General features: G+C 52.5%; 1 protein-coding gene across 2 annotated transcripts; it reads right to left on the minus strand.

Annotated features, from left to right (window-relative positions):
- Positions 1-8,122: 8,122 nt before the first annotated feature.
- Positions 8,123-44,459, minus strand: LMO1 (LIM domain only 1). 2 transcript variants are annotated; one of them, XM_036325285.1, is made up of 5 exons: positions 44,275-44,459; positions 39,623-39,880; positions 12,646-12,859; positions 10,013-10,138; positions 8,123-8,439 (listed from the first exon to the last, which is right to left on the minus strand). In XM_036325285.1, the coding sequence occupies exons 2-5, from the start codon at positions 39,645-39,647 to the stop codon at positions 8,334-8,336; spliced, it is 471 nt and encodes a 156-aa protein (XP_036181178.1). In that variant the 5' UTR covers positions 39,648-39,880; positions 44,275-44,459; the 3' UTR covers positions 8,123-8,333. The 2 variants fall into 2 exon arrangements, with proteins under 2 accessions (XP_036181178.1, XP_036181179.1); XM_036325286.1 differs by lacking the exon at positions 39,623-39,880.
- Positions 44,460-59,447: the final 14,988 nt, after the last annotated feature.

Genomic DNA, 59,447 nt, shown 5'->3' on the forward strand with positions numbered 1-59,447 from the left:
GACAACGCCAAAGGTGGAAGGTCAAGTCTGAGCCCTCCTTAGACTGAGGAGGGCCCAGGGCTTCACAGTACAGGCATTGGGGTCCCGAAAAGGACAGATCATGCCACTTTTTTCCTAAATCCCCACTCTCACAGGGCCTGGTTATGGGCTAAATATTGATGGGTATCCACTGCAGGTGGGGCTGGGAAGAAAGCATGCAGTGACAGCCCATCACCAAATGTCCCTTTGGAGGGGACTCAAGGGATCCCAGAAAGTGGGAGGGACCTCATGGGTTATGTATAAAACTCCAGTGAATATAGGGGAGCAGGGCCAAATGGAGTCATAGCCTAAGTTGAGAATCTAAGTTAAAGAAAACATGTTAAGGCCTTCTTCCGTTTGTGATTTAAAATAAGTATAATATCTAAAGTGCAAAATAAAATTACATGTTTGAAATAGAACAAACTTACATATATGCTGAAATGAAGAATGCCCTTTTTAAGATAGTCTGACTTTTTAGTTTGTTTTTTTCCACCTGTGGGTCCCCAACAGTGGTCCCCGGGGAAGGGTCACAGTGGTCACAAAGAAGGGCAGTGTTGGCATCATTTCCTGGGGTCAGAGGGCCTGAGCAGGGGCCTCCCTTCGTAGGATCAAGCTGCTTCCAGAGGTAGTGAGCTCTTGTTTTTCAGGCAAAGGCCCCATCGTGACTTGGAGGTGCTTTCCATCACTCCTTCCACTCTGTGCACCTACCTGGAGCCAAAGGCCTGGGGCTAGAAACTTCAGGACCACGGATAGCTCCAGAGCGGTCTGCAGCTCTGACCTGGTTCTCCCTCCCAGAGGGTGCGTTCAAGCCTTGGATTTGGGGAGGAAGTTTTGCAGCACTGAGGCCCCAGAAGGGCCAGCAGCCACCATTCCGGACTGGTTTTCCCTTTCTCCCTCTTCCTCAATACCTATCCTTCCTCTAACCCTGCCAGCCTTCCTGCACCCACTGGGATGTCTGCGTGCTGCGAGAAGAGCCTCTGATGCAGCCACTGCCCAGAAAAGCTCCTGTGAGGAGCCGCTGCCTGAAGTAGGGTGGGTGGGAGGACAGGGAGCAGGGTCCCTCTTCAGATGGGAAGTGGTAGTAATTAGTCTTCACGGGGAGGGAAGGGTAGTCCATTCCCTAGGAAAATGGGATTTTTAAATCATTTGAAGAGCTGTGTCAGCTCTCAAATGGCCTGCAGTGGGGCCTCCGAGGGGCTGGTAATTAACTCTCTTGTCTCTAATGAAAGCAGAGGGGCAAAAGGAGGACTCACTTAATAAACCCAGAGATTAGCTTCAAAATGGGCCCTAAATAACTAGGCAGGTGCAGGGGAGGGAGAGGACAGGCCTGGGCCACCTGGGCCCCGGCTGAGGGGCAGCCAGCCTGTGAACTTATCTCCCTAGCCCTACTTTGTGCAAAGACCCCCTCACTCTTCACTGGGAGAGGCTAGGGGTGGATGGAGCCTCCCCAGCCTGGGAAGTTCATAGCCCTGCATGAAAGCCCACAATGAGTGGAGGTGAGGGAGCGGGCACTGGAGCCAGACAAAATAACCCTTCCTGCAGGGGGCACCTCTGGGGCATGCTGTTGGCAGCATGCAGGAGTCCCCACACTTCCACCTGCCTTGGCCCCCCTGGGGACCCCAAGATTCAGGAATGTCCTCTAGGAACCCTGACGCTGAGTCTCGGCCCAGAGCTCCTCCCGCCTCAGAACAGACCAGCGGGGCTGAAGGTGGTGAAGCCTGGAGAAAAGGAAAAGGAAAAGGAAGGCTTGTCGTGCCAGCCCCATTGCCCGTGTCCCTCTGGACATCACTAATTCCTGCTTTACAGCAGATCCTCTTTTTCCCTGGAAAACTGGTCATGCGGAGTCTGCCCGGAAACCTACTTTCTTGATGTGTCCTCTGTGGAGAGCATAATTCCAAGGGATCAGAACAATCAGGCTAGAGTCCCTAGAAGCCATGGATCCAGCCAGCGTGTCCCAAATTAGTGGCAACGTGGGGCAGGGAGGCTGTGATGGCAGCCAGGGAGCCAAGCCCAACTTGGTGGTATTTTAAGGAATAAGCAGGAGTCAGGGCTGAGCAGCACTTCCTCTCCTCCATGCACTGTGTGCCGAACGGGACCCTGGGCTGGAATGAAGTCTCAGGGGCAGCAGACAGAGCCCTGGGCCAGGCTGAGGGCCGGGACCTCAGGCTTCCAACCAGGCTGGCTCCAGTGTGCCCTGGCCACCATGTCCTCTTTGGGCCTCAATTTCCCCAAAGTGAGCACCTTGGATAAGATGGTTTCTAAAGATGGGCGAGCAAATGTCAGCCCTTCCCACTCTGTCTCAAGCAGGCCTCCCTCCAGCCACTTCCCCGCACTCAGCGTAACTGTAGCTCGCCATTGACCTGTTTATTAGTTTACTGCCTGTCTCCCCCACTGCACTGTAGACTCCACCTGGAGAAGAACCCTGTCTGCCATCTCCCCTGGTGCCTCCATTCCTCAGCACCCAGCAGCCTGGCATGTGGCAGGCACCTGATTCATCTTGGCCAACTACCTGGCAGCTGGCCTCCTGACTGAATGAATGATGCTGCATTGGGGCCTGTCCCGCTAGGACACCTCCAGCCCAAGGATCGGATGAGCTGCCTGGGGTCGGGCCACTGCTCTACCCTGCACTGCCTCTGACTACATCATCTGTAATAACTCATCCCACTCAGCACCCAGCACCCAGCACCCAGCACAGGCCACCCAGCACTCAGTGACAGGCTCAGTTAGGGTGTGCAATGAGGGACAGAAGTGTCCAAGGGCCCTCCTTACCCAGGGACCAAGCCCTCATTGGTGGGTGGGCTGTAGAGAGAAACATGGCTTTGTCAGGGGTAAAATCTACCAGATCCTTCCACTGTGGGTGCCTCTATGTGTCAGTTTCACATGGAAATTACCTGCATGGAGTCTGGAGTCAGGTTCTATTACTAGAACAGCTCTTTGAGCCTCAGTTTCTTCAACTGCAAATTGGGTTGATGATCATAATAGCCCCCATCGCCATGGGGGTGATGAAAGTAGCAGCTCTCTAGTAGTCACAGAGAGGCTTAAACAGGTTAGATGTGTTTTTATGTATGAAAGCCCACTTGGTTTGTCCCCCGCTGGTGCCAGAATGCTGTGCCCTTTACAGAGAGCACACACCAACGCCCAGGGGCAGCTGAGGGGTGAGGCTGCTGCGGAAGCCCTGTGGGAGGGGCCCAGGCCTCAGGCCCAGCGACCTGGTGTAGGTGTATGGAGTGCACGTCCCGTGTTCACCACGAGCCAGAGCACCTGTGATCAGTGCTGTCCATGCGATGAGTCCTCGAAGCACAAGGAGCCCTGAGAAGCAGGCACTGACCGCATCCCCTTGTACAGATGAGGACACTCATGGGTGCGGCTGCCGAGCGGAGGAGCTGTGATCTGGACTCATGTAATCTGGCCCCTGGGCCACATGCCACCGCCATGCCACACTGCCCTTTGCTGCCACGGCGGCCCTTGCCCCGCACCTTCCCTGCGGCTAAAGGTTCTTCCCAGACCCTTTGTCCATTCTCTCTTTCTCTCCTCTCTTGCTCTGTCTCACCACTTCCCATCTGTCTCCCTCTCTCCCCCTCCTCACCCCTTTTCTCCCATTTCCTCATCCTCCTTCCCTCCCTTCCCTCTCTCCACTTGCTCTCCTCTCTCTCTTTATCTCAGGTAAGGGTGCTTCTCCGACTCTGATCTGGCAGGTGGGGAGGAAGGCAGGAGAAGGGGAGACTGGGTCATTCTGAGGAGCCCTCCGACCCCAGTGTGGGGAGCCCCTATGTTATCCAGGAGCTGCAGGGAAACCCATCAGAATAAGGGATTTGGCCCAGGAACTGCCTCAGTCCCTTAACACCTTCAGACTCTGGAAGACAAAACTGTGCCTGCCAGAATGTGGGCAGCCCGCAGGGCTCCCGCTTTGCTCACAGAGCAGACCCAGGAGGCAGGGTCCATAAATCAGCTCCCCGAGGGGCCCGCACCAGGTCTTCCCTGGAATCTGGTTGTGCCCCTGGAGAAGGCAGGCGATCAGGGGGTGCAGGCCCCACCCCAAAGGGCTCCTGAGCCCCTGGGGGCTCACAGTTTCCCTGAAAAAGGCCACACACAGTGCCAGTGGGGACTGGGGTCTGGGGACTGGGCTGTTTATCTTGGGCTCAGAGAATCAGGGCCGAGGCAGCCCCCATGGCAGTTTCATAGCAAAGGACCTCTTGCCTCTGCCCGCACCCCAGTTGGGTGCTCTGAGCAGCAATGGTGTTCCCCTTACCAGGTACAGCCTGAGCCCCTAGGAAGGATGACAAGGTCTGACCCAGGTCCAAGGAGCCCAGCAAGGATGTTCCCTGCTCCACAAAGAGGGTGCAGGTGGTGAGAGGGAGAAACCACAGGGTGGAAAAAGCTTGATGTGAAGCTTACAATACACGCACTGGAGCTTAGAGGGGGTGGTGAGTGCTGGAGACCACTGGAGCCCGTGGGGGGTCAACATGGCGGCAGGGGCAGAGTGGTGACACATGGGGCAAACTCATGGTGGGAGGCTGTTACGGGGTGACAAAGATGGTACTAATTGGAGGGAGCTCACGAACAGTCTAACCTGAAGGTACCAAGGGTCCGAGAGATCTGGGGCACCCTCAAGCTCACGCCTGGGGTGGCGCAGGGGGCCCCCAGCCTCGCTGGGCTAAGGCAGGTGAAAGCCTGCCCCAGGCCCAGGCGCAGAGGTGAGGTTTGCTCATGAGGTTCTGATGAACTCCTTTCTGGGGTTTAGCTGCACATGTGAGTGTGTGTGTGTTTGGTTTATCTGGTTATTTTCTCATGACAAATAAAGCTTGACCTAGTGTGGTGTTTTTTTGTTTTGTTTCGTTTTGTTTTTTTCTGGACTAACTCATCTTCATATCAGCCTATCTTTATTCATTCAATTTTAGGCAATTACCGTTTTGGAGGTAATCTAAATGTCAACTTATAGACCACCAGCAATCTCTCAGGAATTTTCACCAAAGGTGATGCCCAGTCACAGCCGCAGAGCATCCTTCCTGAACCTCCCCTCACCTGCTGGCAGCATTCCCAGGTGGGAGGTGCTGGGCGTCACCCGGCACCAGATTCAGTGAGTCGGGCCACAATTACCTCCGATAGCTTTAAGAGAGGGGGCAATTGTCTCCATGCAGAGAAGAGGTTTCCCAGGCTAGAATGTCACGTGGATTCTGCCATGGCCTCTGAATGGCTCCAGTGTAGGGCATGGATTCTAGGACCAGACCCAGGAGAAGAGAGGACCCAGCTGAGAGTCCACGATGGGCCCTGCGGCAACGTCAAGATCAGAATCAAACTTCTTCCAAACACAGACTACGGGGTCCAGCTTCAGTCCCAGGAGTGGGGGCATAAGCCGGGGTCATATTCCATGGGTCTCAGGCCCCTTGTTAGGGTGTCTCTGACACCAGGCCGCCACGGAGGGCAGGAGGGGAGAGAGAGGCCCATGGCTGGTTGGGGAAAACGTCCATCTACATCCCACCTCTCTCACGCCTGGGCTGAGGGTTGAGCTGTTGCAGACGCTAATGGTTCATGTTCAGTGCTCCTTTGCTCCCCTGTACCCCAACCCTCTGTGATGGGCTGCAGCCCCAGGCAGGACCATTCATGCCCTATACTTAACCAAGTTTCTCCTATGCAGTGTCTTAGGGGGCTGGGGGGGGTGTCAGGCTTTCCCTGGGTTCCCTCTGGGGGTTGCAAATCCTCTCCAGGTGCACATTCCCTGGCCTCTAGTAACCATTCCAACCCTACCTCCATTGTCCTGCTACAGAGAGAGCTTGGCCTCCTCTCTGCTGCCTCCCCTGCCCCCTACTGGTTCCATACCTGCACAGGCAGGCCTGTGTGGGGGCAGCTCTGGGCTGTGGTGACTTCTGGATGAAGGCTCTCCTACTTAGGGCCTCAGGATGGTGAGCACAGAGCTTCACAGTGTAGACCTCAGCCTCCTCCTGGCTGCCCTGGGAAACAGACCGTCCGTTTCCTGGATGAGGACCGTGAAACGGCAATACGTGGGCCCCTGGTGCTGGACCGGGTGTGCTCCTGGCCAGGCTGAGCTGGGAAGCCCCGTGGTGAGGTCTGGGGTGGAGAGTGGGACTGGGGTCCTTTTCAAAGGCCAGCTCTGCTCTTGGGGGCTTTCAAAGCCTGGCTGCCTGACTTTAAGTCTATCTCATTGTGAGTGAATTAATTGTTGTGCAACCTAGAGTGGTGAGACAAGTTAATTACATAATTACTACAAAATGACATGTTATTTCATGGCTGCAATATGGTAACTCTGTTGGAAACAATTGTAATTGCCCAGAAACTGCATTCGAGTGGCTCCGTTATCTCTCGATAACCATGTAATTAACTTGTGTTACAACTTTATCTGCAGCAAACTCTGAAGTTAGTAATTGGGAACCTTGGGGTGGGCACGGCCACCTGAGACCTAAGGGCCCAGGCAGGGTCTGGCATTGGGGGCTCTGCTACGACCCAGGAAGAGAACTTGCCTTTTCATGTTGAGCAAGAAAAATCCCGTATTCAGGGCTCCAGCCCCCAAACTCATCCACCATCTCGTCAGGTCGCTGCCCAGTTTCACCAGCCTCGGGGCACGATAGCCACGGCAGCCAGGCTGCCTGGCTCCCTGGCTCTCTTCTCTCTCACACACATGGATGCAGTTCCTTCACAGGAGGGGGAGCCCCAAGATCTTTGGCCCTAGCAATCTCTTCCCGTGGAGTAGGCCACAGGCCACAAAACTACAACTTAGAGACCTAGCCCATCAGAGCCCGTAGAGCAGCCTGAAGTCAGGGTGACAGGAGGCCCAGGCCCGCCCCCCCCCGCCCAGCAGCCGGTTCCCGGCCCAGGGTCAGGCAGTTGAAGCAGTGGGCCGGCTTCCTCAGCCCTGGGCTCTGTTCTGTGGCCAGGATAAAAAGTCCCTGGGGAAGGACAGACAGCAAGTGGCCTGATGGTGGAGGAGCCTGTCCATACAGCCTTCCCTGTCAGGTTGGACCCCAGGAGCCCCCCCCCCCCTGCCTTAAATACTGCTCTAGGATGCTTTTTCAGTTGTATGCTCTGTGCTGGGTGCTGTGGCTGCAGCCAAGACAAGACAGCATGCCTGTTGCCCTGGGTGAGCCTGGCTCAGCAGGTGGATAGAAAACACCCCGGGTGTCTGCCTGCCAGGCTATTGTCTGGCTTGAGTTCAGTGCCTGTCCACTTGCCAGTCTGTCCCGGCCTATCTCTGCCTACACACCCACCTCTTGTGTGTCCCTCTCTCCTGCCAGCACATGTGTCGGACTGGGTGTCCGCTGGCTGATCTGTCCCTGACTCTGGAGTTGTCACCAGTGGTCCTGTGTGCACTGGAGGGAACTGGCCTGTCCCAGGTCCCCCTGCAGTGTTTATCCTCACCGTGATGCGCTGTTTGTTTTCCTGGCTTTCTCTCTCCTCTTCAAGGGCACGGACTGTGTCCGATTCATGATTCATCCTCAGGTCTGGTGCTTAAGGCGCGGGGCTGAGACAGTGGATTAAGGTTTGCCGATTGAGTGAACGGAAGCCTCCAGCTGCGTGGGCTGCGTTACAGGGGAGCAGGACTGTTCTCGGTCACCCAGAAAGGCAGGGGGCTGGGCCCCAGGTCAGGCCCAGCTGCAGGGAGGAGACAGCAAACGCTGCCCATCACTCTGAAAGCAAAGGGGGGTTTCAGGGTGGTACTCTGTGTAGGGGGCTCCGGACTGGGGTCCCACTATGGAGGACAGGGCTAGGTTGCTCTCTGGGCAGAGAGGGGGGTCTCAGTGGATCGATATAACAGAGGAACCCAGGGAAGAAAGGGTTTCATCTTGTTCCTCTTCATCTTGGGGGTCTGCTCAGAATCAGGGTACATGCTCTGCCAGGGGAAGGGGGCACCCCAGTTCCCACCTCTGGGGTGCTTGGGGTTGCCCCCTCCCTCCAGCTTTCCCCCCTAAAACCCACCTGGAGAACCCCATGCCCTGCTCCATGTCCCTCCACCCCCAAAAGCACCCCCACTGTCAAGCAGCAGGGAGGGGGCCCAGGTCTGTGTCAGTCATGTGATCAATGCAGAGTAACCTCCCCGGAAACATTCGTAAGTTTAATCCACGCCAGTAATAAAATCGCATTACATTTCTCATAAAATAAATGTTCCCATTTATATACAGAAGACAGACTGTACAGGCCCAGCCTGGCCCCAGGAGGGTCACACACAGACGGGCAACGGCGGAGGGAGGGCCGTCCTTCCCGTGGAGGACGGAGGAGTTCTAATCGGCGGGAGAGCGGTTGGCCGGCCGGGCGGTGGGCAGGCGGGCAGACGGACAGATGGGCCGGAGGCCAGGCGCCGGGCATTACTGAACCTGCGAGTCAAAGGTGCCATTGAGCTGCCCCTCCTCATAGTCCATCTGACACAAGATCATGTTGTTCTTCAGGAAGAATTTGTCTCCCACACAAAATCTGGAAAATCCAAGCAGGAGAGACAGGTCATGGAAGGGTCCCAGAGGGCAGCGGGGGCCCCCAGACAGAACTCAGGAGGGCTCTGGCCCCAGAGAACCCAGCTCGGCTGGAGTGGACCATGGGACATGAGGTCCTGGGGGGCTTGCTCCTTGAACTTTCCAGAGGGCACACCCTAAAGTCCGTGGGTTAGCCCGGCCCTCCGCCACGCCCTGCAGCCTGGGGGGTGGGACAGGCAGACAAGCCTGGGCCACAGGCCTTCCAGTCAGATCCCCCATGGAGGGCTGGGGTGAGTGGGAAGGGATGGGAATAAGCTACCCCTGTCCCAGAGAGGGAGAAAGAGAGAGGAGAACAAAGAAACAGGAAAAGACCCAGAGAGGTCAGAGGTAGAGATGGGAAGAAAAGGGGTAAAATGGTTAATTTTCCCACCCCTCTGCAACTTCCCCAATTTAAGAGGATGGTCAGTGAAAGGCATCCTCTCTAAACAGAACCTGTGGGTTTCCTGGAGCATCTGTTCAGGAGGAGGGGACCCTGTTCCACCATCTGCCTCCTACCAAGGAGGGCTCTGCCTTTCCCTCTCTTCATCCAGTCTTCCTTAAGTCCTGGAGGATTCAGCCCTTCCCTCAAAGATGTCCCCAAGGTGGCTGAGCTGTCAGTGGGACCCCAGGGTCCCAGCAGATCCCAGTCTAACCACCAGGTGGCGCTGCAATGTCACCGAGCCCTCCTAGCAGTAGGTCTGGCAGAGCCCCAGCCAGGCCAGTGTTCCCTGCAGGTCCCTCAGGACCTAGTCCTCTGGGAACGTGCTCCTTCCTGTCTAGGGGCTCCTGAGAAAGGGGCCTCCTTCAGAGCCCCCCAGCCAGGAGGGCGCTAGCCCCATAGGTCCCTGAGGTCTCCCACAGGGCTGGGGCGAAAAGACCAGAGAGGAGGCCGGGAGGGAAGCAGAATCACAGAAGAGGAGTCAGCAAGGAGGGGCTGTTCCCTGTAGAGATTTCGCCCTCTGGGCCTGGGAACCCCTTCTCACTAGAACATACATGCACATGGCACACACTAAGGGCACAGGGCATGTGTACAGAACCCTTGTATATCCACATTTAAAACGGGTCTTTTCCTGCACATGCCTACTCATCACGCACAGAGTACACACATACCCCCATTTGATTATGGACGCCTAGAAACATGCATATGCCCACATGGACATGTATATTTAAATGTATATTACTGTGCATATACAGTAAGCCCACACATGCTCCCATCCACTACGGTCACACAGACAGAACAAAGAAACAGGAAAAGACCCCGAGAGGACAGAGGTAGAGATGGAAAGGAGAGAGGGGTATGCACACACACTGCATGCGCACACAGTGTGGGAACGCACACATTTCACTTCAGGGCTTAGGCATATATAAAACACACATACGTACACACATACTAGGACTCAGCACAGCGTGCACATGCAGCCACATGCACACATGGGACCCACATCTGCATGCAGGCCTCCACAGCTTCTGGTCTGTTCTGGCGGGAGTCACCTGGGGTCTAGTGAGTCTGTTGGACTTTCTACCCGTCTAGCACTCACCTCTGGTTGCAGAGCTGGCAGGCGAAGCAGTCGAGGTGATACACATTGTCCCGGGCCCGCATTACCATCTCGAAGGCTGGGATCAGCTTGCTGCAGGCAGCGCAGTTTCCCGTGGTGCCGAACAGCCTGCAGAGGGAAGGGTGCAGGTGCTCAGGAGCCGGCCAGGGAGCTCAGGAGAGGGTGGCAGGGCAATTGCCTCCACCCATGCCCCCCCCAACCCCGTCTCCAGAACTTTTACTAACAGATGAGGTTTCAGAGAAACTGGCACATCAACTGAGGGATGGAGGTGTAGGGGCTCAAGGGTCAGCTAACACTGCCCATCCCTGGGCTGGGCTGGCAAGGCCTCCTCCCAGGTTCCCACTGGGGTCCCTCAAGCCCCTGGTGTCACCAGAATACTGGGCTGGACCCTGAGCAGGACTTTAGATTCACACAAGCCAGGAATTAGAGGTAGCTGGCCAATCACAGGCTGTGTGTCCTCAGGCAGGACACCCAGTCTCTCTGAGCCTCATTTATTTCAACTGTACAATAGGGACTGAAATACAACCCTCACAGGCTTGTTGTGAAAACTTTTGCAAATGCTCAGTTGCAACTCATGTAGTGAACACCTATATAGTGTTTACTATGTGCCAGGCACTGTCCTAAGGGCTTTACAAAGATCAACCCATTTAACCTTGACAACAACCCTTCGAGGGGGTCTTTTTCAGCTACCAACTCAACTATGTGACTTGCCTGAGCCCCTTTCCCTTTCCCTGGACCTCAGTCCATCCCTCTTTAAAAGGGGATGATGGACTAGATGATCCTGTTCAAAAATGTCTATCCTACAACAGGGTAGACGTGAAAAGGAAGCTCTGAGGACCTGTGGCACAATGCCACTTTGAGGCAGACAACCCTTCTCGTAGCTGCTGCCTGCCAAGTTCCAGGGACAGGGAGCTCACAGCCTCCACGCAGGCTAATCCCCGACTGGATGTTTCAATGGTCTGAGCCAGCCAGGCTTCTCTTAGCTTCTTCCCTGCACACTGGCAGAGAAAGCCCCACGTGAGGCAAGGGGCTGAGAGGCAGGCAGGAGGCCCCTCTAATCCCTGATTTGTCCAGCTCAAGCTCAGGCGTCTGCAGACGAGCTTGGCTCCATTATTCATCAGTCCGAGCTGCGTGGTGGCTCAGATTAAGGCAGACAAAGGCTGGGCCACAGCATCTGCCTGCCACGAGGGGCCATTCTTGCCACCAGTCCAAAAGGCTGCAGAGGGGGCAGGCTCTGGAGAGCCATTTTTCCGGGGCTGAAAAGCTCAAGGAAAGCTGCACCCCAACTCTGTCCCACTGGCCTACCTGGCCCCACAGTCATTCCTTGGCCTCTGCCAGCACCCAGGAAAACACGTCCAGGCTCCAGGAGCTGGCAGGGCCCAGAATGCTTGTGGGTGCTTCAGCTCTCTGACAAGCCCAACCTGCCCTGTGGCCCATCCTCTCCAGGTTCCGTGGACTCATCGGATGGTCTGTCATCTCCTCTCAACCAGGTGATGTCCTAAACCTCCAGAGTTGGACACTGTATCCAGGTCCTTGGGGGGTGAGTCCCAGGAGCATCCCTTCCTTCACCTCTCCTCCCGGCCTCAGCCTCTCTCTTCCAGCCCCGCCAGGCACTGAGTCACAGGTCCTGGTTTATTGCATCACTTAAAAAACCAACAAACAGCAACAAACTCCTGCAAAAGGCAGAAGTTAAAAGGGAAGGTACAAGCAGGTAAATCTTAGGTTCTTTGGGGAAGCAGGAAGCCTCCGCTAATATGCCTACCCCTCACCACGTCCATACCTGAGCAGAGGGAGCCCCAAGAATCCCTTGCCCCGACCTATTAATTAATGAGATGGGCCTTTCTTCCCCATAAGGCCCCACCACCACCCCAGAGCCTGTGTGAGAGCCAAATGCAGATGCTGGGTCTCCGCCAAGGCCCTGCTCTGTGGCCTCCTTCCAGCCTTGCTGATGTCATAGACGGCCTAAGGGAGGGTTAATTGGGGGAGGCAGTCCCAGGGAATAAGATGCAGGCTGTCGGGGAGGGGGAGTTAGAGCTCAGATGAATGCAAAGCGGGAAGTTATCCTTTTCACCACTTCACAGAGGGGTAGACTGAGGCTCAGAGCTAGTTCAAACCCAGGTCTTTCAGCTTTGACATCAGCAGTCCTCCCAGGGCCTGGCTGTCTGCCAGGCTCCCCAGGCATCCGGGCGTCTAATCCCAGGGCCCTTCTGGAAAAGTGGGGAAAGCTGGGCCCTGGGGAGAGGTGGGAAGGAGGCCCCAGGACCTTCAGAGCTTTCCCACCTGCTCCTGGGAGCCCCTCTGAGGCAGCCCCTCCAGGATCCAGGGACAGGGGGTCAGAAGCACCTGACAAAGGCAGGGCAGGGACAGGTTGGTACCCACGGGAAGCTCAGCTCAGGTGCCTGTGGTTACAGATGCCTGCCCGGAACCTGTGCTGGCCACTGAGTCCCAGGAGTTAAAGGCGTGGCCCTGCCATGGGGGCTCCACGGGCAGGTGGGGGGCAGGGCAGGGGCAGGACAGTCCGGGCTGAGCACACACTCAGGCTGTGCACTCTGGGTGCTGGGTCCACAGCCGGGGGCTCTCTGAGCAGAAGGGCCAGGCGGTGGGAGGCGGCCCACCTCAGATAGTCTCGGCGGCACAGGATGAGGTTGGCCTTGGTGTAGAGGGTGGAGCCCACCTCGCCCAGGCGGCAGTCGCAGCAGGCGCACTTGAGGCAGTCCTCGTGCCAGTACTTGTCCAGAGCCTTCAACAGGTAGCGGTCCTTGATCTTGCGGTTGCAGCCGGCGCAGCCCTTCTGCTTCCCTTTGGGCTGGACGGACAGCATCGGCACGCCTGCGAACGGACAGACAAGAGACAGATGGACACGGGTGGGCCCTGCGGCTCTGTGCCCTCTGAGAATGGGAGCCGCTGCTTCTCTCTGCTGTGCCCCTCCAGGATGGGGTTCCCAGGAGCCCTTGCTTTCTCCCCGGCAACCTCCTCCCTGGCCTCGGGTCCTGTCCTTTGGGCTGCATGGCACAGTCTGTTCCCCTCCCCTGTGAAGGTCTGTCCGGAAGCTCCAGGCAGCACTGGGGAGCCCACATCTGCTCTGCCGCAGGGCACACACATGGCCCGAGGCCTGGCCCTGATTGTTCCGCCCCATGCAACCGCTGCCCCCTCTGCAGCCCGAGCTACAGGAGGCCCGAAGCCCCCCTCATGCAGCCACCATCCCATTGGCTCTTCCTGCAGCCCCAAGGATGGAACCTCATAAAGAGCATGGGGTCCACTACAACCCCCAGTTCTTCCTGCCATCTCGAGACTCCCTCACACAGCTTGTGCGTTTATCCGTTTTAACCCCCAAAGTCACGCTACAGCCTCTTGGCTTATTTATGCAGAGCCACGGAGGCGTCAAGAATATAAGATGCCCTGTGACAGTCCCAGGGGGGAGCAGGACTCTGGAGCTCACATAGGTGTGTGCAGGAAGCTCTCCTTGGCAATGCTTGCAGTTAGTCAGACTTCCTCTCTGCCCTGGCCCGAGGGAGGGGCGGCTCCCAGCCTTTGGATCCCTGCTCTTCCCACTAGGATAAGCATCTCGGAGCCACTGGCCCCCTCCCAGGGCCCACCAAGCTTCTCAACGTACAAGAAAAGGCCAAGTACGAGGGGCTGGGATCTAAGCCTGGCATTCACCAGAGGACGGTGATGCACGGCAGGCAGGTGTGTGCATCACTCACACCCCGTGCACGCGGGCACAAGGAGTGACCACAGGGAGGGACCGCCGAGGAGATGGGGACAGATGTCAGGTGTCATCCGGGAGCTTGGACATCCACGTGGAGCCCTGAGGCTTGAGTTGGTGCAGACCAGGCTTGGTGGGGAGAGCAGGGAGTCTCAGAGCTCCCACCTGGGGGGAGTGGAGGTGCCTGTGAGCACTCGTGAAGGTGGTGGGAGTGGGGTGTTCCCTCCCTGACCAGGCTCGGGTGGGTGGAGGGGTTGACTCTGGAGAGAACAGCCCCAGCTTTCTTGCCTTCCTGGCTCTCCCACCAGCTCCTGCCCTCTGCCCTCTGCTCTTGGCCCCATCCTCGCCCTGCATTCTCCAGGACTTTGGGTTCAAATCCTATCACCTGGCACCACCCCCCCCACACACACACACACTCACTACCCCCAGTCCATTGTCTGAGCTCAGTGATGGCGAACCTTTTGAGCTCGGCGTGTCAGCATTTTGAAAAACCCTAACTTAACTCTGGTGCCGTGTCACATATAGAAATTTTTTTTTTGTATTTGAAACCATAGTAAAACAAAGACTTATATTTTTGATATTTGTTTTATATATTTAAATGCCATTTAACAAAGAAAAATCAACCAAAAAAAAAAAAAGAGTTCGTGTGTCACCTCTGACACGCGTGTCATAGGTTCACCATCACTGTCTGAGCTGCTTCCTTGGTGTGACCCTTCCTCAAGCTTCTGAGGAGAACCACAAGGGGCCTCAGTCTCAGATCCGCAGGGAGGCGGTCTGATGGGCCTTCGGAGTGATTCTGAGCAAATGGTCTCCTTCTATAGATGAGGAAACTGAGGCTCAGGCAGCCCCAGGGGCTCGCGTAGGGCACCAGTTAAGCTGGCGCCTGGGGGCCCTACCCTCCTCCCGTGCTCTCTCAGCCTCATTGCCTCCTCAGACTCCTTTCTGAGAGGGGGTGGCCCTTGGGCCAAGGGGCAGCAGGCCAGGTGAGGGCAGGGAGGCGGTGTCACAGGCTGCTGTGGGCTCTCTCCGCCCGCCCTCCTCCAGTCCTCGCAGGGCTGTTGTTGCTGGGAAGTTCGCTGCCTGATTTCCTCAGTGCAGCTCTAAAGGTTAATTGGTCTGAGAGAGTGATGGGGCTCAGGACAACTCTGTCCCCGGCCTGCCTGCGTCTCTTCTGAGAGGGTTCAGCCCGGTCACAGCTCTGAGGAGCCCTGGAGGCCAGCTGGGGACCAGGCACCCCTGAGAACTAAGGCGGGCGGGAAGGGCTTCTTTCAAGACCTGGCCCACATACAGGGAGGAACCAGGTGTGGCCGAGTGGGGGAGGGGTTAAGATGTGGGAAGGTTTGGGGGGTTTCTGGTGGGATGATTTCTCTCCAGGGCTTGTAGAGGGAGCACCCAGCCAGCATAGCCACCAACTTGGAAAATCTCAGGCCAGGCCTCTAGGATAGACGCTGAGGCCGATCTCCCCTTGCTTCCCTGACCCCTCCCCAGTAGCCAGAGCTCTTCAGCTGTGCTCTCACTGGCAAGGGGTAGGAGTGGGTGAGGCCTGGTATATCCACCCATCTCCCGCGATGCACCTGGCCCACTAAGTTATACCCCAAAATGATGGGGGATCTCAGCACTAGGAGCATCTGCCCTCTCCATCTCCCTCTGGCTTGGATCCTGGGCAGAATGCCTGGCCACTGAGCCACAGGGCTATAAACTATCGCACTAGCTGGCAATTCCATCACCAGAGTAGGCTGGTACCTAGCGGACCCAGGGAGGCCAGGAGAAACAAGCTTGCCCAGGTCCCCCACCTCCTACCTGTGCCCAGGCTGGGCCTGGCACACGGCAGGTTCTTGGTAAGGCTTGGGCACCCTGCTCTAGGGTGCTGAACTCTGCTTCTTGGGCCTGAAGTCTTAAGAAGCCGTGTGGTTTCTGCCAGAAGTGCACTGAGACAGAACACCAGGGCCAGCCGGGTGGTGGAGGTCTCAGAACATCTGGGGGCCTTGAACTTTCTCTGCCTGGAAAGGCTGAGGTCCTGGGAGAAATCTGACTGGTCCCTCCCTTCTTTATGGAGCACCCACGCTGTGCTTTCTCTCCCTGGGTTAGTCCGCAAGACTTGAAAAAACTCCTGTAAAGGTAAGGAGGCTCTGAGGAGTTACCAATGGGTCCCTGCTCCCTAGAGGGTCCAGGCTCTCCCTGGGCACCCTGCCTCCCCAGCCCCCACCCAGCCTGTCAGCCGGCCCTGCAGACACCTCTCCCCCCTCCCTCCCCTGCCTGGCTCTGGGAGCTGAGCCTCGGGCCATGCACTTTCCATTAAGGAGATAGCATCCCTTAGCTGAAGTCCATTTGGGATCCATTTTAGTGTTATCTAAAAATCAAATCTACATGGTAATCCTTTTAATGTACTCCTGACTTTAGAAAAAAACAGGTTTGCGCTCCTTCAGGAAAGGTTTTAAAGCATTACCCAGTAATTACTACTCACCCATGAAAACACTGATCTTTTACAATGGGTGATGTGTGCGCCTGCCGCACACGCCCACACACGCTCAGACACACGCAAGGGACCTGGCCAAACAAACCAGTTCACTCAGCCCCCGTGCTCCCCTCAGACCTCAGGGTGTGGAGGGGACATCTGCGGGGAGATTGGCCAAACCCGTACCCTGTCTCCACCCTGGGCGGGCTGATGGGGTGAAGGAGGCAGCCTCCCAGTCTGACTCATCGAGCTGCCAGACACTTACCCTCAGCTCTTTAATCTGGGAAAAAGCCAGACAGTCCAGGTGATTGGAGGGACTGCCAGAGGTCATTCAGCTCCCCCGCCCCCCCTTCCCTCCAACCAGAAGAGCAGCCCTCCTCTTCGCATGGACTCCCCAGGTGGCCTGCCAACCAGGCCCAAGTCTGCAGCCATCCTGCTCACCAATCCCAGGCCAGCTGCCTTTGAGATCCGGCAAGTGGACTTCTCCAAACTGCCAAGCCCGTTGGCTCCTGATCCCACCAATGCCTCCAGCTCGGAATGGAGGCAGAACCTGGCTGTGGAGCACTCCTGCCCCTTCCTAGTGAGCTCCTCAAAGGCCTGTCCTCCTACCCAGAATGCCCACCCCACCCAGCCCCAGGTCACCCCGGGCCTGCCCTGTGGCTCCCCTGCCTGCACTCATTGTGGCCACCACTGGCAGCTCCACCTGGCATGTGCGGCCCCTTCCACAGCCCAGCATGTCCTGCGGGACACTGTTGATCTGCTCCCCGCAGAACCCTGGAAGAGCACCCCCTCCATCCTGCAAGTGGATCTTGTTTGCTTCTGTCCAGGGCCCTCACACTGCCACTGCTCCAGGAAGAAAGGCCTTGCCTGCCCACCCCACTCTGCCCCAAAGGGCGGAGGCAACAGAGGGGTTGAGGCAAAGAGCACAGGCCTTGAACTCGGAGCCCACTTTCCAGTCTGGGACGTGTCCTCAGCAGCTGGAGGGCCTGGAGCAAATCCCGTCACATTCCCGACTTGCATCTGTGACACGGGGGCAATGGTCTCCACACAGACTGTGGCGAGGGTAGAATGAGGTTGCGCACGGGAAGCCACAGCACAGAGCCCGGCGTTCAGAGGGGACGAACGGGAACCAACATGCACTCCAGGCCGACCGCCTTCCCCCTCTGCCACTCGGTTCCTTTTCTCTATAACTTTTTCTCTTGATATAATCGCAAGCTTTCAGAAAAGTTGCAAGAATAGAAAGAACTCCTGTATATCCTTCACCCAGATCCCCTAAATACGAACATCTTACCATATTTACTATCTATCTACCTACCTATCTATAATATTTTTCCTGACTCATTTGAGTTGTTTTAGAGATGAAGCCCCTATGCCCTTTAATACTTTGGTGTTATTTCCTAAAAGCAAGGGCATTCTCCCTCAAGAGCATAGTACGGTTATCAAAACCAGGACATTATCATGGACATAATACTGCTATCTAATCTATAGATCTCATTCCGATTTCACCAGTGATTCCAAATAATGTCTTTTATGGCAATAAAATTCTTAATCATGCATTGCCTTCAGTTGTCAAGTTGAGTCTACTTAGCTCTGGAAGAATTCCTAAGCCTTTGTGCTTCCAGACACAGACATTTTTGGAATACAGACTAGGTTTTTATGGAATATCTTTCAACGTGGGTTTATCTGACATCTTTGACTGTGTGACTTTCACTCCTCTGTGCCTCAGTTTTCTTTGTTATAAAATGAGCGTGAAGATAGTACTCATCTCACAGCGTTACCACGAGGAATAAAGGAGTTAATATGTGTTCAGGACTAACTGGACCTGGGAGTCGGAAGTTAGCTCTGCTGAGGGTCACCCCACCCCATTCGGCCCATGATGACGTCAGTCACAGCTCTGTCTCAGATCCCCCAAATAGTGATGGGCACTTATTTTGAGGAGACTAAACTGGTATGAATGTGCCACTGTGGTAAGAGTCACACAGGTACTGACTAGAGTCCAGCATGACCCAGAGGACGCCCAGTGGTCACTGACAACGTGTGCAGAAGGAAGTCAAACCCTCTGTTAGGCTGTCCCGTGTCCTGTGAGTGGGAAGGGCTTGCTGTGGCAGCTCAGAGGGTGGCAGTTCGGGGCAGGTCCCTCTGGCTGCTCTGGAGCAAGCCCTGGGGGCACAGGCACGTGTGACCTTGGTATTTCTCATAATCTCCCCTTGTACCTCAGTCCCAGTGCCAACCTGTGCCCACACAGCACAACACAGCTGCCCAGTCCAGTTCTGGGCTTCCCTTTCTCACCATGGGCGCCCTCCCCTCCTCTGGGGCAGGCAGGGAGCCTGGGTGGGGCTTTCCCGGGGCTAAGAGAGGTCTGTGGGGAGACAACGCCAATGGAACAGTTAGTGCTCAACTTCTGGGCACTTGGCTCACAACTGCCTTATGAGGTAGGTACCATCATTCTTCTCATTTAACAGCAGGGAAACGGGGGCGCGAGAAAGGCTATGACGTGTCATGGGTGACACAGTTAGTCAGGGACAGAGCGGGGATTTGAACCCTGGCAGTCTGTATTTGGGGCCCCAGCATTGGACTCACCTGCTCTGCTGCCAGCATGTGTGTGGTTAACCTCTGAGGGGCTACCGACCCAGGCGGGAGGCACTGCAGAGATTAGGAAACCTGGGTGGTACACAGGCGCAGGACACACATGCCAGTATACACAGCCATACACAAATACAGGTACATGGAATGACACACATGCATTAGGTCCACAAGAGGCGGGACTGTGTCTATGTATTCTCCCCACAACAATTTTACTCTAGTGCCCAGCGCAGTGCCAACTATAGTAGCTGCTCAGTAAGTTGCATGAAAATACATAGGCATGCACCCAAGGGCACACATGCCTGGATGTGCATGTGTAAACATATGCACACATATGCACAAGCAGTCACATGGATTTTTATTGCCTTTGAAAAACTACATTTCCAAAGAGTGGGACGTCGCTCAAAATCAAGCTCTGATTTGAACAAAAGGCTTAGTGATCTGTTCTCAAAACCACTTTCCCGGGGAAAGGAAGAGTGCGAGCCCCCAGGTTCCACCCACATGGACTTATGTGGAGGGTGGAAGCTATCCAGGAAGTCCCACCATCATCACACCCACTTCAGCTGCTGTGTGTGTGTGGTGGTGGTGGTGGTGAGGTGTCTATGGCCTTCAGGGATCTTGGTCCCTACCACCTGCAAGGTGCTTGTACCCACCTGGGCCCACACCTGGGCCTGGAACTGCAGTGTAGAATCAGAAATGGAGCCAACCTCAGCCCCTCCTTGGCATCAATGCCGTTTAATAAGGAAATTTGAAAGTGTAATCTAATTCTGCAGAATCTCTTTAAATCTCGTTTTCTCAGAAGTCACTTCATTTCGCACGGACACATCCAGCCTTGTGAGAAGGCCTCCATTTCACACCAGTTTTATCTCCACAATTTCTCGTCTCACTGCACTCCTATCCCAGGGCCTTGCCACACGGCAGGCGAGGCCTGAACTAATAGCATTTCCTACTCATTTGGAATCAAAAGCCAATGAGAACAACTGTTGAAATGCACGGCGACAGCCGCCTAGGGCACGCTCCTCACCGCCCTCTGCGGCCCCATGCGCAGGCAGCGTGCTTCCTGGGTTAGTGAGGGAGAGAAGCAGGGTCCTGTGGCCTCCAACTGCCGCTGGGGCCAGTGAGGGAGGCTGAGGCTTGGCTCACGGGTTGCGGTCAGCTCAGTGGAGGAACTGGCCCCTCTCGTGCTGGGACTGCCCCTAAAGGGAGTGTGAGAGTCGTAAAGGCTAAGACTGGGGGCCATGCAGACAATGGCCTCAGCTTGAATTCCACCACTTCCTAGTTCTGCCTCAGTTTACTCACCTGCTAAACGAGGACAGCCTACTCTGAAGGATTACTTTGAGTATTAAATTAGATTAATAGACATGAAGTACGTAGAACAGAGCTTAGCTTTACAAAATCAGCTAAGAAAACGTATGTGTATCTCATGACCCAACAATTCTATTCCTGGCCATATGCCCAACAGAAAGGAGACCTTATGTCCACCAAAGGAGATATATACAAGGATGTTCACAGCCATTTACTTCATAATAACTCCCAAATGAAAACACCACAAATGCCCACCGACAGTAAAATGGATAATGAATTATGGTATATTCATACAATAAAAGGGTCCACAGCAGCAAAAAGGGACAGATCACTGATACATACAGCAATATGGATGAATCATAATGCTGAATGAACGAAGTCAGACACAACAAGGCACATACCATATAATTCTATTTATATGTAATTCCCAACAGGCAAAACGATCTGTGATAGACGTCAGAATAACAGGTGTGCAATCGCCTGGCAGGGGGTGCGGGGAAGCCCGCGGAGGTGCTGGGAATGCCCTCTGTCTTGATCTGGGTGGTGTTAAAATGATGTATACATATGTAAACACTCACTGGAATGAACATTTGAGACTCGTGCAATTTACTGCATATATTTCACATCTCATTTTTTTTAAAAAAAGAACTACGAGTAAGATGGAGCCCCCTCAGTCAGGACTTTGTATGCCTCTTCAGGAAGCCCACCTTTCGCCAGCACTTGCTGCATCTGTCCTCTCACTGAATCCTCATTTTAACTCCCAGGTACTCAATGATTATCCCCCTCCGACAGGTGAGGAAACAGAGGCCCAGGGAGTCCAGGCCCTTCCCCAGGCCACACGGCTGGAAGGGTACAGGGCAGGGATGGGAGCCCCAGCGCCCCAGAGTCCAGAGCTCAGGTTCTCACCCAGCACACGCCCACAGCCTCCCTGGCCAGCCTGGGTGAGGAAGGCTCCCTGGAGCAGCATCTGGGTGCCCCTGTACAGCTGCAGGCCGGATGATCCTGGGCTGAGGGTGAGGGCATGTGTAGAGCAGGGCCTGGGCTGAGACCAGGGGGAACTATGGCCCATGCTCTGGTGGGTCACAGGTTGTTTCTGCTCATCTGCTGGTCCTTTAGAAGCTATGGTTGCTGTCGGATCTTAAAAGGGCATCTGGGCAAGGTCAAAGGGAGGCATGGACCAGAAACTAAGGACATAGAAGGGACAGGGGCTGGGCAGGGAGCAGAAGGGCTGTGTAGAGGCAGACCCAAGATGTTTGCTTTGCAGCCTTGACAGTGATGAAGAAGCCTTGAGATGGCACATGGGGGAGGGTCCAGCTGTGAGGGGAAAGCTGGGGGCTCCAGACCCAGAGCCACAATAGTGGGGGGAACCCTCAACCAACAGCCAGGGGCTTGTGTGTCAATGAGGAAATGGGAAGGAAGAGGTCCTGGAGAGGGGCTGGCTCAGGTAAGACATTTAAAAGCAGTCCAGCCCTGCAGCTGCGGCTCAGTGGTTGAGCGTCGATCTATGAACCAGATAGTCACAGTTCAACTCCTGGTCAGGGCACATGCCTGAATTGCAAGCTCAATCCCTGGTGTGGGGTGTACAGGAGGCAGCTGATCAATGATTCTCTCTCATCATTGATGTTTCTATCTCTCCCTCTCCCTTCCTCTCTGAAATCAGTAAAAATCCTGTATAATAAAAGGCTAATATGCAAATAGACCAAACGGCAGAATGACCAGTTGCTATGATGCGCACTGACCACCAGGGGGAAGACGCTCAACTCAGGAGCTGCCCCCTGGTGGTCAGTGTGCTCCCACAGGGGGAGCGCCGCTCAGCCAGAAGCCGGTCTCATGGCTGGTGAGAGCAGCAGCAGTGGCGGGAGCCTCTCCTGCCTCCATGGCAGCACTAAGGATGTCCCACTGATGGCTTAGGCCCACTACCCCTGAGTGGACATCCCCTGAGGGCTCCTGGACTGAGAGAGGGCACAGGCCGGGCTGAAGGACCCCCCTCCGAGTGCACGAATTTCGTACAACGGGCATCTAGTAAATAAATAAAGGCTGTCTGGCAATGCTTGCCTTCTCTAAAGCACCCAGTCCCTCCTGGTCTCCACAGTCCACCACAGTAGGGAAGAGTATAGATGTCTCCAAACATCTGCAGCCACTGTAGTCCCGTTCAATCACATGATAATACCCTGTATTAAATACCTACTGTGTGCCAGGTGCTTTATTCTCATTAATTCTCATCCTCATCACTGAGGTCAGGGAAATCATAGAACCTGCCAGAGGGCACAGCTGTGAGGGGCCAAGCGGGCCTTCAGACCCAGGCGACTGGCCCCAGCCCCTCCCTGCTCTCTATCAGGGCCAGAGGCAACACGGCATCATCTTTTTCCTGAGCCACGGCGACAGTGAACTTCTGCTTGGACCCAGTCTTGACCTTGGGAAGAGAAGAAGGCTCTAGAGGCCCCTTGCTGGGATCCATCGGTCAGGGTGGGCTTCCGGTCCCCAAGGCCCCATGGAGGAGCATTCCTGTGCAGGAGCACGAAGCAGCAGGCATTTCTGCAGCGTGTGCTGGTGGAGGCAAACCTTCCTAGGAATGGAGTGTCCTAGAGCCTGAACCCACAGTGACCTTCCAGTGTGTGTAGACGATGGGGTGGAGGGGCTTCCACACACCTCATTGTGGAGGGAAGCTGGGCCCCACACAGCCCTGTGTTAGGAAACAGCTTGAGGGGACCCAGTGGGGAACTTGCAGGGGCCTGGAGGGTTCACTGAGAGACACCGGAGCAGGTCCGATTGGAACTGGCTCGTGAACCACACACAGTTTCCTGGGTGCCGGGAGCCGGTCCATCCAGCACCTGGGCTCTTTGGTGAGGGGAATTTAGAGAAGTCAGAATGTGCTCTTCGTTTGTCACTGGGAATGATGCTTAAGTTAACTGCATAGTTATCTGCAGGGGGGAGTGTAGGCATTTTCTTCCAACCCTCTGGTGGTCTCTGTAAAGTCCCAGATGTATCTCGAAAGCAATAGGACTCTAGATCACCTCCTCCAAACCTGGGCTCTGCACTCTTATCCAAGCTTCCCCTCACCATACGAACACCATCACCCACCCAGATGTTCCGGCCAGAAACTCAGTCGTCTTCAGACCTCTCGTTATCCTCGTCCCCCTTCCTCTGCTGACTCCTTCTCCCCATCCCACCTGCTTCTTTTCATTTCCAGCGCTGCCACCATCTTTCGCCACATTATCAGCATAGCTCCCCACCAGCCTCTCGTGTCTAGGATCTACAATCCGTTCTTCACACAGCAGCTGGAGAAATCTTTCCAAAGCAGGTCATGTTACTGCTCAGCTTGAAACCCTTCCATAACTTCCGGTGGCCTAAGAGTTCACACTCTTGATCAAGCCCAGGATATCCTCATGTGGGTCTGCCGCTGCCTCCCTCTCTCACAGGGCACTCCAGTCACATTCTAGATCTCCCTACTGCCACAGGGCCTTTGCACATGCTGTTTCCCCCTTTATAGAACACCTTCCTGCCTCTTCACGTGGCTGGCTCCTTCTCATCTTTGGCTTTCGGCTTCACTGCCATCTCCTCAGAAAGGCTTTCCTTGACCTCCTTATGTCCTTATTTAAATGACTCCCTCATCATTTCCTTTTGAGTTTTTATCACAATTTGTAATTGTTTTACTGTTCTGTGATTTTACTTGGAAAAAAAAAAAAACGGTCTCTCTCATAAGATTGTAAGCCCCATGAAGGCCTGTTTCAGGCCCTGCCTGGCTTGTTCACTGTTGTGTCCCCAGGGTTGAGCCCTGCAGCTCCCTTTTTAACCGTCAGTTCAGTTAATGAATGAAGATACTCAGATTTGACTGGCAAGAGTCTGCTGGCCAGCGTGGGCTGATGCAGACAGGCAGGCTCCCCCGAGACAGGAGCCTGAATCAGGCTTGCTGTTGACTCGAGCCCCCAGCCCCAAAGCACCTGTAGCTTTAAGGCCTAATAAACAAAGCAATGCCTAGGTCCTGCCTGCCTTGATCTGGATTTTTGAGAGGCCCATCGCAGTGCAGTGCAGGGCTCCCACTGAGAAACGATGGCTCTTGTACAAATACAAGCTTTCTATCCCTTCGATAAAGGGACAGCAGTCCTGCCCTTCTGGCCCTGCAGACCCTTGCATGTAACTACTCCATCCCAACCCTCAGGGACTGGGGGTGGAGCCAGAGCACAGGCATCTGTGTAACCGCAGCAGCTGTCTATCCCTTTGCATTTGTGGCCTGGGCACCTCCTCCTCCCGAAACAGGCCTAACCTCCCCAGTCACCCACCTGAGGGTTCTCTTGGCTGACAGATATGACCACTCTTCCGGTCTAGTCTAAACGCTGAAGGTCCAGTGGAAGGAAAAAGCCCCTGAAATTTGCCGCAGAAAACCCCAGGCCCAAGCTTTTCTCTCTCTGTAGCCTCCACCAAACCCCATCCCATCCCGGGCTGCTGGAGCTAGCCCCCAGGGCTCTTGACAGGATGCTGCTTGGAGCTGCACAGCTGTGGGGACCAGCAGGGAAGTGTCTGGAAGGTACATTCCCCAGACAGCAACCCAGCTGCTCCCTGGGCACCCGCAAAGCCCGAGTCACCCGTCTAATGAAACAGGGCTCCCGAGGGGCCTGCAATCTCCGCAGAGAAGGAGGAGGGCACGGACTCCCAGACGAGTCTCAATTTCACAGCATCAGGGACGTGAGCACCAAGGCACTGAACCAGAAAACGAGAGTCTGGCAGGAGCGGCAGACACACCGTGAGCGCCAGGGGATCGGAGATTAGGGCCCTTCAAAATCAATTTTGAATTCAAACTTTTAAATATGTTCTCCAGACGCAAAGAAGGGACCCTCCAGGCAGGCTGGGCCCGGCCAGCTGCTGGGTCCCGCTTCCTTCCTGAAGCAGCCAGGCCCACCTGCCAGCCACTGGGTTGGATGACCAGGGAGGCAAGCTGGCGAGGAGGGAGACTCCAGACCCCGCCCCCGGGAGCTGCAGGGACAGGAGCCCCTGGGGCTCACCTCACAAGCACTATCTCTGGGGTGCCTGCCTGAGATGCTGTCCTGGGGCTTCCTGGTGAGGCTTTGGGGGCTCCTCCTTCCTCCTTTACGCACCTGGATGAGAGGAGCTAAGTGCAAGGCCCCTGGGGGTTAAGATTCCCTTAACCCCCACCCCCAGCCTGGCTGAGGAGACTCATGGGGCAACAGTGGCTGAAACCATTGGGAATGCGAGCCTTGGACTCAGACAGGCAGAGATTGTAGCCTACACCACTCCTGGGCTCCCAGGGAGGAGATTCTGGTTCAGAAGTGCATTTCCCCCTCTGGAAGCCTGGTGGGAAGAAGCCTGCCATGAGTGTCATAGAATGCAGGCCCTGTGGAGGGCGAGGGAAGCCCCCAGAGCAAAGGGAGAGACAGTGGCATCCGCGTGCGAGTCAACGAAGCAGCAGGGCTGCTGGGAAAGCTGGCGGGGCCCCAGGCTGCATTATCGGAGGCGAGGTGTCTGCGGGCCAGGGAGCTGACAAGCATGCTGCCTGTTACTGGTCAGACCACGTGTGGAGCACTGCACCCTGTTTGGGGCCCTGCCCTGGGTGGTAGACAGGGACACACAGGGCAGCAGGCCCCACGAGGACGCTGAGGTTAACAGACCGCTCCAGCCACACCTTGGAGGAGGCCCCAGGGCCCGCAGAGGATGCTCCTGGCAGCCCACCTATGGCTCCCTGCTCCTGCCGGGTCCCTACTCAGCCATATTTGTTCCCCCAAGCCTATGATCAGCCCAGCACTGAGGCCTTCCTCATTGCTGGGTGGGGAAGCCGGTCCATGACAAGCCTGTCTGACCCCAATGACCTCATAGCCTCTACTCGCCAGTCTTCCAAACTCAAGACTAGCCATCAACTTTAAGCCACACTCCTGAGACAGAGACAGGAGTGACTGGGAACCACTCTTCTGCTGAGAGGCGACAGAAGGGGTAGCCGAGGCCATGGGTCCGCAGAGACCTCACAGGGAGCCCCTGCTGGGGTGAGGTGAGCTGGGAGGGGGCTGGAGTCAGCAGACCACTTAAGGGAGAGCAGGCAGGGATGCCCTAACCCCTCCCGCCCTGGCTTGGGAGTGGGCTGCAGGCTCTGTAAGGAAATTACAACCCAGGCCTGGGTAATGCTCCTTTTAGTTACAGCATAAACTGCAGCAATAAAGCGTACCTGGGGAATGTTTAGAGAAAGCACTAATGATTTCTTCCCCAGTGGTTAATAAATTCACTTCCAGATCAATTTGTTCGCGATAGAGCCCGGCGAGCGGAACCCGCGAGGCGGGCACAGCCGAGTGTGTCTTTTTCAGTATAAATGATTTATTACGATGATTAGCGGCACATAAACAATTTAAAATACAACGCTAATTAGTTTGGGGAAAAAGGAGGGGAAAAGCCACGCTGCCTCTCTCCCCATTATGTTCTACTTCCCTAAGTGTGTACTTTTTAATTAAATCCAAATGTCACAATAAATTTAAAGTGTTTTATTACCACTCGGGCTAACGAAGGCAGTCATGCAAGCCCCCTTCTCAGGCATCCGCGGCCTCGGCTGGGGGTGAGGATGGGGGTACCAGCAGGGTCTGTCCACAAACTCTCCTGGAGGTGGGAGGTTTTTGCGAGATCTCTGGAAACCCCTCCTGGTTTCTGGCAGCCCCAAGCTGGAGACCTCTGGGACTCCCCTCTTTCTCTCCCCTTCCTGGCAGCTCAAGTGATGCCTTAATGCTGGCTCTGACCAGCCCAGACGCCAGGCACGTCTTCTCGGTGGTCCCCCAGGACTCTGCACCCTCCTCAAGCCCTCCTCAGGGGCTCTATCATCATATACCTAATACCTCTGCCTGCCCAGCATCAGGCTTGGCATTTCCTATGCATCTTACCGTGTCCTCGTTCCAGTGCTATGAGTAGTAATTAATTTTGGGGATGGGGAAATTGAGGCTCAGAGAGGTAGGAACATTTATCTAAAGTCACACAGCTATAAAGTGGGCTTTTGCAACATCCCTATTCCTATCCCATCATCTTCATCTAACCACGCCCTGGTTTCCCAGCCCCCAGAATGCGGAATAGAAAACAGAGCACAGAGCCTTGCTTTGCCCAGAAACACATTTGAGGCAGAATTTCAGGCCAGGGACCTGGACTCTGATGAATCTGGGTTCAAGTTCAGGCTCTGCCATTGACCCACAATAAAACTCAGCGAGGTTCGTAGCCTCTCTGAGCTTCAGCTTCCCTGTCAGCAGAGCTGGAGCAATAGCACCCAATTCACAGGCGAAAGAACCAAAGCGGCTAAAGCAAGCAGGGTGCTCTGCAATCCGTGACACGCTGTGTAAGTAGAAATTACCAACAAAAACCCTAGAGGTGAGCAGGGCTCCGTAAGAGCACGCAGTGCCCATGTCACTCGTGAGAAAATGGAAGCCAGCGAGGAAAAGGACTCACCCAAGATCCACTGAACCTTAGGAGCCAGGGGACCAGGTTGCAGGCAACCTCCCTTCCAAAAGCTCAGCCAGCCAAGAATGACCTTTCTCCTAAACACTCTTGCACTGTTTATTTGAAATTAAAAACAAATATCCCTAAATGTAGAGTTACCATATGACCCAGCAATTCCACTCCTAAACACATACCCAAGAAAAATGGAAGCAGATGTTCACACCGAAGCTTGTAGATGAATGTTCATAGTAGCAGCATTATTCACAATAGCTAAAAACAGAACTCAAAATGCCCATCGGCTGATGAATGGGTAAATAAAATGTGGCATACACACACAATGGAGTAATATTTGATCATAAAAAGGAAGTACTGATTACATGTTACAACATGAATGAATCTTGAAAACACAAGGTGAGGAAAGAAGTCAGCCACAAAGACCACATCTTGTAGGATTCCATTTATATGAACTATCCAGAAGAGGCAAATCCATAGAGACACAAAGTAAAAGAGTGGTCGCCAGGTTCGAAGGGAAGGGGAAGTGACTGCCAATGGATATGGAATTTCTTTTGAGGGTGATGAAAATGTTCTTGAATTAGATGATGGTAATGGTTGTATGATTCTGTATGTATACTAAAACCACTGCATTGTACATTTAAAAAAGCTAACTGTGGCATGCCAATTATATCTCAACAAAGCTGTGATAAACCAAAACAAACCAAACATTCCTTCGAGAACAGGAGAAATCAGTTCATAAAAAATTATTTCTTGGGAATCAGGAGAGAGGCCCTGGGAGGTCCAGCAGCCAGCCCGGGCCACCCCATCTCTCGTTGGCTGCTCCACAGGGAGGGAAGAGCTCCAGGGCACCCCCTTGCCTCCCTCCCCAGACTCCCACATCCAGGGAACTGACTGTCCCCACTCTTCCAGCCTTGCTGGATCCATCACTCTTCTCCGCCCCATTTGCTTCCACCACTGTATTCATGTTTTGTCTTCCCAGCTCTCTGTTGAAATTTCTGCATCCTCCCAGGCCTATGCCCAACCTGCAATGCCCTCTCTACAAGCTAGGCATGCCCATGGGGGAAGGGTTCCCTTTCAGACCTTGAGCTTGTCCTGCATTGAGTACCATAGTTATGGTCTGTGCATAATGACTAGACCATAGTGAGGCCCTTCAGGCCCAGCCAAGGTTCAGTATGGAGTGCTGCCCTCTCCCAGGACCGGTGAACCCTGCCCCAGACAGGGGTGTGCAAGCTCAGATCCAGGCCACGGAGGCCAGAAAGGAAGGCAACATGTGCCTGTGGGTCAAATGGAAGCCCCTGGAGGGAGAGCACACAGTGCCGGGGCTAGGGACAGCCCCCTGTGTGGTTTCTCTGAGGGGTTAACTCAAGAAGATGGAGCATCCTGGCCAGCAGGGGGAGCCAGGCCCACTCTGGGGTTAGTTTCCTGAGGGGTGGCTTCCTGAGACAGCAGTCCATGATGAAACCATGAAGACTCACTGAGTTAGCTTCATGCCTAGAACATGGGTACTTGGCCCAAGGCCCAGATACCCCCTCAAGTGACCGGAGCCATCCTGCCCCATCCCTGGGGCTCTTCCCACATGTGGAGGACTTGGAGGCTGGTCTCTCCGCTGAGATGAGGCCTGAGGTACCATAATGCCCCTCAACGTAACCTAGTTGAAGTTCTACCTGGAAACAGTAAGGGACGGACGGGACCATCCAACCTGATTCGAATGTGGCAAGACCAAGCATGGAGGGCCCGGATGCTCTCACCGGGATCTCTGCTTCTCCTGACCCTGGGAGACCAAGGAGAGACAAAGAAACCTCATCAAGCGGTTTCCTTCTCCTGGCTCTGGCCTCACCACACTGTTCCCCACTCATGGCCATGTCTCTATACCCAGCACCACACTTGAGGCCGCCAGTGACCCTTGACATGTAAGGTGAAACTGTGACCCTGAGAGGCCTGCCCCAGGACATGCTGTGAACTGGGGGCAGGGCCAGGCTGGGGCTGCAGGAGTTCTGGCTCCCAGCCCTGTGTTTCAACTCCCAGGAGAGCCCTTTTTAGCCCAGCTCTCATGGGAGGAACCGCTGAAGCAGCCTCTACCCAGGCCACCTCAACAATGCCGGCTCCCCTGCACCTGGCAGCAGCCAGCAAGTGGGGAGGCCCTCAACCCCCAACAGCTGCTGGGAGGCTGGCTCAGGAGGGAGCCACCTTCATCTCCTCCGAGGGTGTGGTCACCACTGAGTGAGAACACAGGCCCTGGGGTAATGGACGCTTGCTTTGCAGGCTCCTAGTGCCATCTGTGAAAAAGAGGAAGCTAGCAGGTCCCACCCGCAGCCCGGACCCCTGTGGGTACATGTTTATAGTCAGTGCCATCCCCTCTCACCACCACAATCAGGGAAGGCCTGGGAGTATATTCACCACCACCTCCCAGGATTCACCACCACCTCTCATCTGAATTCTGCCACATACCAGCTTGCTGGGCTCTCCCAGGCAACGTCTCTCCCTCTCTGGGCACAACCCACTCCTCCACAAAATGGGGCTAGTATTTGATTTCGCAGCCTACCATGGGTGCTATAAAGATGAAATGAAAGGCTCTGCCACATCTGGGGCTTCGCTGGCATGAGGTGATGCAGGAAGCGGAGGCACTGGGCCTCCCAGGGCTGAGGCTGGTGATTCATTCTCTCTGGGGGCAGCTAAACTTTTGGGCACCTGGGGCCTGAGATACTGTTCCAGAAGCTAGTCTCTCACAGGCTGATTTTTCTAAGACAGTCCCCAATGATCCTCCGTCTCCTGATATTAACAACCTCTGTGCAATTCCCCCCCACACACTTCCTTGAGTGGGAGCTGGACCTAGTGACTTGCTCCCAAGAAAGGAAATACAGCAAAGTGATGAAATGTCACATCTGTGATTAGATGTGTCACATCTTATAAAAGACTGTGACTTCCTGCTTGCCAGCAGACACTCTCGTAATGGCTTTAAGGAAGCAAGCTGCCATGCTGCAGAGGCCCACATGGCACAGAACTGGGGGCAGCTTATGACCCACCGTCAGTGAGGAGTGGAAGCCTCAGTCCACCAGCCCATGAGGAACTGATTCCTGACAACAATCCAGTGAGTGAGTTTGGAAACTCAATTCCCAGATTAATCTTGATTTGAGACCACAGCCCCAGCTGACACCTCTATTATGGCCTGAGAGACCCTGAGCAGAGGACCAGCTATGCCATTCCCGGACTCCTGACCCACGGAAACTGTGAGATAATAAATGGATGTTGTTTTAAGCTGCTCAGCTGTGATTTGTTGCAGAGCAGTAGACGACTAGTACACTGCCTCACTGCATACACACACACACACAAGACAGGAGGGACTTGCCTCAGGCCAGAGAGAGGCGGGCCTGCAGACAGATCTCTGCCCCACCACCCATGTCGTGGTGAGTTTCCCTCTGGAGCCCACTCCTTGCTAAACGGTTGGACACATGGACCTTGAGATGCTGTGCCTGCTGTGGAGTGTTTCCAGAAGAGGTGCCCAGGCCTGTCCTAACCAGGCTCTCTCTGCTGGGCAGACCAGGAATATGGGCGGAGCTGATCACCTCTTCCTGGCGCCATAGCGTGGGGGCTTTCAAAAGAACAGCCCTCCCAGGGCTCTGCACCCCAGGCACCTCTGGAGCAGGATAAGTGTTTCAAAGCACACCCACTCCCCCCTTCTCCCCTCCTCACCCAGACCTAGGTAGGTTAGGGGAACCCCACCAGTCACCTACGGACCTTCAAGAGCTTTGCCTATTGAAGCCTCAATGGACCGAAACGGTGGTCATGATCATACCCATTTGACTAGTTGGAATCACCAGTACAATTTACTGTTAAGAATTACTATGTGGCAGAGGCGGGATTTGAACTGAGTCTGTCTGATACAAAGCCCATGCTGGTTCCACTTGCTTTAAAATTGGAACCTGAGAGTTCAAGCATTCTGATGGCACTCATATGCAGCCCTTCCTAAACAGTCCATCACCAGGGTCAGGCACTGGAGTTTTTAAAAATTCAGGGGAGAGGAGAGACAGGATGGAGTAGGTGCTGGCTGTGGGCCCTAGATGTTCAAGCCAGAGCTGCTCCCACTTATCTGGGAAAAGTGTGTCTCCCTCCCCCTCTCTATCAAGTCATTGCGCCAACCGGCAAAATTGAATTATTAAAACTCCCTTCTGGGGTACCACACGGATTTTTCTCCACTGAGACTCAGAGCGGAGGGGCGGCTGCTCCCGCCACACAATATTAAAATGTCAGGAGTTTAAGGCCTGCGTTGGTTGAGTCATAAGTTATCAGCACCCAGTGAGGGCCGACAGAATGCCTCCCTTAAATTATTAAGCAGAGAGCGTCAGACTGTAATATTTTGCTAAACCAAAGTACAGACACAGACAAAGATGTCATTTCAATATTTGAAACCAGCAAGTTTAATTTAAAATAAGAGCAAACCAATAAGCTCAGAACACAGCCGCGCATGAGAGGAAAATTATACTGTGAGAGGAAAAAAAGTGGAAGGACTTAAGAAATTTATAAAAGTAATCTCCAAGTGGAAATTAGAAATCAAGGCCTAGAAACAGAATAACACAAAAGAAATATTACTGTCCACTTTCTAAATCAATATAACACTGCTCCACGCCAGAATTACCATGGTAACTCAAGTAAAAAGAATCAAGCAATTCTTATTATTTCAAAATAAAATCACAGCCTGAAGCCTGGGTTTTATTACAACCACTGATAGATCGCTGGCTTGTATTTATCTGAAATATTGCTTTTCAATCAGCTGGTTTATGAATGTACACAGGCCTCTCACCAGCCCACTTACCGCCCCATTTTGAGGCGAGGGGCTAACCAATGAATTGAGTCCTGCCTAGCCGCTTCTGCATATATGTCCAGGTTGAAGTTAGCTCTTGTAACCATAGAGCTTCACACCCATCCCTACTGCAGGACAGAGAAGAAAAGCCAGAGAAGGCAGTGGGGGCTGATCTCCTATGGTCCTCCATCCCATGAAGGAATAGGCCCGGGCTCAGATGGCAGCGCAGACACTCTCCCCCACCCCCGCATTAGCAAGCCTCCCTCACCACCTTCCCAAGTCATCCTCTCACTGCTCCTCCCCTGCTCACTCTACAGTCAGGCAGCCTGGGCTCCCAGCCCAACTCTGGACTTGCGAGCTGTGTGGAGCCTGCGACCCATTACACAGCCTCTTTCTACAGATTTCTCATCTGTCAAATCAAGATCACAACAGTCGCTGTCCCTACGGTGGTTAAGGATATTAAATGAAACCATACATGGAAGATGTTTTGGTGGGTTGAGTACAGAAATGGCCCCAACTCTCTACCCCTCCGGGTAGCCACATCCTGTGCAATGTGACTTTCACCTCCTCTCTTCAAGGGTGTCATCTATTTCCCCACCCCTTGAACTGAGGTTGGCCTTGTGATGTATTTTGGCCAAATGACAACATCCAAGAGCCAAACCTAGACCATATGAAGTTTGGTGTGTGTCCACTCTCTCTCTCCTGGACCTGTCTCCACCATGTGAGCAAGCCGGAAGAGTCTGCTGGATGAGGAGGGACATGCAGCCCTGTCACCCCCAGCATCCAGTTGATCAGCTATCTGCCAGGCATGAGTGGGACCCCAAAACTGCGGTTCGAGAGCTAAACAGATGCTTATTTTGAGCCTCTGAGTTTTAGGGTGGTTGCTTAGGCAGCAATAACTCATTGATACACATCCATAGCATGACATCTTACTTTTAAGTAAGGGTTCAGTAAAATGATAGCTATTATGTCTCTATGACGCCTAAGGTCCAAGAGTGAAAAAGCTCATACTGTAACTGTGTGGAAAGCAATGTCACTTCACACAGGCATGAAGCTTCCTGGCTTATCAAATGTGTACATTGACACTGGGTGCCCATTAGGTGTTGTTCCCATTGTAGAGATGGAAAAACTGAGGCCCAATAAGTTGTCTGAAGTCACATGGCAGTCATCTGGGACTAGAATCCAGGTCTCCTGAATCATGCCAGCAGGCTGCACCTGAAAACCCAGTTAGGAAGGGGCAGGAGGTAGGAATTGGGGAGCCAATCTGCCCCTGCAATCTGGACCAGCTGCCTACTCCTCTCATACCTTCTGCTTTTAATTTGCTCATGTCAGCCACTGTGAGCTTCTGTCTGAGAACACAAAATAAACCCACTCCACCCAATGAGAGATGAGCTTGTTGCTAGGTTGAGTGGATGTGACTCTGGAATGGCTTTGGCCACCTGCAGGCTCCTGCAAGGCTAACCAAAGGGGAAAGGGCATGCCAGGCAAGTGGTCAACACAACACGAGCAAGGGTAGAGAGGCAAAGATCCCCTGGGCTGTCAGTAGGCTGGCTAGGGCCATGACTGGGATGTCCAAGCACATGGCACCAGGCCAGCTAATGTTCCTTTTCATCAGGGTTCTCTGTCACCCAGCCTCATCATGCATTTGGGGCCAGGGAAAGGGTATGGCAACTGGACATGGAACCTGAAAGATGCTGAAGCTCTGAGCTATGACTCCCAACATAACTCTGGGCAACTTAACTTGCCCCCTTCGTGCTTCAACTGTTCCCCTATAAATGGAGGGACTTGTAAACAGTGACCTTGGAGGCTTCTTCCCCTGATGCTAGTCACCTTGGAAGTCTGGGCAGTGGTGAGCAGTGGAGCCAGCCTGCCTCCCGGGCAGCAGAGACCGGTGGCCATGACAGATGAATTAACTGCAAGAGGGAGGGTGATGTCCCACTGCCCAGAAGTGAACAAGGCACCAACCGGGCACAGGATATTTCTGATCACACTGTCGCTGTGCAGAAAGCAATGTCGCCTCACATAGACATGAGCCCCCCTGGTTTATCAAGTGTGTATGTGAACCTTATCTCATTTAATCTTGATAACAATCCAGCCGGTTAGATGTGGTTATTCTCATCGTAAAGATGAGAAGGTATAAAGGCAAAGCAGTCTCAACATTGGGTGGGCATGGTTTTGTGATCCATGGACATATTGGACCTGCAGAGTTTAGCAGGATGGTAAAGGTGGCAGCCAGTCCAATAGTACCTGGCCCACTGGGGTACCCATGCCCTTTTCTCTACTATTTTTTCCTAACTCCTTCCTATCTTCCTAATTTCACTGATCAAGAGTTCTTAGGAGACACTCTAGCCCTTAGAGATAGAGCTAAACAACAGCCTTGACTTCCTGGCTACTTAGGGACAACTCTGCCTTGGATGGGATGCTGCTTGGAGGGGCCCGCACTTGCTGAGAACACCTGCATGGCTTGGGTCAATCCCCCATCAGCCTCCCCTAGCTGCACCACCCCAGCTCTGCCTTCTGCTCAAAGAAGGCCAGCCTGTCCAACCACGGCCACTTCCCAACCTCAGCAGCCTGTGCCAGCAGCCCAACTGCACCGAGCCGGAACCTCATGTCTCCGCCCATGACCACAGAGGGTCGGCCACCGATGCTGGAAATCATTCAATGGTTCCAAGGAAGAAAGACCAGAATAGAACTCCTGGTCCTGCTGAGGGGCTCCTTAAATAGAAGCACGTGGGGCAGCTGCTGGGTTTGACTCTGGGACGCCGTGTGGGGTGGGGACTCCATTCTCTGGAGGAATGAGAGGCAGGCCATGGGTCTAGGAACATGCACATTTCTATGTGCTAAAAGCATCTTCATGGGACATGTTGAGAGAGAGAGAGAGAGAGAGAGAGAGAGAGAGAGAGAGAGAGAGAGAGAGAGAGAGAGAGAGAGAATGAGAAATGCAGCTCTTGTAGCCACAGAGGCCGAGTGACTGGCCAAGCCAGCACCATGGCCACCCCGGCATGCAAAGGGTGAAGCTTTTAGGCGAGCAGCGGCCAGTGATCTCAGCTTCCCCCAGTCCTAATGCTCCTGAAAGGCTCTCTCCCACTCCCTGTAATTGGGCATCAGTAGTTAATGCAGTATTGACTGCATTACACGCTCCCGTGCCTCCCCTCGCTAATGCCAATTGCATCACCTTGTACAGTCACCGGCTTGCTTAGCCAATAGCCGTTAAAAGCAATCCAAATCATGAATCATATGGGAAACTTTTAGCAAGACACCGCCATCCAAGGAGACAATTTACAGTTGAGTTAATCTGGGTACATTAGTGAGACATGGATTCTGGACGACAGACCAATTTATGTTGTTTCCCTGTCCCCCCCTTAGTGCTCCATGTGGGCAAGTGAATGGAAGAGCAGGGAACAGAGAGAAGCACCTGCTTCTTAACCCATGGCTCAGAGAGGGGGTGGAGGAGACCCATCTTTACAGACTCCCACCTTTGGGCAGGAAGGGGAAGCAGCCGTGCGTGCTGCTGGAGATTTGCGATGCTTCATCCCCAGCCGTGAGGCGATGGCTGCTGCTCAGGCTGGCATGGTAGGTGCAGATGGAGACCCCCCCGAGTGCCAGGCCTGATCCCCACCCTGCCAGCCTTCCAAGGCCTTTCCCAGGCCTCAGGAGGCCGCAGTGCCCGCTGGGATCCACCTTCCTGTTGCCCTGCTGGGGTCTCCAGCATGGAACAGTGCCAGGGCCCATTCCCTGCCTCCACTCCAGGCCAGGGAAGTACTGGCCACACTCTGCCAGGAGAGGCCCCCAGGACCCTCTGTGGTCCAGAGCACGATGGGATATCCCAGGAGGTCCTGCAGCTCAGCACCCAAGCATAGCCAAGAGCCTGCCCTCATGGACCAGCTGTAGAGGCTGTGCGCACGGCGGTCATTAACAATTGAAGATTCGCTGTCTGGTCCTTCTCAGGCCAGCTCCACTCTCCTTGGGCATTTTTACTTATTAAAAATGCTCTAGGAATCATGTCTGGCTTTTGGTTCTACAGCCTGCTCGCTGCTTCCTGTGGTCACCCCAGCCTTCCCACTGGGTCTTTGCAGAGGCGGCTTACACCCAGACCCACCCTTCTCCAGCCTGCGCCTAGGGACACACCAGCACCCCCAAAAGGGTATCCTCAGCATCTTCTCCTGCCCATTCCCCCGCAATCCAAGGCTCTCGTTGTTCTTGGGGTGGCCTGGACCCTCTGCTCTCTGCCCCTACTCACGGGCCTCTTCTCCACAAGCCTGAGGGCTAATTTGACTCCTGGGGCTCAGGACAGTAGCTCTCTGCACCCCTAGGACTTCAAGCCTCACCGAAAAGCCCACAGCCTGGTGGCAGTCCAAGCGCAGGTGCCAGGGAAAGGGGGGCTATTTCTCCAGGAAAGTGGGGGTTGGGATCCCTTTGCTGACAGGCAGACCCGACGGCATTTAGAAAGCCTGGACCCTGAGTTCCAGTAAAGTGGAAATGGCTAGGCCAAGAGCAAGCGTCCAAATGAAAGCAATTAATCTTAAAACCCGAAGTTTAACCGTTTGCAAAACAGATCTTTCCTCTCTGTGGTGGCCCTTCACTGCTCGACCTAATGGATTACTTTATTAATAATGCACTGTGCTTAAAAGCAAAAAAAAAAAAAAAAAAAAAAAAAAATTTTTTTGACGATTCAATACTTCAGAAAGTCTCTTAAACCCGTTGCTACGGCGAAGCGATTGATATTTTATTATCTTTCAGAAGTGCAACATGAAAGCCCAGCAGCCCAGCAGAGCAAGAGCTTTGGTCCGTGGCAGCTGGCAGACCCGACTTCAACCAGAGGAGCCTCGGCCTCTTCCGACAAGATGCTGTCAGGTGGAGAAAAGGCATTGGGGGTGGTTAATAAGAGCCCTGAGTCCCTGCTGCAGCCAGACAACGCTGCCCTTGGGGGCCAATGCTGCCACCCGGCCCAAATGGCCACCTGCTGAGAGGGCATAAGTGCTAGGGAGAAAGTAGGCAGCAGGTGTAGAAGGGCAGGTGAGTGCATCCAGAGCCTCCCCCCGCCACCTAATTACAGGTGCCAGCTTCGAGGTTCCGTGGAACCAGGAGAGGCCAGATTCTAACAGGGAGTGGAGGGTGGATTTAGGAGCAGAAAGGTTACTTTTGGGGGACAGTTCTGCGCAGGACAAGAATCCAGTGCTCCTCGGGACTCCGGCTGTCTGCAGGCTTCGTGCTGTAATGGGCCCCAGAGCTCACGGGCATCAATGCAAGTGGGCACCATATTATTTAGACTGGACAAGGTGGGGCACTGAGGGGCACCACACGCTTTCTGCCATAGATCTGGAGGAAACACACATGTCTGGTGGTTGAGGTGCACTGCAGGCTGGAGGCAGGACACTGGCTCAAATGACCTCCAGAGAGCCATTCCCACTCATGGCTCATCTGAGAGCCTTTAGGATCACAGAGCCCACGGCACTCTGGGTGCCTGGACAGAGAGCCACCTCCAAGAGGTCCATCTCCCTGCCTGAGGCCTCCCAAGTAGAGGGTCCGGTTTACTGGATTTCTGGCCTGGACCTAAAGACATAGCCTGATTTCCACATGCTTCCCACAGTGAGAGTACCCCAGACACCAAGCGAGACCCGGCACTGGCTTCTCTAAGCCCCTCATGTTACCAAGAGGGAAAATGAAGTCTAGAGATAAGCATGACTGGTCTGAGATGACACAGGGAGTTAGAAACAAAAGGGGCTACATCAAGGCCTCCTCCCTCCCTGGGCAGCCCGGCCCAAGCCCTTCTTTTCGTCCCATATACAACTGTAGCAGTCCAGCCCTCTGATGGCCCTCACAGGACTCCAGGGAAGGGGTCCCTGAAGAGAGAAGAGCATACAGGAGGTGGATGGCACACCCCAGCTAGACGCTGGCAAATGGATTCTTTTGGCCAGAAGCGTTGAGTTCCCTCTTCATCTCCTACTACACACACACCGAGAATCAGCCTTCATGGGCTTACTGGCCACGGGGCTCCTCCACATGCCACCCTGAGGACAGACACTTTAATTGCCCCTCCCGGCTGGGGATCTCAGAAGGTCAAGGGGAGTCTAGGGGCATCAGCACGTGGTAGCAGCAAAAGTGAACCTCCTGTGTGACCTTGAGCAAGTGACTTAACTTCAAGTTTTTGCCAAGTGACCATGTCAATAGCACCATTGACCTGGTGGGGAGAGGGCACAGGCCCAGTGGAGACTCACTAGGAGGTCAGAGGGCGCCACCACCATCGCTCTAACTCACAGAAAGCCCACCTTCCAGTTCCGTCCCAGTAGCAGACTGTGTGTCAACTATTACATAGACATATGTCTCCCTACAGCCAACAAATTGAGCAACCCTCACCTACAGGGCAGGAGGGCCTGGGACAGCCAGGGGACGGCCTCTCCTCTGACCCTGGGGTCTGTGCGTGGGTCACAGGACACCCACTTGGTTTTACCCTCCAGGGGACTGGGTTCCCCAACCTCTCCTGTGCACACCAGACAATAACTACAGGGCACCCCCAATCAGGAAGGCTTTGGAGTAGGAGGGACCACCTGCTAGTGGCCTCCAGCAATCATGGAACCCTCTGTTCTGGCCTCAGAGGAGCCCTGAGGATCCTGACCACGGCAGGCCCATGCCACTTTCGCGGGCCACTCCTGCAGGAGTGCTACTAGCCTGTAGCGCGACACTTTCTTCCTCTGGGCCAAACTCCTGTCTCCGCGCTCAGGACACAGGGAGACAGTGGACCAGCACGGGAGGCACCTCCTACTTGTGGGGAGCTATCTCCCAGAGGGTCCAGCCCGCCTTCCCCTCGCCGGCCTGGCACCCCAGGGCGGGCGCCGTCTTCCCCAAGCGCGGCTCGCCGCAAGCCCCGGAGCCCGATTTTCCAGAAGCCACTGATTTGCCCAGCGCTCGGCACCTCTCGGGTTACGCGGCGACGCGAGGGTGATGGCTGCGGTGAGAGGAGCAGCCGCAAAGACGAAATGCTCTGCACGAACCGCCGCCGCTGCGCGGAGAGCTAAGGGGAGCAGGAGCCTCTGGCCCGCAGAGCACCACCTGGCCCGCGCACAGCTCGCCCGCCCGGCCGGGCCCAGGGGGCCCGCACCCAGGGACTGACTCACCGTCCTCCTCCCCAGTTCCACTCGGTCCTCCCCGCGCCCGCCCCCGCCCCCGCCCCCGCCCGGCCCCGGCCCCCGCGCCGCTCCCCCCGCAACCCCAGCCCAGCCTGGCAGGTGCGCGCCTGTGCCCCCCGCGTGTGTTCCCGCGCGCCGCGGTGTAAGGCCGGGGGTGCCCGGCGTCGGACCTCCGCCCGCCACCTACCGTCCTCCTTGTCCAGCACCATCATCTCGGGCGCTCCGTGTCCAGCCGCAGCTCGGCTCGGCCGGGAGAAGGGCGCCGACTCCGGGCGCGCTTCGGCGGGGCGGCCGGTCCTCGGGCAGCGAGCGGCTCTAATTACCCGCTTGTCCGGCTCTTAACCTAGATTGCACTCAGCTAGAATTACATTCAGGAGTGAAGCACTTCGCAGATACAAAAGCCGTCTCACCTACTTTTGTGCCTCAGAATTGAAGGAACTACGAACTGCAATTTAGAGAGAGAGAGAGGGAGAGAGAGAGAGAAGGGGAAGAGAGGATCAGAGCCGTTTCTTTGATTCTCACCTTCTAAATGGCTCAATTTGCCCAGTATAATCTGTCTTAATGTAATTGCATTTGATAGCTCATAACCCGGGCTCTGGCAACGACACTGCTTTCAGCCTCATAAAGTGTTTTCCCCTCGGATTTAATCTGAATCTCAATCTAAAATTATATTCAAAGAGATGGGGGAATCTCGGCGGCCGTCTCCCGCTGCCTTTCTCTCTCAATGTATGAGGTTTGCACTCCTGCTACTGAATAAATGCACACATTTCCCGAGGCCCCCCCTTCCTCCGGGTTAATGGGGAGTGGAGACGCGCGGCTGCCGGCTCCGCAGCGCCACCTGGAGGCCGCTCGGCCCCAACTCGGCCCCAACTCGGCCCCAACTCGGCCCCAGCTCAGCGCGTGGCTCCGCTCAGGCAGGACCCAGGTCCTCATCCTGGAGATTTGTCTGAAGGACCCCTGGTCTGTCACTCCCAGCCTCCCAGCCTTCATTTCTGCCCCCCCTCTCACCAGGGCAACCTTTCTCTGACCTCCTACCCTCTCTTCCTACTTGCTCTGCACCAACCCCCCTGCCCCACCCCCCAGGATTTCTGGTTATTCCCTGGATCTTTTGGCAAAGTTAACCCTGTGCCAGACACAAACTCTTCCACTGTGAATCTCACAGGAACACCTTTACCCCAGCAGCCCCTTCCCCCACAAGGGCATCCTGATTCTACTGAAACTGGGATCCTGTCTTAAGTTCTCTCTCAGCAAGCACAGCATGGCATTGAAAGCTTTTCTCATTCCACAGCCGTTTGTTGAGCATGTATTATGTGCCAAGCACTGGGGACACAGCAGTGAACAAAGCAAAGATTCCTGCTATTACGGACTTCACAGTTCTTGCTCTGTAACTCAAGAGGCAGGAGGGGGACAGTGTCCGGCTCCTTTCCTCCTGAACCCTGTGTCTCTCCAGAGCCCTGGGGGTGGTGCCCAGGCTGCCTTTTCCAGGAAGGCCACTCATTAACCTAGAGCTTTTTTTCCAGCCCAAGGAGGGCTCCAGGCAAATGTGTCGAAGGCTCAATCCTGGTAGCTCTTCTGAGGACTAGGCCCAGGCAAGGGGAAGGGAGCCGAAGTCCCTGGAGGGGCCAAGGGCCACCAGTTGGGATTTCACACCATCTCTGCCTATTATCAACAGTGGCTTAGCAAATCTCTCTCTCTCTCTCTCTCTCTCTCTCTCTCTCTCTCTCTCTCTCGGTCTCAGTTTCCCTGTTGGTGAAGTGGAAGACCTGCTCTGGGGATCAGATGGCATAATGTATGTGCATGTGCTTTGTAAACTGTGGCACCCCAGACAATTTGAGGGGGTTTACTGAGTACAAAGGAGACCTGGAGGCCAGGCCCTCCCCCTTAAGCCCTGGAGGCCCAATGCAGGTGCTTGACAGGGGTGAGGAATGGGGGAGCTGGAGCCGTGCTGCAGCCCGTCTTCCTCTGTCCTAGGCAGGAAGTCGGGCTTTGAGAAAACAGGAGAGAGGCGGCTTCTAATGAGATGCCTCATCCGCAGCTCAGAGGGTTTTGCTTTCCTCTTCATCTTGAATACTTAATCCTAATAGTCCGCGAGTATATTTGGTATTAAATATATCATTTTGCTCAGCCTGACCGTCCCTCAGGACTGTGAGCTTGATCTCTCCCCTGCCGCTGCAGCCGGAGCTGTACCCTGAGGGTCTGAGGGAGCCTTTGGCTCTGCCGCCACTGGTTCATTTAGAGTCAGCCCCTCACCCCAGCCTGAGCTGGGGGCCAGACAGTGCAGCAAGCCACGGGCCTGGCGAGCTGGCAAGGGGCAGCTTCTTGCTGTAGACACCTCTGGGGGGTCTGGGGGCATTCATTCCACAAGCGCTGCTGCTTTACTTGTGACCTCCAGGACTGCTTCTCCTCACTTCCAGGGTCTGGCCCTGACCCACGAACCACTTTTCCACTGTCTTGTCCATGCGCTGCGCTTGGGACTCTGTCCCAACACCAGCTCTCCCAGCCTCCAAGGTAACCAATTAGCAGCCACACAGCCAGCATCCCTTTGGGGAGGCAGGAGCCCTATGTGCCAACTCAGGGACTGAAGCAGGCCGGGGTGCTAAGTGATGGACTACAGAAACAGGCTAGGTATGCAGCAGGGGGTTGGTGCTGAGTGTGAAGGACTGCTTGTGTCCAGAGGTGGCTCTCTCTGCACCCCCAGTTGTGAGCATTGAGCTGCACACTGATCTGGAAAGGGGCCTCCAAGAGGTTGGTGCACAGAGCTACCCAGCAAGCCTTTGAGGGTTTGGATGACCGGAGCTCGTGGCCAGGAAGGGGCCTGCTGGGTTGGCAGAGGCAGACATGTGCCTCACTCATCCAGTGGCCTCCTTTCTCAGCTCATGGGTAATTGTTGGGCAGCCAGGTAATTCCTGTGGCCATGCTCACCCCCACCCACAATAGCAGGGTGGAATCCTCAGCTCCCCTGGGCCTGGAGGAGGTAGCTTGCATCTGACACATTCCACAGGTGATGAGCATGTATTCACTTGGACACTACCAAGAGTGCTCCAAAATGCCCTTGAAATGCCCCTGGGGGCAGTAGAGGGAAGACACGTGATCAGCCCCCAAGGTTACAGTGAGGAGAAAGGGGTTGTTACTGGCTGCCTTACAAAGTTCTGGGCAGGTCCTAGCAGTTTGTCACTGCACCTGGGAGGGAAGTACTGAGGAAGGGTTCCTGCATTGGAGGTGGGAAGGGGGCGGGGAAAACTCGGTGCCTGAGGGCCTGGGCAGACCAGATATTCCAGAACTCTTCAGTGGAGGCTGTCAGGTGTGCCTGCACCTGAGGGTCCTGCTCCCAACACTGTCTTCAAGATGGGGTTACAAGCTGGTTTTACATGTGATGCTCGGAGAGGTATTCGAAGTGACAAGGGCCCCTTCCCTGTGGCTACCACAGGTGACAAGACAGTGAACCTACAGGCTTTGCAGTACCATCAGGATGCCTGCTGGCCACATTCAGACGCTCTGCCCTGCCCCCTAGTCACACAGAGGCAGCCCATGCACAGAAACTGCAACCAGCTAGAGTGGAGAAGTGCACACTTTTCCTCCTTTGGTTATTGGAAGCCCTCGGCAGGCCTTCTAGGAGCCGCAGTTATAATTCATTAGGCCTTGCAGAGGCTTAGACCAAATCTGCACCCCAGAAAACAAGTCTCTCTTTCCCCACCCCCTTGCTGAAGGCTAACCCATCCCTGCACAACAGCTCTGAGAAGGCTGTGGATGTAGGCTGTCCACCTGTCCCAGTTTGCCCAGGATTGATCAGTGTCCCAGGAGGTAGGACTTTCTGAGCTCAAACCGGGTGGTCCTGGCAAACCAGGCCAGTTGCTCGCCAAAGAGGGAGGCAGTAGGTAGGACAAGGGACTAATGGAGCCAGAGGGAAAGGCCAGCCAGCCAGACCCGTCCTGCAGACCAGCAGCTGCCTCCCAGCACCACGAGTCTCAGCCTTCCAACTCAGGGCTTCCTCTCCCAGGCACTGAGGAGTTCCCTGGCACCTGGGGAGGGTGGATGGGCCAGCAGGGCTGTGAGCTGGCCTGAGAGACTGGCAGTTAGAACGGAAAGGGTGTGAGTTGGACCCAGGGCTAGATCCAGATTTTTGTGAGAGCCAAACTTACGTATGCAACTGGGGCAAAGGGGATTCTTTAAGAAAAGGAACACAAGATCACCAATGAAGCGTAAACTTCATCAGCTTCAAGACAAATCCGCTCCCTGATATTTTGGATACATGGCCCACAGCCAGCAGGCACCTCCTCTCATGCTAGGCAGAGGGGAGGAGCGGGGTAAGACTGATGGTGAGCGCCCTCTCCAGTGCCTCCAGAGGTGAAGCAATGTCACCCATCCCGCAGCTGTAAGTTCCAGACCCCGGGAACCTCAGAACCATGCTGGTTTGACTCCACCCTCAACCCCAGGTTCTCAGGGCACCCCCCTGGGAGAACCATTTCACAGTCCGATGCAGAACTGGGGACATGCAGACACCCCGGGAGGCTGGGGGACTGAGGGTCAGCGGGCACTGCGGGGAGGACAGGCGCTCCTGGTGCCTGGGAAGCAGCAAGAGCGGGGAGAAAGTTCTCGGCCGGAGCGTGTGGGGCTGGCTGGCTTGGGACTTCCTAACCCCGATGAGGAACCCCGGGGGGCTGAGCCTGGCACCCTCGTCACACCCCCCACGTCCCGCCGCGCTTCCGGGAAGCCGCCCGGCGGCCGGAGCTGCTGGGGCTGGCGCGGGGCCGCTGCGGCCAAAAGCGGGGTGGCCTCGGCAGGGCCCCGCTACCGCCCCCCACCCTGCGCCCCACGCCCCGCGCGCCCCCGGGCACCTACCGTCCTCCTGGTCCAACACCATGGTCCCCCGGCGGCTCCAGCCCGCACGGGCCGCGAACGCGGAGGGCGCGCGGCTCGGAGTCCGCCTCCCGCGCCTGCTCTGCTCCTCCGGCCCCGCGGGCTCCGCGCCTCGCGAGCTGCAGCCGCGGGCGGGGGCGGACGGGCGCGGGGAGCTCGGCCCTGCGGACCGGGAGCGCGGGCGGGTGGGGGCGGGCGGGGTGGGGGTGCGTCCGTCGGGCCGGGATCGCCGAAGCCGTGCGAGCTGCCTCTCCCGGGCCCGGCCGAGCCGCGCTCCCGTCCTCTCTGCGCGCCCGCCGCGCTCGCCGCAGCGGAGTGAAGCCTGCGTTTCCCAGGGCCCCTCAGATTCCCCTGTTAATTAAATCAATTCATTATGCTCAGATCTGATTAGCGGCCCTTCCCCCGCTTTGAATCAATTATTCAATACACAAACATAATTGCTTGGGCCAGAGGTGCCCGCCATTAGCTTATTTAACTCCAAGGACACTAATTACCCGCAGGGCACGGGAACTTTTCTCATTAATTCTGACAAAACACAAAAGCACAGCCAGAGTGTGTGCGTGTGAGCGACTGTGTGTGTGTGTGTGTGTGTGTGTGTGTGTGTCCGCATGCCAGAGAGCGAGGGCTGTGTGTGTGTGTGTGTGTGTGTGTGTGTGTGAGCTGAGGATGCGCCTGGGGTGGCAGAATGTGTGCGATGGCGGGTGGGAGTTTGGGGGTGCAGTTCTGAGTCGGTGACCCCGCCGTGGTGAGCGTGGGACTCCGTGGGTGTGATGGTGAGGGAGCGACTGTATGCGTGCATCGGGGTGGACGTGGCTCCGGGTCTGGGGACTGCGGGCCAGGGTTTGGGACCCAGCACAGGAATGTGTGAGATGGTGTGAGTGCTTGCTTCTGTGTGTGACTTTGGGAATGTGACACCGGGGCGACTGTCCCAGGCGCCCCTGCCCCCTTTCTTTTTTCATAATTGATCCACCATTGCCCACTGCGCGCCCAGACCCACGGAGGAACGTGCAGACCACAGAAGAGAAACCGGGGAAGATCAGGAGACAGTGGGTGGGTGGGTAACTCAGTGCCTCCCCCGCCCCACATCGCCCATTTGTACGCTGGTTGAGCTTTGCTACGTCCGCGCCCCCAGTTATAAAGCCAAGGTTTCCATCGCTCCCTTCTTTGGCTCTCTCACTGCACATCAATATTTCCCCACTCTCCACTTTTATCCCAAAGCCCTCCCGTGCCCCTGCACCCCTCCCCCCACATCTCCACAGTGCCTGACACCCAGGCACACCCCAGCCCGACTCCACTCGCCCTACCCTAGTTCTTAGCCCCCTGTCTGCAAGGCTGAACCAAGGGTGTGCCTCTGGTTGACCAACTTCTCCACACTTTCCCTCCCAGGAAATCTCTATTGAGAGAGAGGAGTGAGAAAGCCCTCAGAGGCAGGGACACAGAGGGTAATTGATTCCCCCAAATTAGGTTTCTGCTTTCTAAAGACCCGCATTGTTCCTGTTCTCAATGTGCACAGAGGTATTGAAGATTTCCTTTTTGTTTCCTCGGGCAATGAATGAGCTTAATCCATTTGGCTTTATAAATCAGGAAACTAATATTCGCTCCTTCCATAGCAGCTTTTTAAAAAATTTAATTGCTGGGGGAGGCACAGTTTGTCACCCTTATGCTGTCCCCAAGCCCCCACTTACAAAAACACATTCTGATTGAGGGGTGGAGAGAAGGCTGGGAGTGGGGAGGGAGGGCTCATCCAGATTCCTCCTGCGCTTCTCCATCCTTGCACATGGACCCACACAGTATCTGGAAAAGTGTGTGAAATGACTGAATGGATTACATTCAATGCAGTGATGAAAAGGGGAGTGTTCAGAGGTGTTCTTCAGAATCAACTCCCAAACCTGCTGCTCACAGTCTCCCACTAGCACTGAACGTAGCCATGCTGTGCCCAGGTTTGGCAAATCCTCCTCCTCACCATCCAGAGTCATCTTCCTGGTGCCAAATCTGACCCTGCTACTCTCCTGCTCAAAAACCTTTCGTGGCTCCCCATTGTCCACTGACAAAGCCCTAGCTATTTATTCTATCATTCCAGGCCCTTCACCAGATCTGGAGAAGCCTTTGTGAGCACCACCACCCTTCACTTTAATTCAACTGGTATCTATTGAGCAATAAAAATCTTACATTCTGCTCTGGCCAGTGTTTCCCTGTGGTTAGAGCATTGGCCTGTGAACCAAAGGGTTATGGGCTCAATTTCAGTCAATGGTACATACCTGGGTTGCAGGTTCCCGCCCTGTTTGGGGTGCGTGGTAGAGGCAACTGATTGATGTGGCTCTCTCACATCTATGTTTCTCTCTCCTCTCCCCCTCCCCATACCCCTTCCACTCTCTCTAAAATCAATGGGAAAAATATCCTCCAGTAAGGTTTAATAAAATAAAAAAAGCTTACATTCCTGTCTCTCTGGTCTGTTTTGCTGTAATTCAATACACCTTGCAGGTTCCTGCTCCAATGACTCTCCTTTTAGCATCTTTTCTTAGAAAGCCCTTGCCCACCTCTCAGAGTCCTAAGGAAATGGCTCCCCTATGTTCTTAGAGGATGTCTCTTTGTGAAGGCTTGGTTGCTGAGTGGATGAGTGGACTGTAGATTATTCCATCGAATCCTGGTGCATAAGATCAGCCCCCCAGGGCCTGATTTGAGCTCTCCTCTGGAGTGGGGGGACAGGTGTGCTATCAGGAACCTACACAGGGTCCCTGGAGAAAATGGGAGCTGCAGAGGCAGGGGAGGGATTTAGATACAAGAATGCAGGCTCAGAAGGAGAGACCCTTGGGCACTCTCTTTTTCTCCAGGATTTTGGATGGCATGGGACCAGGACCCAGGCACATGCTTCTTCTGGAAGCCCACTAGTTGGATCTCCACACTGTTTAGTTCTTTGTGTAGCTACATATGGCCACTGCCTAGATTGGTGCCAGCTGTTCCCTGCACTAGGGCATCTGGCCAACAGGGCAAGAGGGGACTGAAATTCTGCCCTCTCTTTGCTCTCCAAGCCATATGCTTGGTATGGGCTGCATCCACCCAGAGAGGGCACAAAGGCACCACATGGACTAGTATGGCCCTGCCATTGGGTATCTGTGCTTAGCCAGAGTTCACTTAGAGAAGCCAGCCTGACAAGTGAGTGCCCAGCCACCCCTCCCCACACCCTCACTTGCACCAAGGGCCTGTGTGAACTCATAGAAGACCAGCCTCCTGGTTTTCATAGAGAAGGAGAAAATCCAGACAGCTTAGCCATTGTGGAGTGGTTGGGATACTGAAAAAGATGCCCAGCTCCATCTCTGAATTTTTAATGTATTTTTATTAATTTCAGGGAGGAAGGGAGAGGGAGAGATGGAAACATCAATGATGAGAGAGAATCACTGATTGGCTGTTTCCTGCATGCCCCCCCACTGGGGATCAAGACTACAGCCCATTGCATATGCCCTTGACCGGAATTGAACCCAGGATCCTTCAGTCTGCAGGCCAACGCTCTATCCACTGAGCCAAACCAGCTAGGACATCATCTCTGAATTTCTATGGGGCCCCAAGCCCTGGCAAAAGACACTGAATTCCATCCACAGCTGAGATTCAGAGAGGGACAGACCTACTACAAGGACTAAGGCTCCCAACGGGGGCCAGGCTGGAGGGGATACAGTGAGGTTCCTGAGAGGAGATCCTCCTGGGGGAACTAGACTTGAGCCACAAGCCTTGGAAAGGCAAAGCTGCGCCTGACCGACTCCCGATCAGCACTTTGGGAAGAAGGGGGCAGTGGTGCAAGGGAGGAGCTGGATCACTCAGGGCCCTACCGCTTTGCTATGGGATCCACATCTGAAAGAGGTGATCACTCAAAGCAAAAGCCATCTCCCTGTTGGGCTGGGAAGGGCAAAAGCAGCCAGGGTCTACAGCTTTGTGGCATTGGCAGTAGTGCATGCATGGAATACACAACAAGGTGGCAAGAGCACTGGGCAGCAGCTCTAATTATATGGGAGTGGTCAGATAGGTGAGACCCAAAACTAGTCCTATTAATTATCTTCTAGCCTATCAACCCACCTCCCAACTCTGGGGCTGTTAGAGAGAAAATGACTTTATCCAGAACTCAGAATCTAGTAGGTGTCCAGAGGGCACTTGGGTTACATGTGTAAGCATTCTTAGAGGATCCCACAACATTTCTGAGAGGAGGATCCTGAAGAGAAGAATCAGAGCATCTGAATTTGGGGCTAATTATTGTAAATGTGTGAGCTTTGGTGCTTGGCATGTATGGCCTTTAAGTTCCCACCTGTCTTAGCTGGATGACAGACATGCAGGGAAAGGCTGTGTGAACAAGAATGGGCCCGAACAGAACAATAGGGGAGCAGCCCCACCACCAGCTTTGCACGGTGGCAGTGGAGCTCCGCAGGGGACTCAAAGGACAGCTCTCCCTCAATGCCAGGAAGACCAAAGGCTTTGCTCTCACTGCCCCTCCCCTCCAGGAGGGCCTCCTGAAGCCACACTTGCTCTCCTATGCTCCTGAATTCCCATCTCATTTCTCTTCTCTTCTCCCCAATCATCTGGTCCTGCTGTTCCATTCCAGTCTCAGCAGATGCCATCACTTCCTACCTTACTGAGATGAGAGAATCCATCAGACAGGAAGGCCCTCCTCCTCCTGCCTCCTATCTTCATCTTCAGCTTCTGCCACAGGCACCTGGTCACATGCACCTTCCCTCCTGAAGCATTAGAGAAGGTGGCCTTCCTCTTACCCGGGCCCTATCTTGCAGCATGTGCTCTGGCCCACCTGCTACCACCTGCAGGGTGTTCCACTGGCTCTCCCTTCCCCTTCAGTCTTCTCATTCTGCTGGGCCTTTCACCACAGCAGCAAACAAACTCTGGTGTCTCACCCAAAACAAGCAAGCAAAGGAATTCCCTGGACTGCACATCTTGAGATCATTTGCTATCTATTCTCCTTTGTTGTCATGCTTTCTCACCTTCCCCTGTCTCCTCACCTGCTCCTAACAGGCTTCAGCCTCCAAGCTTGCCAAGGTCACCAGTGACTTTTCTATCACTAAAGGACTGGTTTGGGGTCTCACCTTATCTGACCACTCAGCTTTTAATACATTTAATGCCTTCTGTCTTAAACATGTTTCTTCCTTGGTCTACACATTCTCTGGGTTTTCCTCTTAACCTCAGGGGTGTTCCTTTTAGTCTTGGTTTATTGCCAGCTTCTCTCTTTCATCCAAACTTCAGCTGTTGGCATTTCCCAGCCTGGGTCCTCAGCCATCCTGGAACCCTTCCCGCTGGGTGCCATCCACAGCTGCCAGGGTGTGTGACCTTCACTCAGGATCACTCCTTTGAGTTCTACTCAAGTATGCCCACTTGACATCTCAAAGACATCTTACATTTTATAAAATCCAAATGGAATCCTTGATTTTCTTCCCAAATCTTTCTTTGTCTTGTTTCAGTAAAACAGTCACCAGAAATCTGGATGTAAAGCAGAATTTCAACCAGACCAGCAAAAGTAAAAAAAAAAAAAAAAAAAAAAAGGAGGTGGGGGCAGAGCCGCAAATATATAAAATAAGATAGAATAAGCAAAACGAAGTATACCCACATATTACACTAAACGTGAAGAGAGTGAATCTTCCTATCAAAAAACAGATTGTCTGAGTAAGTTTAAAAAACAAAAGTACAGCCAAATGCTGTTTACAAGAAATACTCCTAAAACAAGGTGACAAAAACGAAAAATAAAACAATGGGCAATGGTATACCAAGCAAATGCAAGCTCAGAGGGAGTAGGAAGAGCAATATTGATGTCAAAAAAAGCAAAATTCAAGCATAAACTGCTTGGAAATTAAGAAACTTTCTCTTAAATTACTACTGGATCAAAAATCAGATCAAAACTGGAATTGTAAATCAACTAGTAAAGAAAAAGAGAACACGGCATACCATATGGAACTTATGGAACATGGCTGTACTCAGAGGAAAATATATAGCCTTAAATGCTTTTCTTTTTCTTTTTCTTTGTATTTATTATAGGTATAACAGAGGTCTTCATAAATAGTTGCATCTTAAATACTTTTAATATTTAAAAGCAAATTAACTAGGTATTTGATCTAAGAAACTAGAAAGAGAACAAACTAAGCCAAAAGAAAGTAGGAGGAAGTTAATAAAGCTAAAATCAGAAATTAACTAAATAGAAAATAAAAATATAATAGAGAAAATATTTTTTAAAAAAATTAAAACCTGAGCCTGGTTCTTTGAAAACAAAACAAAACAAAAGAACCAAAAGAATAGATAAACCCTTCCAGGTAAACCTGGATAAGGAAAAGAAAAAGCAAAATATACAGTATTGGGTTTAAGAAAAGAGATATATCACAGGTACAGAAAAGGTTAAAGACATAACAATTATGTGTGTAAGCCTATGAAAATAAAATGTGAAAACCTAGAGGAAATGGATGAGTTCCAAGCAAAGTAGAAAATGATAAAAAAACAAAAAAACGGAGTATAGAAGTTGAAATCCTGAGTAGGCTAATAAACAAAGGATATCTATACTAATAAAAGTGTAATATGCTAATTAGACCAAATGATCTTCTGGATGTCATTATGGACATCCTTCTGGGCAATGCCACAATGGCAAAGGCCGAAGCAGAGGCAGTTAGGGGTGATCAGGCAGGCAGGGGAGAAGTTAGGGGCGATCAGGCCAGCAGGGGAGCAGTTAGGGGAGATCAGGCAGGCAGGCAGGCAAGCAGTTAGGAGTCAGCAGTCCCGGATTGCGAGAAGGATGTCTAGCTGCTGGTTTAGGCCCTGTGGGATTGGGCCTAAACCAGCAGTCGGACATCCCCCAAGGGGTCCCGGATTAGAGAAGGTGCAGGCCGGGCTGAGGGACACCCCCCCCACACACACACGAATTTTGTATACTGGGCCTCTAGTTTTAAAACAAATGAAAATTTTGTCATTAAAACATTACAAGATACCATATAATACAGCAATTCCATTTCTGAGCATATACCCAAAAGAATTGAAAGCAAGGTCTTGAAGAAATATTTACATATCCCTGTTAATAGCATCATCATTCACAACAGCCAAAGGTGGAAGCAACTCATGTCCATCAATGAATGAGAGGATAAACAAAATGTGGTATATACATACAATGGAATATTTTGTAGCCTTAAAATGGAAGGAAATTCTGACACATGCTACAACATAGTTGAACCTTAAGGACATTATGCTAAGTGAAATCAGCCAGTCACAAAAGGACAAATACAGTGTGACTTCACTTATATGAGGTACCTAGAATAGCCAAATTTATAGAGACAGAAAGTATACTGGTGTTTTCCAGGGGCTAGGGGAGAGAGAAATGGGGGTTTCTGTTTCTGTATAGAGCTTCTATTTTACAAGATGAAAAGAGTTCTGGAAAGCGATTGTACAAAACAATGTGAATGTACTTAACACTACTGAACTGTGTCTTTAAAAATAGTTAAGATGGTAAATTTTGTTATGTGTATTTTGTCATAATTAAGAACAAAATAAAAATACTATAAGCCACAGATTACATTAAAATAAGTTTTATATCATTTTTAAAAAGATGAATGTTAATGTTATTTAAATTATTCCAGACAAGAAAAAAGTTTAAAGTTTCTGGTTAGTTTTATGATCAAGCATTTTCTTAATTCCCAAATCTTATGAAGAATGAATTAAAAAAGAAAAACAAAATCACAGACCAGTTTGAATGAGTGCAAAATCTGAAATAAGATACTAGCTAACTGGGTATGGGAAAAGAATCAAAAGAATACACCATACAGGGTTTATTTTAACACCACTAACATAATTCCAAATCATGAAATTTATCACTATAAATAACAAATAAGGGGAACAAAATATGATTATAGTAATAGATGCCAAAAATCACTTGATAAAATTTAGCAAGTATTGCTAGTAAATATGAAACAAAATAGAAATCTACTTCAAGTTGATAATGACTATTTACAAAAACCCAATAGCAAATATATAATGCCATCAAAAGCTATTTCCAGCAACTGGGAACAAAATAGGATGCTCATTATCATCACTATTACTCAACATTTTTGGGAGATTTCAACTAATTCAATAAGATGAGAAAAATAATCAGAACAAATAGCCAGCTTTTAAAAAGGGCAAAAATGTGTGTGTTTATAAATGACATGCTTATGTATCAATAAAATTCAAAAAAATTTAGTTTAAAAGCGATTAGAATAAATTAGATAATTGGGAAGAGAGCTAAATACAAGGTAAATAGACAGAAATCTATAGTTTTTTTCTAAATAACATAATATATTAGAAATGGAAATGAAGAATCAGAACACTTACAATGGTGACAAAACAATAAAATACTCAGGAATAATTTTAAAATAACAACTATCACAAAGGTAAAGGTCTTCTTTGAAGAAAGTTATGAAATCATATTGAAGGACATAAAACAAGATTTGAACATATGGAAAGATAGCCATGTTTCAAAGAAAAGACTTATTCTCATAAAAAGTAAATCCTTTCAAAATTAATGTAGAGATTTAATGCAATTTCTATTAGAATCTCAAATAAAAATGTTAAAACTGTAAAAATATTTAGTTTGAAGTACATTTGAAAGATAAATGTCTGTACTGAGATAAGAAAACATGAAAAGAAAGACTAGTTGAAGAGAACTTGCATTATTCTATATAATGAAGAGGTAATATGCTAATTAGACCAAACAGCAGAAAAACCGTCTGGATGACCTTTGGGACAAAGCCGGGGCAGCTGGGGCTGCGAGGGCCGAGCCCCTTGCACAAATTTCATGCATCAGGCCTCTAGTTAGATAATAAAACATACTACAAAGCCACCATCATCTGAACAGTATGGAGATTAGAGGACCAAAGAGCCAATAAACAAATCCAAATATAGAAAGAAATTTAATATATAATAAAACTTGCATTTCAATTCTTCAGAGAAAAAGATTAATAACTGGTAGTACCATCTGAATAGATTTCTCTAAGGAATATAAATGAAAAGATGCTCTACATCATTGGAAATGCACCACAATAATATATCACTTCACAACCACTAGGAAGCTAGAATAAAAAAGTCAGATAATAACAAATGTTGGTGAAGATGTGAAGAAGTCAGAACTCAGACACTGTCTGTGGGATTGTGAAATGGCCCAGCCACTTTGGAAAACAGCCTGGTAGTTCCTCAGAAGTTAAACATAGAATCACCCTATGACCCATCAATTCTATTCCTGGGTATATAGCCAAGAGAAATTAAAACATGTCCGCACAAAAACCTCCACATTAATGTTTATAGCACCATTGTTCATAATAGCCAAAAGGTGGGAGGAAACCAAATATCTGTCAACTGACAAATGGATATTATTTCCCATAAAAAGGAATGAAGTACTTACACTGCCAAAAAATAGATGAGCCTTGAAAGCGCCATGCTAAGTGAAAGAAGGCACTCACAAAAGTCCACATCATGTGATTCCATTTGTATGAAATGTCAATAGGTAAGTTTGTAGAGACAGAAAGCAGATGAGTGGTTGCCAGAGGCGAGAGGGCATAGAGGGATGACAGCTGAAGTGCATGGGACTTCTTTTCGAGGTGATGAAAATGTTCTAAAATTGACTGTGGGGATTCACCTATCTGCGAATATACTAAATGGGTGAATTGTATGGTACATGAATTATATCTCCATAAAGTTGTTTTAAAAATGGTGCCATCATAAATGGTCATCCATCTGGAAGAGACAAATTGGACCCCTACCTCCCTAAGTATAAAGATTATGTTCCAAATGGGCTAGAGATTTTCATATAAAAAATGAAAATGTTAGAAGAAATTTTAAAAGAAAAAATGGAATAGGTTTGGATAATAACATGAATAAATTTGGTGGGAGATACCTGTAAGGTAACAAAGGAAAAGATAGATATATACCATGTTCAATTTTGAAAGTTTCAATGGTAAAAGCTACCAAAAACAAAGAAAAAAGACAACTTACCAGAAAAACATGCAAAATATACAACAGAAAAGGGAAACTATGTTGTATATGCAAAGAATTTCTATAAATTGTAACAAAAAAAATGCCCAGGAGAAATATGGAAAAGAGGTATGAACAGACCATTCCAAATTGAGGAAATCTAAATGGCTAATAAAATGCTTGCCTTCATCATTAGTTGGGAAAATGCAAATTAAAGCAAAATAAGTTTTCATTACTTTAATTCATCAGATTGGCAGAACATTTTTAGTGAAATGTTCAAGTCTGCTGAAAATTGGAGAAAATGGGTACTTTTGTTTGTTGATGAGCAAGTTATCTGGCACTATCTATTAAAATTAAAAATACATATGCCTTTGACCAGGAAACCCTCCTTCTGAGAATGTGTTCTATGGAGGGAAGTCGCCTTTATATAAGTGGAACACTATAATTTCAGCATCATTTGTGGTAGCAGAAAACTGGACTACTTGAACATCAACGTCACTCAATGATCAAATAAATCGTCACATGACCAAGCTGTGGAATATCATGTCGTGGTTAAAACATGAGTTAGAGCTTCAGCTACTGACTTGTAAAGGATGTCTGTGATGTACTGTCAAGTGAGAAAAGTAGGTTGCAGAGCAGCAAGTAATATCATCCCATTTAAAAGACAACCTCTCTCTGTTTAGAAGATGCACGTGAAAGAAAGATGTGCAAGGCTACCCCTGTGTGTCGGCCTGGTGAGACCTTTGTAGGTGAGAATGGAAGGTGGCGGCTAAGGGGAAAATATTACCTTTCTTCATTAGACACTTTTAGAATCTTTTCATTACTTATAATGAATAAGCAATTTGTCATTTAAAATTTTTAGAAATAAATTAGAGTCATTTTTTATATTCCCTGTAATCACATACTCACTGTGACTGCACTAGTCCGACTGACCACTATCTTTTGCATACTTTTGCAAGAGCTTCCTACTGGCCTCCCTGCATCCACCTTAGCCCCACTAAGCCAGCCTCCATATGCAGCCAGAGATATTTTTTAATTGCAAATCAAATTTTGTCAACCAACTCTCAAGCCTGAAATGGCTTCCCTTTGCTCTCAGAAAGGCCCCATCCTCTGCCCGACCCCTGGCTCTGCACACACAGGCTTCCCTGAAGCATCTCCCATCATTACACCCACCGCTTGCTCCCATGCTGCAGTGGTTACCCTTGCCATTGTCTGAACCACTGCCTGCCTCAGGGCCTGCAGATGTGATGTTTCTTCTGCATGGAATGTCCTCCCTCCTCTTCATTTGGACCACCTCTAGCTCACCCTGTGGGCCTGGGATTTAATGTCACTTCCTTTGTCAGGGTGGCCTCTCCTCTCAAGACTAGGTTAGACCTCCCTGTTATAGTCCAGCACAGCCCCCCGTGCTTTTCCTCCATAATGCTTATCACAGCAATCTAGCTAATTACATAGTTATTTGTATAATTATTTGTGTGACAGGGATAAAAGAAAAACTATTAACCTATAAGGGTTTGCATCTTCTCTTCCAGCTCCCTGCTTTGGGGGAGAAATGGGTCAGACAGGCGTCTAACCCAACTCTGAGATTCTGAACTTGCCCTTGTCCTCCTCATGCCCACCACCCAGTTAGGAGAATTTCCTGGCTTGATTATTTCCCTCCTCTCTCTTACTGATCTAGCCAACCAGCTTGTTTTGAGCTTTGGTTATGACCAAGCCCTCTGAGGAGCTGGTGAGCTTGCAGGCTTCTCCAGACAGTTAGAATGAGCCACAACTGGAGGATGGGACTCTCCCGATCTCCAAATGGCTTTCTTCTGCACCTCCCACCCTCCAGAGACCCTCTCCACGTGGGCTCCCGGAGGCTACAAACACCCCAGCAACAAACCCCAGCCTGACCTGCCGCTTCAGAATCTCCATCTGACCCCCACTCTGCATGCTTAGGGTCATCTGTTCCCTCTCCCACCCTCCTAGTCACCTGTCCACCGAGGACTGGAGACCTGGACCGATCCTGGGCTGGTCTTGGAGGCTAGGTGTTCCCAAGTGCTTCTGAGGCGGGTGCTGGTTCAAGAGCTTCGTTGATTCCAACTGACTGGCCTGTGGGGCTGAGCGCTGTGACTCACTCCCAGGGAAGACTTTCCCGACAAGCTCCTCAGAGTGAACACACCCACATGCAGGTGGTCCCCTTGCAGCTACGACCGACCGCATGTCCCAACAGCACAGGCATCTCAGAAGCAGTCCTGGATGCTGCAGGCAGGGGCCCGGTCTGTGGCACTGGTGGGGGAGCACTCCTACTCTGCTTCTTTCTAGTCTCTAGTAGGTCTTCCTGTCCCGCCCCTTCCCCCCAAGATCTTAGAGGCCAAAGGGGTGCCTCCTCGCTCCGTGCCCAACCTGTCTGAGAGGCCTCACCAACTCCAACATAATCCAAGTTTGGAGAAAAAACCGTCCCCCTGGAAGCGCACAGTCCTCCATGGCTGCGGCTCCCAGAGCCTGCCTGGGCTTCTCCAAGCCAGGTGCTAAGCCCCCGGCCACCCCTTGTGGTGAGTCAGAGAAATATTTGAGACCCGTCAGGGCTAGAGGTCACCTGCACCTAGAGCCTGCTCTAGGTGTGCCTACACCTGACAGATTAAGCCACCCACAGCTTGGGGGACCACAGCCTGGGGATAGGCTGCTAATCAAACCCTCAGAGCCTGCAGTGCTACCCTGGAGCCTCTCAGATTTGGTGGTGACTGCTCTGGCCTGGATCCTGCCTTGGGCTCTAACTCCACTTCTTACAGATCTCAGGCAACTCCCCTTCCTGGGGGTGGCAAACGGCTGGTGGTGTTGCCAGTTTCTGTTCTCTCCTCTCTTCAGGGCACACAGCTGCCCAACTGGAAACTATCTTTCCCAGCTTCCCTTGCAAATAGCTTTAGACAAGTTACTATTTCCATCTGTAGGCAGGAGAGATATAAGCTACTTCTGCCTCTCTTGTTTCCAAGAAAGTTGCTTATCCAGGGTTTCCCGTCTTCCTCCTTTCCCACAAGCTAGACTATGGACATTCTAGCACCCAGATTTGACTGTGCAGATAAGAACAAAGAGATCCAGGGAAAAGATGGAAAGAAGATGGATCCCTGAGTGACTTGTGGAGTAGCCCTGCCAACCTGTTTGTTTTTTTTTTATCTCCTTTTGTGTGAGAGAGAAATAATGTTCCATCTTATTCAAGCCATTGTGGTTTTGGGTCTCGTTGTTACAACAGCTTAGCCTTTTCCCTAACAAATATGCTGAGCCTGATTCTCCAGCAATAACAATAGTCCCTATGGTTGCTGCGAGTTCCAGATTTCTAACTCTAGGCTGTGCTTTGCTAGGCCCCTTGCTTCCGAGAAGCTGCCCAGGATGGGAACCATCATGCCTTAACCTGAAGCCTCAGATGAGCCTCACTACACTCCCTGCTCCCTCTTTACTTCCAGAAGTTCCCTGATGCTCACATAAGGGCCTGGCCCTGGAGAGATGGGGGAGAGGTTATGTAAAAGCATCGAAGGCCCCCCCCCCCCGCCTTTTTTTAAAAGCTAAGGTCATAGCTAGAACAGGATCCAAGGGAAGGAGGATTAGGGTAGGCTGCTGCCTCTGTCTAAGGCTGCCTAACGTTTCATGACCTCCCTGACATGAACCTAGTTAGGTATTAATCATTACCCTATCCTTAGCCATTTTAGCCCAACTGCTCCAATGGTAGGCCTCTTGCAGAACCCACCCCTCACTCACCCATTCTTCCAGTTTAGGCTAGACTCTGAACGTGAAGATGGGGTCCAGACCTGTGAACACAAAAAGGCTATGGGGCTGCTTTTCTCAAAGTCTACTCCATAGGACCTCAGATGAGTCCGTGGCTAAGGTGGCAACTACCTACTTCATGCCTTGCCTGGGGCGGGGGGCGGGCTACAAGTTGGTTTAGCAGCTGTTAAAATGATGTGATAACACACAAACCTGTGCCCTGGTGGGCAGCCCCTAGTTTAGTCTAGCAGCTGACCTTAAGAATTTGCCCAAGGGTGATCCTAACAGAAGCCCAGGAGCTGGAAGCTACTAACCTAGAACCAAATGGCCCAGCATAAGCCCAGACCTCCTAAGAACCATGCCAAGGAGTGGAGGCTCAGACTTCTGCCTATTAAGTCTGGACTGAAAGCCTCATATCCTCCCTCAGGTTCTCCTTGTCTACAGCCAAGAGTGCCTTGTGCCTCCTATGGTCAGGTCTCATGCTGGGCACCAAGGTTCATGTTCACTGTAGTAGACAACTATGGGATATCTGTTTAGCACGCCTCCACCCAAAATACTTTCCTCCACTCATCATTTTATTCACGTCTCCTGTGAAAGATATCTAGTTCTTATACAATCCCACCCCCAATGGTCAGATGGGCCCTGGAGTGGGCACCTCATCCAAGCTAGGCTGATGGGTCTTTCCTCGAGGAGTTCTGGGCTTAGTAAAAGAGAGTTGAGTTAGACCCTCTTTGGTTGCTGAAGCTTTATGATGTAAAAGTCAAGACTCATATTCTCTGCCACGTAGATAAAGTTACTCTGTGGAGAGACAAAGACTAAACCAACATGAAGAGACAAGCAGAGACAAGCGACAGGCACAAGCCCCACAGTGTTCTGTTTCCTACTTCTATTTTCCCCTGAAGCTCAGCTCTATTCCTGCCCTTCCCTAGGGTTGGATGTTCTGAGACTAAATTGGATTTAGATCCCCTGCAACCCAAAAGAAACTCAACTAACATACTCTTGATTGTGGACGGTATGAAGGACTCAAACCTTTGGCAGACACACCGAGGGAATTGCAGGCATTCATTCCAGCAAGGAATGAGTGGCCTGGGATCATGGAGGGCTCCCCAGGATGAGGCACTGAGGGTGGTGGAGGCTGTGTCCCTGGCTCTGCCCAGTCTTCTGTAATGCTGTATAATATGCTAGCAAAAAGCATCTTGTCCAAACTTTTCAAGTCAACATTTCAAGACCTTCTTTCTTCACATGCATTTTTCTTATCAGAAATGCACAATTCTAGTCATGCCCCCTCTGCCTATACCTGTCTTGGATGCATCTGTCTTCCTCCAGGCAACCTTCTATAGTAATTTCTGTCCTGAATGGTCACCCCCATCTCCAGACTCCTATGTCACTCTTCTCCTTAGAAGAAGAACCCATTTTAGGATTAATCATAGTAACAGGCCTCATGCCCTTATACC

This window comes from Myotis myotis, unplaced genomic scaffold (assembly GCF_014108235.1).
Source record: "Myotis myotis isolate mMyoMyo1 unplaced genomic scaffold, mMyoMyo1.p scaffold_m19_p_10, whole genome shotgun sequence".
In the NCBI taxonomy this organism is placed as follows: domain Eukaryota; kingdom Metazoa; phylum Chordata; class Mammalia; order Chiroptera; family Vespertilionidae; genus Myotis; species Myotis myotis.

Bases quoted from the DNA above. Each gene is read 5' to 3' on its own strand.
- LMO1 (XM_036325285.1), bottom strand. From the start codon at position 39,647: ATGATGGTGCTGGACAAGGAGGACG. The intron at 10,139-12,645 runs GTGGGCCGCCTC...TTCCCTCTGCAG, and splicing joins TGCCGCCGAGACTATCTGAG to GCTGTTCGGCACCACGGGAA. The intron at 8,440-10,012 runs GTGAGTGCTAGA...TGGATTTTCCAG, and splicing joins TGCCAGCTCTGCAACCAGAG to ATTTTGTGTGGGAGACAAAT.